Here is a 72,089-nt window from a genome sequence, read left to right on the forward strand (position 1 = left end):
TAAATCACCTCTCTCTCTAGGCCTCTGTTTCTCCATCCATCACATGGAATTAATCCTCTTTTATCCCTACTTGACCAGGACGATGCAAAGATGAAGTAAATGAATATATATCTACTTAAAATGAGCTATTGAACATGAAAGTGTGTGGGAATACATACACAGGCAGAAAAGAAACCAAGATTGAATAAGCCATAGACCATAAGCAGACTTTGTGTTTTATTTACTGTGTTATCCTCAGTACCTACAACTGTGCCTGGCATATAATAAGTACTCAGTACCCATTTGTAAAATGATGAGTAAACACATAAACATCTATTCCATCCTACACACATGCTAAGTACTTCATAGGCATTATTGCGCTTAGCCTTCACAAACAGCTCTTTACTAGAGGGGTATGAAATACTCCCATTTTGCAGATATGAAAGCTGAGGCTCAGACTGGTTAAGTAAATACAGCTGGTACTTGACAGGATTTAAATTTAAATGTAAGTTTTTCTAATGCCATTCCCCCAGCTCTTTCCACCTCTGTTACGTCTCCGGAGAAAAGCTGGTGTGACGCACGTTCATGTTACTGTCCATTAAATGGGATAGTCCTTGTTGGAAGTCACAGCACCCGTATGCAGTCAGTGCTGTACGAATCTATTATTATAATGCTGTATTTATTAATTTCTATTTTTCATAACTGCATTGTAAACACCTCAAAGGCAGGGGCCATTCTCCTCCACAAGCAGGACAGAGTAGTTGCCTAACATACAGATTAACCAAATAGCATTATTTTTGAGTATAACATGAAGCAGAATGGCCTCCTTTAAGTCAGGGCTTTGTGCTCTGTGGCAGAGTCAGTCTGACTGTGACTTTAACGAAAAGCCAGGGAAGGCCCATGACTGTCCCGTGGCTTGGAAGCCTGGTGGTCAGCAAGGAAATGGGTAGACTCGGACACCAACGAAAAGAACAGTAACCAACAAGTGTAGAACTCTTTAGGCCTGGCTCTGACCTTCCACTGACACCAGGTGACATTCTGACAACCTCTGGCTCCGCCTCCAGGGCCTGCAAATCTGGTTCATCGAGGCCTGCGATAGGCTCGGCCTAGCAGAGGTGGGTGGGGCCTTGGAGAGAATCTGAACCAATCATCTAGCTCCACACTTGCTGCCTAGGACTCGGAGGCGCCTGGAGGCAACTTGACTCAGGAAGAGAAGTCAGGGTTCTTGGAATACTTTCCTTCTCTGCCCCACCCAGAGACAATACAGGAAAAGGGACTTAGTCTTTGGCATGGTACGTTACTAGCAGTGAGCCTCAGGGCCTTCATCCCTGAAATGGAATAATAGTTCCATTTCCATAGGGTTGTAGCAATTAAATAAAATATGACATGTTAAATAACACAGATACCTAATTCATTTCAAGTGCTCGAAAAAATCAGTTGCCTCTGAATATGCAATGTGTCTGAAGGCAGGAACTGTATCTGAACCACAGCTTGCCTGGGTGCCCTAGTGCTTGTTAATTGTTCATACAATGTTGAATGAATGCCTAAATGGCTGGAATTCTCCATTCATATCTCATCCCTTCCTGTTAGCTTTGCCTGTTTATGGTCTCCCGAAAAAATCTCTAGAAGGTTTAACACCCTAATCTTTCCCCCCCCCATTTCCAGGAGGGCTTGGGGACAATATGAAGGCCTGGGTACCTGGGGAGGAAAGGGGGCACTTTCATAACAAAGACAACTTTGTAGTGTGACCAACCTCTGCTGGGCGGCTTGCACTGTCATTTTGGAACTTCTTGCTTCAGAATGCTAGGGCAGCAGCTTTGGCCCACTGTGGGTTATATGAAGGACATTAAAGATAGCATCCGGCTGCCAGTGAGTGAGGATCTGAGAGGGGCTGAGTTGCCCTTCGGGGGTGGAGTGATGTGTTCCAGTTAGAATTAGGGAATGAACAATTTAGATGAGTGGTTAGAATTTGGGCACTAAGATTAGAGTTTGGAAGTCAGCTAGAGTTAGGATTTGGTAGTTACTGTTGAATTTCTGAATAAGAAATGGAAAGTTGCTAGAAGCCAGATATGGTGGGGGCCATCTCTTTGATCTAAAATTTAAAATATTCTATTCCAAAGTCTTGCCTCCTTCATTATGGGGAGACAGAAATCTCTTTCCTCTGGCTCCTCAACAGGCCTGGGTGTACCTGCAGACCGAGAAGGTTAAGCATCTACTACATTTCAGGTGTTAACATCTAGCATATATTGTTTCAAAGGTATCTGGACACAGTCCCCTGCAATGAAGCTGAGATCAGGATATTAATGATCTGGTCTAGACCCACCCTTGGCATAGCCCAGTGACTTTGGAGGAAACTTAAATCTTCCAGCCTCAGTTTTTCCATCTGGCAAATGGACATAACCTCAGAAGGGTGTTTGGAAAACCTCAAGTGATCATGGAGGAAAAACTTCAAAGTAAACATACTTTCTGGTGGAGTAAGCTGTTCCAAAGTGAACTATAGGGCAAAGTCAGGGCACCTTACCCTTGGGAAAGGCTGAAGCTCCTCCCTCCTTTCATGAAATCCCAGGTTTTTCAGCTCTTGCCACATTCACCTAGTCTTTCCCAAACCATTTCTGGCAGGACTTATGCCTCTGAACAGGAACTGACAAAGAAGCAACTCACACTAAAAACTTTCCAAGCTCCTAGTCCTCTGCAACACACACACACACACACACACACACACACACACACACACACACACACATACACACCATCTAGCTCTGGGGCTGCAGCACGAGACACCTGGATAAAGTAAGTACTCAACAAATATTTATCAAATGAATTAATGAATGAGGGAGTGAGTGAGTGGCTGTATGAATGAGCAGACACGCCCTTAGAGAACGAGATGGTTTCGTAATCCAGGATGCTGAGTCCTCCCAAAGAAAGTCATTTGGGACTTTCCTAGTGAGTGGTCCATGACAGAGCCACACCCTATCCTTTTCCTCAAGCCCCATATATGTTTTTTTTTTTTTTAAGCCCCATATATCTTCTTTGCCCCCCAACTTCACCATGGCGGACTGTGTCCTAGACCTCTCTGGGACCATACATGCTACACCCTGAATACTTCTCAATACTTGATATGTAGTACATGCCCAATAAATGTGTGGTGAACTGAAGTGGGAGATAGATAAACAAGACTTGGATCCTGTCTTCCAAAAGTTTACAGTTCAGTGGGAGAGAAAATATAGATATGTAAGTACTATATGACAAAACACCATAGGTAACTGGTACCAAAAAAAGGCTAAGGAATGTATGCTATAGAAGGTCAGAGGTGAGAAAATTTACTGTGAGCTGAAAAAGTGAGGGAATGCTTCACGGAGGAAGTGAATGAGGTTTAAGGGTAGACTCTGAAGGAAGAGAAAAGTTTGGAGGCAAGGGAGAAAGGTGTTGCTGATAGAGGCCAAGGGCTGCCCCCAGCAGGAAGGCCAGTTCAAGTTATGTTCTGAAAACCTGAGTTGATTTAGTACAGCTAGACAGCAGATGCAAGCAGAAGAGTATGGCTTGTACCATAAGTAGGTTGTGGAGACACTGTAGGAGCTTTGAATTTGAGGAGAAGAGATTTGGATCAAGAGGCTGTGTGTGTGCTGAGCTGCTTCGGTCGTGTCCAACTCTTTGCAACCCTATGGACCGTAGCCCACCGGGCTTCTCTGTTCATGGGATTCTCCAGGCAAGAATACTGTAGTGGGTTGCCATGCCCTCCTCCAGGGGATCTTCCCGACCCAGGAATCGAACCCACATCTCCTGTGTCTCCTGCATTGGCAGGAGGATTCTTTACCACTAGAGTCACCTGGGAAGCCCAACACTTTTTTAACCTGGTGGACTGTAGCTAGTGCAAGCTTTTGAGCAGCGGAAGGAAGTGCAAGGAATGCTGTGGGGTGTGGAAAGATGATTTTCAGGAGGCTGCAGGCAAGGAGCAGAAAGTGAGTAATGGCCATCACAGGGTAGGCCAGAGCCAAGTCCTGGGCAGAGAAGCCACTTTCATTTCTTTCTTTCTGTTTCTTTCGTTCAGTCAAATAGTGATTGCCCCCTCCCAGGCCCAGCACAGGTAAATAGAGCAGATACCAGCCCTCCTTTCCTGGGCCTGGGGCTCTACTCCTGGCCCCCACCTATGTGTCCAGCCCCAAGGCTTGGGACCACACGGGCCAACGGCAAGGGCTGGGTGAGGGGTGAAATTGGCTCTGATCTTTCACCTGCAGCTCTTTCTACAAAACCTCTAGTCCTCACGGTCCGGGGTCTCGGGCCCTCTTTCTCCCGATCATGCCCCACCCTGACCACCACCGGCCACACCTGGAAGGGAAGGAATTGCGGGAACAAGGGGTAGCGTTTGCAGGAGGTGGCGCAACCGGAAAATGGGCTGAGGCCGCGGCCGGGAAAGGGGGCTGAGGGACGATGGCCTAGGAAGGCGCTTCCCGAGGACGGCCACACCCGTCCGGAGGCTGGACGAGCGTTTGGGCGGTGCGGCCACCGGGCGGTGGGACGCGGAGCCTCCCGGCAGGGAGCAAAAGCGAGGAGCGGGGCTCCGGACGCGCCCAGCGGGTCCTCTGCGCCCCCTGCCGAGCGCCGGCCTCCACTGCACGCGCCGCCGCCGCCCCTGCACACCAGGTTCCGACCCGGCGGCGGGCACGCCCCGGGAACCCGCCGTCCCTCCCTACCCGGCCGCGGGAGGAGGGAGGTGGGAATTGGAACCTTTTTTGTAATACAAATAGAGGCGCTCCCGTGGTGGCCTAAAGCTGGTTAGGGGCCGGCCTTACCAGGTTTTTGAAATTCCACCGTTAGAGGTTCCATTCTTTGGAGGGGTGGAGTGGTGACGTCTTCAACTTTTATTGGATATTTTAAGAGTGAGGACTTACCAGATACGTCTGGAAAGGGCCTTGGAAGGACTAGGTAGGCAAAGTCGTTCAATCCTTCTCCCAGCCAAGCCTTTTTCTTTTTTCTCTTTTAAGAGCTCACTTGCTAGAGCCATCCCAAAGGTGACTCAGAGCCAGCAGCCATTCTGCGGCAGTGTAGTTGTGAAAGGCTAGTTTCTCCCGCCATGCTTTGAATTTTGTGAATCACTGGGTAATTGACCACCCCACCTCCTCCAGGAAGTCTGCCTTGACTTTTTGGGGTGTATGGTTACAGGCAAAGTCAGAACTGTCAGTTTGGCAGGCCAGGTTCCTTGTTTATTTACCATGAATTCTGTTTGGTCTCTCCAGGCTCATTGAGTGACCAAGGGCAGAAAACCTTCATCGGCTGGGGCACTTCTCTAAAGGAGAAGAAGCAGACTATAAAAGGAGCAAATGCTCCCATTTCCTGTCCAATCAAGGATAAACCCATGCTGTCCTCAAGGGCTGTTTGCATCTGGTCACACATTACCTGATCCCCTGGAGGAGGGCCTGGCAACCCACTCCAGTATTCTTACCTGGAAAATCCCATAGACAGAGGGAGGAGCCTGGTGGGCTACAGTCCGTGGGATCGCAAAGAGTAGGACAACTGAAGCGACTTAACATGTACGCACGCCACATCTATGATCTTTGTGAGCACCCACCACAGACAGTTCTCCAAAGACAGCCAGGAGGTCACATAAGATCTGAATGTTCATAAACTTAATTTAGATTGTCTCTCTTCTCCTCAAATCCCTGCAATGGCTCCCCATCTCACTTGCAGTAAAAACAGAAGCTTCTGCCTAGGCCTGAAGGTTCCAAGCGCTCTGGCCCCTGCTTCTTAATAGTTCTTTGGAGCCCCTGTCTACCACTCCCCTGTCATTCACTCCCATGGCCATATCCGCCCCCTGTCTGCAGTCCCACGAACTCAGCAGACATGCTCCCATCTCAGACTCCGGCTCTTGCTATTCCCTCTGCCTGGAATGCTGTTTCCCTAGTTGTCCACGTGACCCACCTCCTCACCTCCTTCTGGTCCTTATTTAAACGCCATCTTAGGGAGAGAGGCTTTTCCTGACTGTCCTGTCTAAAATAACACCCTCCCTCATCCTCTGTGCCATTGACCCATTGGCCCCCTCGGTTGTTCTATCATTTATCACAACCTGACATATTACTTATTTCTGTTTATTTGCATGTTGTCTGCCTTCCCAACAAGAATGTAAGCTCCATAAGGACAGAGAACTGTTTTATTTCTCATCCGTTTATTTCTGTATCCTTTTTATTTCTCATCCAGCATCTAGTAAACAGCCAGGCTCATAGTCAGTGCTCAGTACATTTGTGAAATGACTGAATGAATGTGCCAGGCACTAAGCCAAGTACCAGGACAGACCATGAAAAAGCCTGGGCTCTTGCCCTTGAAGAACAGACTGGCAGACAGGCAAATAATTACAAACTAGAGTGATGAGTGTTCTGCCCAAGTACAGATGCATGTAAAGTACACTTGAGGGCTCAAGGAAGGAAATAATTCACTCTGCCTGGAAATCAGTGGAAAGCATGATGATGACGCCATTGGGCAAAGAAGAAAGGGAAAAGGCATTCCAAACCAAGATAGGAGTGAAGAGCGGGCGCAAAGGCAGAGGTATGAAAACATTAATTTGTTCAGGGGACTAGCAGGTAGGCTGGCCTGGCTGGAATGCAGGATGCAAGACAGGTGTGGCAGGAGACAAGCTTGGAAAGATTGATTGAGGACAGATTATTAAGGGCTTGTTAGAATGATGACTGACTCTCTAGATGTCAGATCCGTGCCAGGCCTGTGGGGACATTTCAGGGCAAAGAGCTTATTTCTAATCTCCAGACAGGGCACCACAGGAGCGGCCATGTCCTGCCGCTGGGGAAGGCCTGGGAACACTGTGACAGTCTCCCCTAGGAGCCCAGGCTAGAGTCAGCACCCGTGGAAGCAGCCGGGTAGCACTGCTTGCCTTCCTGTTACTGATCTAAACAAGACCCTCAAGAAGGACCCTGCCCAGCTCCACAGAGCCCAGGAGTCCTGGGCCACAGTTCTTCAACTTCATCAGCGAAAGTCCAAGTTTCAAAATGTCCTTATTTTGCAATCTGACTCAAAAGGGTGGGGAATGGAAAAATTGTAGACAGCAGCCACCAAGGGACTGTGGCTTAATATAACTGGTGACCTGGGAAACAAGAGAGGCAGAAAATAAGTTCCCTCTTGGACTGAGGAATGGAGAGGGCCTCTCATAGCTGACTCAAAATCAAGACTTTTCCTTCAAGCAGAGGAAGAGCATTCATGTGCTTGCAGGACAAGAGGATTCTTTTCTTCGACTTCTTCCTGGGTTATGTTGATCCTCTCCCACCCCCTTCTCTGCCCTCAATCCTTTCCTCCTGACTTCCTTTCTTTTCTTTTTCTCTTCTCCTGTGTCTTTCTACCCTGCCCACTTCCCTGCTCTCCTCTCCTCCCCTCCTTCTCTATTCCTTTAGCTTAAGCACGAGACAGATATTGATTTTTTAAATATATTTATTATTTATTTATTTGGCTGCACTGGGTCTTCATTGTGGCATCTAAACTCTTAGCTGCAGCCTGTGGGATCTAGTTCCCTGAACAGGGATTGAACCCGGACCCCCTGCATTCAGAGTGAGGAGTCTTAGCCGCTGGGCCACCAGGGAAGTCTGAGACAGATGTTTAAAACTGTTAAAGGATAATCATTTAAAGTGGAAAATCATGCATGCATGCATGCTAAGTTACTTTAGTCGTGTCCAACTGTGCAACCCCATGGACTGTAGTCCACCAGGCTCCTCTGTCCATGGGATTCTCCAGGCAAGAATACTAGAGTGGACGGCCATTCACTCCTCCAGGGCATCTTCCTGACCCAGAGATCGAACCTGCGTCTCCTTGCACTCCTGCATTGCAGGCAGATTCTTTACCACTGAGCCATCAGGAGAGCCCTGGAAAATTATAACTCATGCAAATATAAAATTTGCACGTGACTTGGACTTCATTTAACTCATTAATTAATGAGGGAACCAGTAAGATGTTACAGTCACAGAACATAGATCCATATATATAACCAATCAAGGGTGGGGGGAGGAATTTGTTAATTGATGCAGAACTAGCATCTTCGTTTGCATTTCTGTGAATGGGAATCTTGTGCAGCAGCCCTCCAGAAGTTAATGTCTGTTTCTATAGAGATGCAGCATCATTAATGATAATAAAAGGCACAGATCTCAGTAGAATCAGACAACTCAAGAAGGGTCCTCTAGTCTAGACAATAGTCTAGACAACACCTGACATTCCACTGAAAGGATGCCCAAGGATCTTTGGCCACTTCAAAGTCTTTCACAACTTTTTTTGACAAGACCTTAGAAAAGTACAGGAAAGAGGTGGGAGCCAATTAATTTTCACAAGACTCCAGACTGGTCTTTCTGTAAAAGTGGGCATTGATTTTGGCCCTGAGGCTCAGTCCTAGGCCAGCAGGGGATAAGAAGAATGCTTGTTCAGCCCTGGCGAAAGGTATGGGTGGTGGGGCAAGTGTTTCTTGGCTAGCACTCTATAAACCCTCCTTCTCCTCCTGCAATCAACCTTAAGCCTTGGAGACATAGAGAAGGTCAGGGCAAGGTTGGGGGAAATCCACCCCACGTGGGGCCAGAACAGTGGAAGTCTTACTGGGCACGAAGGTGGCAGTGGACCTCCTCAGAGTCAGTCCCACTAATGTCCATGGTGTTTGACTCTTTCTCTAGGAGACAGCTTTCAGGACCACCTGAAGGTACCTGATGGGATTCCAGCCCATCTTCTGGGGTCTTTGGAGTTGCTGCATCGCTCAGACCCTGCACTGATCCTGATGCCTACTCCCAGGGCTCACCCAAGTTCTCCCCAACTATCTCTCCCCAGATGTGGCCTTCCTGGACCTCTCTGGCATTATCCAGAGAATAACCAGGGGCTTTTCCAAGGTGTACCTTCAAACAAGATATGTGAGCTTGGGAACAGGAAGCAAAATCCTCTGGAGGCTCCTGGGTGAGATGCTGGGAGGGTTGGGAAGTGGGTGACAGAAACTGGCATTTGCAAAGATGTGATCCTTGCTCTCAGAGAATTTCTAGCCTAGCTTGGGAGGCCAAGTACCCTAGAGTCCCGAGCAGCTGGTAGGCCGGAGCTGTGCGTGAGGAGAGAGGGGTGTTGGAAGTGGGGAAGCTCTGACCACAGAACCCACCCTGGAGCAGGACAAGGAGACAATCCATCACCAGCAAAGTTCTCACAGAATTCCTCATCCCCGTGAAAGAAAGGGCCGCTGCCTTCCTTACCTATACTCAGAGCAGGTGTCTTCACTGTCCTATATATAGGGCCACACCCCCATCCACCACCCCATTTCTTCTTTCCCACCTTTGCAGAAGAGAGAACTGTTCCGACTCAAGGTAGAGACACCAAGTGGGTAATCAAATGTTTAAAAGTGCTTCTAAGATTCAGAGATAGGATAGGTGATGAAACCTCTTCCACAAAACATAGGGCCTTGAGGCAGGCCTTCAGACCAAATGGGGGATACCTTGATTTAGTCCTTCTGGCTACTCAGGTAACTGTGATTCAGAGCAAATACTTTCTTGGCTCATCTGTTTCTAAGGGGGTTGGACCCCCTAAGTAATTGACTGATAATTAAATTTTTTATTGTGGCATAATATATGTAATATAAAATTTTCCACTTTAACTATTTTTCAGTGTACAGTTCTGGAGGTGGGCATGGCAACCCATTCCAGTATTCTTGCCTGGAGAATCCCATGGACAGGGAAGCCTGGTAGGCTGCAGTCTGTGGGATCACAAAGAATCAGACACGGCTGAAGTGACTTAGCATGCACGCAAGTATACAGTTCAGTGGCATTAAGTACTTCCACATTTTTATGCAACCACATGCTCCATCCATCTCCAGAATTTTTTCATGGTCCCAAACTCAAATTCCATAATCATTTGAATAGTTACTGTCTTTTTTACTCACTTCACCCAAAACCCTGGTAACCACCACTCTGTTCTGTCTCTATAAGTTTGACTACTCTGGATACCTCATATAAGTGAATCACCAGTATTTGGCCTTTTGTGTCTGGCTTCTTCCTTTTAGCATAATGTCTTCAAGGTTCATCCATGTTGTGGCATGTGTCAGAATGTCCTTTGTTTTTAAGGCTGAATAATATTCCATTGTGTACCATATTTTGTTTATCCATTCATCCACTGATGGATACTTGGGTTGCTTCCACTTTTTGGCTATTGTGACTAATGCTGCTATGATCATGGGTGTACAAATCTGTCTTCCAGTTCCTGCTTTCAGTTTTTTTTAATATATAATCACCCAAAAGGGAAACTGCTGGTTGATAATTCTATGTTTGATTTTTTGGGGGGACCCACCATAGTGCTTTCCATAGTGGCTGCTCCATTTACATTTCCAAAGGTCCCAGTTTTTTCACATCTGCACCAAAACTTGTTTTCTGCTCTTTCTGATAACAATCATCCTACAGGATGTGAAGTATTAACAGTATCTTATTGTAGTTTTAATTTGCAAAGGAAATGGCAACCCACTCCAGTATTCTTGCCTGGAGAATCCCATGGACAGAGGAGCCTGGTAGGCTACAGTCCACGGGGTCACAAAGAGTTGGACACGACTGAGTGACTTCACTTTCACTTTCTAATGATTAGTGATGTTAAACATCTTTTCATGTTTAACATATCTTCTTTGGAGAAATGTCTGTTCTGGTCCTTTGCCCATTTTTGAACTGAGTTGTTCTGGTTTTGGTTATTATGTTTTAGGAACTCTTTCTATATTCTGGATATTAATGCCTTATCAAATATATGATGTGCAAATATTGTCTCCCATCCTGTGGGTTGTTCTCTAGTATTCTGTTGTTGGTTTCCTTTGATCTACAAAAGATTTTAATTTTGATGAAGTCCAAATTGTCTATTTTTTCTTTTGTTGCCTGTGCCTTTGCTGTCCTGTTCAAGAAATCATTGTCAAATCCACTGTCTTAAAGCTTTTCTCCTATGTTTTCTTCTAAGAGTTTTTTTTTTTTTACTATGTTTAAAGCTACCTTATTATATTTTTTATTTTTATTTATTTATTTATTTATTTTGGCTGCGCTGGGTCTTCATTGCTGCATGCGGGCTTTCTCTAGTTGCAGCAATTGGGGGCTACTCTTCGTTGCAATGCTCAGACTTCTCATTGCGGTGGTTTCTCTTGTTGCAGAGCACGGGCCCTGGAGTGCACAGGCTTCAGTAATTGTGGCTTGCAGGCTCTACAGTACTTATGGCACATGGGCTTATTTGCCCTGCTACATGTGGAATCTTCCCAAACCAGGAATTGAACCCTTCTCCCCTGCATTGGCAGGTGGATTTTTAATCACTGGGTCCCTAGAGAAGTCCCCCCTTCTAAGAGTTTTATAGTTTTAGCTCTTATGTCTACACTTGATCTGTCTTGAGTTAATTTTGTTTATGGTCTTAGATAAGACCCAACTGCATTCTTTTGCATGTGTAATCCAATTTTCCCAACACATTTTGCTCAATCTTGGTGTCTAAGATCCTGTATCAGTTAGGAATTTTGTTCAGCTTTAAGAAATAGAAACTTCAGTTGCTTAAAAACATACGTTTTTATTATTTCACATAGAAGTCCACGGGTAGACTGGTGCTCAGCTACTAAGAAGGTTCCATGGGGGTCTAGGCTTCTTCAATCTTTCTATTCCACCATGCATGACTTCCATCCTAGGTCCACTATGACTGCTAGAATTTCAGCCAATATCTGTGAATTCTCAGAAGCAGCAAGGAAGAAAGGGGAAGGATAAAAGAGTCGCACTTCCTTTATGGAGCCTAAGTCCTGAACATTTCCTTGAAATCTCACTGGCCAGATCTTAATCACATAGCTGCAAAGGAGTCTGAGAAACATAGACTTTTCTCTGAGTATATTACCATCTCAAATAAAATCAGGATCCTCAAATAAAATGAGAAAGAAGAGAGAAGGAATGCTGGCTTAAATATTTAGAAGCCTCTCCTTTGGGCATCTAATCCATCTGCAATTCTGCAGCAATTTGTCTCTTGGAGAAGAAAATGAGAAAATGGTTGCAAAGTGCTTAACAAAATACCTTGCTCGGGCTATGTACTCGAAAATGCTAGCTATTATTTTTCTTTGATTATTCTCCGATCTCAGATAGACTTTTCCTACATCTGTGCAGAACAGACGGTTCTCTGCTTCAGAGGTGAAAACTGCCCCCAAGATATCTTTCACACTGATGCTTCAACTATACCATTAGCTCTGAGTATCTCTTTCTCTATTTAGGCCTTATTTTCATTTGAGAGGGAGTAAAGTAGGAGGGCCACAGGTAGCCTAAGGAACGACACATTCAGCCAACCCTCAACCTCAATCTGTCTGATGCTCTCTTGCCAGGCTGCTGGTTGGGATCTGGGCTCCAGGGAAATAGGGGTCAGGAGGGAAGGGTCAGACACAGCCCTGAGGATACCAGCTAAATATGACACCGTGGTAAGGATAGAAAGTATAGGAAAGCGGCTGGTTGGCTGCCTTTGTGAATGTGCAGGGCTAGGGGCATGTGAAGGTGATGGAGGGTGAGCTTTGCCCCTCGGGGCTCCCCCGGGCCTATGTGGACACTGTCAGGCATAGCCCAGTTAATCCTAGTGAAACAGGACAGGAGAGGAAAGCCAGGATTCTGACCCAGAACCACGTATCAGGTGTGTGGAGGTGCTGCAGAATCCAGAGGAAGTGACAGAAGATGTAGCCAAGCCCAGACAGGGGTCTGCAGTCTGGTTACAGAGACCTGAGGCCAAACAGGCTCAATGGCAGCAGATTCTTGATGGGTGACAGGGTGACAGTCAGGAATAACTTCAGGAAGACTTAGATTCAAGGGGACATGGGGGAAAGAGACTCTCCATGGGACCCAGGGGCTCCAGTTTCCTCTCTAAGCTCTGCCGTTCACAGGCTGTGTGACCTCAGGTGAGTCACTCCCCATCTCTGGGCCACATTTCCTCTGCCTGCAAAATGAGGGCTTTGGCTTTGACCTCTCAAGGATCCTAGGGGGAGGCATCATGATCAGAGGAAGAACTGACCCTGAGTGAATTGAGGAGCAGCCAAGGGCTGCTCAAAGTATCTCACAGTGGGATTTAGCTTCAATATCTGGGAAGACTCCTGAAATTCCTAACCTAGAAAATGCAGTGGGGGAAGTGTTATTCAAACCTTGGTCTACTTCCAGTGATGCTCAGATCTCAGACACACATCAAGTCCAGAAGCTAGAAGCAAAATTATCTTGAAATTAAAGAAGCTTCAGCCTCCCCTACTTGCATGGGCCCCTTTCAAGATCTTGGAGAGGCTCAGGTTATATGTTCACAACTTTTTCCTCATGGAAATTATCCCCAAATTGTGTAAGCTTTGAGCCCCACAAAGCCTGCCCTAGCCCTGTCAGTTGTCCTGGTTTTGGGAACAATTATTATGGCAGGTAGTATAGACTGACAAGCTCCTGTCCTAATCAGATGGGCAAGGCTCAGCAGCAGACAATCTGACATGACTTATTCACCTGTGTCTGACCAAAAAAATACCATACACACTTATACCTCTTTCACCTTCATTATCCTAGTGGATTGTCCACACAAGCCTTTGTGATGGGCTGTACCAGTCCTATCACCTCTGATTTAAATGACAAAACTGAGGCTCAGAGAGTTGGCTGGAGACAGAAGCAGGATGCAAACCCAGGACATTGTTAGGATCAGCCCTAGGCTCTTCGTTTCCTGACTCAGGACCAGGTACAGTCATCCTAAAGCATAGTGTAAAGACACTCATCCCAAATCTGCCTGTAGATTGCCTGTAGATTGTGGCTGCCAGTGCCACAAACACCTCCATCTTGGTTCTGGGGACAAAGGAGACACGTGCAGGCATAAAGCACAAAACATAACTTGGAATCATAGGGCCAGAACAGTCCAAGAACTTTGGGAAGAAGAGGGTTTTTCCATTTTCCCCTAGTTTTCTTCCTGAACCTTGCATTCCTACTCAGAACACAAATCATTTGGATCTGCTATATTTATACAAAATATAAACACAAATGCTCAACCATGGTATAGTTTTGTTGGTAGTAATTTCTCTACAATATCCCAGCCTGCAGGCAACAACTAGAGCTTTAGGAGCCCAATACACACACACAAGTACATACATACATACACACATGCCACCCTGTGACAACTCCAGTCTCTCAAAGCCACACACCACATCAACAAAAGAAAAGACAAAAACCACAGGATCCTCGCAAGTGATGCAGAAAAAGCATTTGATAAAATTCAACATCCATTCATAATAAAAGCCCTTACAAAAGTGGATATAGAGAGAATATATCTGAACATAATAAAAGCTATTTATGACAAACTCATGGCCAATATAATACTCAATGGTAAAAAGCTGAAATTCTTCCTGCTAAAATCTAGAACAAGAAAAGGATGCCCCTTCTCACCACTTCTTTTCAACAGTGTTGGAAGTCCTAACCACCTCAATCAGACAATAAAAAGAAATAAAATGTATTCAAATTGGTATGGAAGAGGTAAAATTGTCATCATATGCAAATGACATGATACTATATGTAGAAAATCCTGAAGACGCCATACCAAAACTACTAGAACTGATATATGAATTCAGTAAAGTAGCAAGATAAAAGATTAATATACAGAACTCAGTTGCATTTCTTTACACTAACAATGGAATATCAGAAAGGGAATGTAAACAAACAATCCCTTTTAAAATAGCATTTAAAAAAAAGAAAATACTTATGAATAAACCTAACAAAGGAGGTGAAAGACTTATGCTGAGAACAATGAAACGTTGATAAAGGAAATCAAAGATGACTCAAAGAAATGGAAAGCTATCCCATGCTCAAACCACAACTATGTGGAAGAAGGAGGTCTAGCCCTTACCCCGCATGCGAGCCAGACTTTGTTTGGTCTAGTATGACAACCCCACCCAGGAAACCTCAACACCAAAGCTACCAAATAAAACAATTGACAAGGAAAACAGTTGCAGAGTGAGATGCCCAGATCCTTTCAGTTGCTTTCTTCTAACAAGGCCTCCTGGGATCCTGGCATAAATAGGACCTGGTCTCAGGGACACAGGAAACTGGGCACATGGCACCCCACGGACAGTGTTTGGAATCTAGGCAGCGTGCTGAGGAGCAGTATGGAGGAACCATGGTGATGCTTTTGACCTCATCTCAGGCAGTGTTGTCTGCATTCTCAACCCTGAGGACCCCAACACAGTAGGGTTCATTGGAGGGAAGCTTTGAATGTTCCTACAACTCTCTGGTTTTAAAAAGGGAGCCTTACTGTATTCCCGTGTATTTTGGCAAAATGGGCTCTCTTCCAGCTGTTTTGTAGACTCCATTCAAGTTGTTGTCTTTTTTTCTGATGGGTGAGTCTAAATCCTTCCTACACTATCCTCAGTGGATTTTCCTGCCTCGATGGATTTCCTCTGGATCTTCTGCCAACGGTGCAGTATGCTCTTTTGAAGTTTCACAACCAGTATTTCAGGTTTGTATTAAGGGACACAGACGGGAAACTTAGAGTTAACTCCATTAAAATGACCCTTTCTCTTATGGCTTGTGTAGTGGTCAGCCATGGTTCAGCTCCTGATATTCACAACCTTCTATAGATCCTTCACACCATGGGCTGACCTGTGTGATCAGTAGGCTATTGTGGACGTGGTGGAATGTAACTTCAGAGACTCGGTCATAAAAGACACTGCAGCCTCCACCTAGAATAATTACTAGAATAATGTAGCACATTTCCAAACACTTATCTGGCCTCTGGGATCACATACTCTGGCAGAAGCCCGTTGCCATGTGGTGAGGACACTCGAGCTGCCCTCTGGAGCAGCCCGTATGGTGATGAATTGATGCTTTCTGCTAACAGCCAGCATGAACTTGCCATTCATGTGACAGAACCAAGTTAGAAGTGGATCCTCCAGCCCCCAACATGCCTTCAGATGACGATAGCCCCAACTGACGTCTTATGAGAGATCCAGAGCCAGAACCACTCAGCTACACTATTCCCGAATTCCTGGCCAACAGATCATATAAGATAAGTGTTTACTGTTTTAAATTAGTAACTTTGGGGGTAATTTGCTATGCAACATTAGATGACTAATACAGTTAATAATAATACTATACATCAAAGCAAACGGGGACGGGGACAGTGAACTGTTTGGAACTCTGCCAAATTATGCTTGTCCTGGTGACATGCCCAGGCTTCTGCAGTCCCAGTGATGGGCATGGGACCCCTGCTTGGCACATCTACTCTGCATCTCCTTGGCTCCCTTCTAACTGAAGCTTCTGGAAGTCTGAGTTGAATTTCTTCTTTCTCTTGCAAAGGCAAGTCCTGAGATAAGAGGATCTCACACAGGCAAAAGCAGCAAAAAGTAGAAACATGAGGAAAAAGTTAAAGTGCTCTGTATGTCAGCTCAGTCAAAGAATATCCAAGCCAAAGGTCCCTAGTAACTGGAATGTGCATTTCCTTAACTATTTTTTATATGAATTTCTATGCCCTGTTTTTTTGAAGGGAGAGGGTGATAGTATTTGGTCCTGCTGTTTAATTAAATGGATCAAACTCTATTGGGTTTTATGGAGCTGCATTTTTTTTCTCTTCAGTTCCGTTCAGTCACTCAGTCGTGTCTGACTCTTTGTGAACCCATGAATCGCAGCACACCAGGCCTCCCTGTCCATCACCAACTCCCAGAGTTTACTCAAACACATGTCCATCGAGTCGGTGATGGCATCCAGCCATCTCATCCTCTGTCGTCCCCTTCTCCTTCTGCCCCCAATCCCTCCCAGCATCAGGGTCTTTTCCAATGAGTCAACTCTTCCCATGAGGTGCCCAAAGTATTAGAGTTTCAGCTTCAGCATCAGTCCTTCCAGTGAACACCCAGGACTGATCTCCTTTAGGATGGACTGGTTGGATCTCCTTGCAGTCCAAGGGACTCTCAAGAGTCTTCTCCAACACCACAGCCCAAAAGCATCAATTCTTCGGCACTCAGCTTTCTTCACAGTCCAACTCTCACATCCATACATGACCACTGGAAAAACCATAGCCTTGACTAGACGGACTTTTGTTGGCAAAGTAATGTCTCTGCTTTTTAATATGCTGTCTAGGTTGGTCATAACTTTCCTTCCAAGGAGTAAGCGTCTTTTAATTTCATGGCTGCAATCACCATCTACAGTGATTTTGGACCCCAAAAAAGTAAAGTCTGACACTGTTTCCACTGTTTCTCCATCTATTTGCCATGAAGTGATGGGACCAGATGCCATGATCTTAGTTTTCTGAATGTTGAGCTTTAAGCCAATTTTTTCGCTCTCCTCTTTCACTTTCATCAAAAGGTTTTTTAGTTCCTCTTCACTCTCTGCCATATTAAGGAAAAAAGAAAGACATTTATCTTCATGTTATGCATAAGGAACATAGAGATGGAGAAAACATGGTTCTTCTCTTTCAATAACTTACATCTAAAGAGATAATCACCTCTACTGGGAAGAAATGCTATAACTGCTCAGACACAATACACCTACTGTCACAGCTTCTCAAGTTATCTGGCCACACCTTCCAATCTGAGTCTGAAATAAACTCTGGCTTCAAACTTCTATGGGAGGAACCTTATAAAACCCACATTTGCCACCAACTTCTTAACTCGGTTGCCATTGCCATGTTATTGAATTAAAACCATGGTAGCATTTGGTTATCTAAAAACCTACAGAAAATTCATGGTGCTAATGAACGGTTTTTGATTTTTTTTTACAGTATTATTTTTTTTTTCATTTTAGAAACAATTGAGATATAATTTGTATCTCAATTGAATAGTATAAAATTCATCATTTAATGTGTAATATTCAGTGGTTTTTCCTCTATTTCTTTGCATTGATCACTGAGGACTATGCCAAAGCCTTTGACTGTGTGGATCACTGCAAACTGTGGATAATTCTGAAAGAGATGGGAATACCAGACCACCTGACCTGCCTCCTGAGAAACCTGTATGCAGGTCAGGAAACAACAGTTAAAACTGGACATGGAACAACAGACTGGTTCCAAATCAGGAAAGGAGTACGTCAAGGCTGTTTATTGTCACCCTGCTTATTTAACTTATATGCAGAGTACATCATGAGAAATGCTGGGCTGGATGAAGCACAAGCTGGAATCAAGATTGCCAGGAGAAATATCAATAACCTCAGATATGCAGATGATGCCACCCTTATGGCAGAAAGTGAAGAACTAAAGAGCCTCTTGATGAAAGTGAAAGAGGAGAGTGAAAAAGTTGGCTTAAAACTCAACATCCAGCAAACTAAGATCATGGCATCTGGTCCCATCCCTTCATGGCAAATAGATGTGGAAACAATGGTGACAGACTTTACTTTGGCGGGCTTCAGAATCACTGCAGATGGTGACTGCAGCCATGGAATTAAAAGATGCTTGCTCCTTGGAAGAAAAGTTATAACCAACCCTAGACAGCATGTTAAAAAGCAGAGACATTCCTTTGCCAACAAAGGTCCGTCTACTCAAAGCTGTGGTTTTTCCAGTCTTCATGTATGGATGTGAGAGTTGGACTATAAAGAAAGCTGAGTGCCAAAGAATTGATGCTTTTGAGCTGTGGTGTTGGAGAAGACTCTTGAGAGTCCCTTGGACTGCAAGGAGATCCAACCAGTCCATCCTAAAGGAAATAAGTCCTGAATATATTCATTGGAAGGACTGATGCTGAAGTTGACATTCTAATCCTTTGGCCACACTGATGCAAAGAACTGACTCATTAGAAAAGACCCTGATGCTGGGGAAGATTGAAGGTGGGAGGAGAAGGGGATGACAGAGGATGACATCGCTGATTCAATGAACATGAGTTCTGAACTGAACTGAACTGATTCAGTGGATTTAGTACAAGGTTGTGCAACCATCACCATTGTCTAATTCCAGAACATTGTCATCATCTCCCCCGCAAACCCTGTACCTCAAACTGTTAGGTATAAAATAAACTACAGATATATATTGTACAACACAAGAAATATAGCCAATATTTGCTAATACCTATAAATGAAGTATAACCTTTAAAAATTGTATATCATTATATTATATGCCTATAACATATAATATTATAGTCAACTATATTTCAATTAAAAAAGAAGACAAATATCATTCAGTTCAGTTCAGCTGCTTAGTCATGTCCGACTCTGTGACCCCATGGACTGCAGCATGCCAGGCTTCCCTGTCCATCACAAACTCCTGGAGTTTACTCAGACTCATGTCCATGGAGTCAGTAATGCCATCCAACTATCTCCTCTGTTGTCCCCTTCTCCTTCTGCCCCCAATCCCTCCCAGCATGAGGGTCTTTTCTAATGAGTCAACTCTTCACATGAGGTGCCCAAAGTATTGGAGTTTCAGCTTCAGCATCAGTCCTTCCAGTGAACACCCAGGACTGATCTCCTTTAGGATGGACTGGTTGGATCTCCTTGCAGTCCAAGGGACTCTCAAGAGTCTTCCCCAACACCACAGCTCAAAAGCTCAAAAGCATCAATTCTTTGGCACTCAGCTTTCTTTATAGTCCAACTCTCACATCCATACATGACTACTAGAAAAACCATAGCTTTGAGTAGATGGACCTTTGTTGGCAAAGCAATGTCTCTGCCTTTTAACATGCTGTCTAGGTTGGTTATAACTTTTCTTCCAAGGAGCAAGCATCTTTTAATTCCATGGCTGCAGTCACCATCTGCAGTGATTCTGAAGCCCGCCAAAGTAAAGTCTGTCACCATTGTTTCCACATCTATTTGCCATGAAGGGATGGGACCAGATGCCATGATCTTAGTTTGCTGGATGTTGAGTTTTAAGCCAACTTTTTCACTCTCCTCTTTCACTTTCATCAAGAGGCTCTTTAGTTCTTCACTTTCTGCCATAAGGGTGGCATCATCTGCATATCTGAGGTTATTGATATTTCTCCTGGCAATCTTGATTCCAGCTTGTGCTTCATCCAGCCCAGCATTTCTCATGATGTACTCTGCATATAAGTTAAATAAGCAGGGTGACAATAAACAGCCTTGACGTACTCCTTTCCTGATTTGGAACCAGTCTGTTGTTCCATGTCCAGTTTTAACTGTTGTTTCCTGACCTGCATACAGGTTTCTCAGGAGGCAGGTCAGGTGGTCTGGTATTCTCATCTCTTTCAGAATTATCCACAGTTTGCAGTGATCCACACAGTCAAAGGCTTTGGTGTAGTCAATGAAGCAGAAGTAGGTATTTTTCTGGAACTCTTGCTTTTTTGATGATCCAACAGATGTTGGCAATTTGATCTCTGGTTCCTCTGCCATTTTAAAATCCAGCTTGAACATCTGTAATTTCATGGTTCATTATAGTTATCTTGCCTTTAATATCCTATTTGTCCTAAATACCAAATTAAACCCAAAGAAGAGGTAAAAAACATTAAATGGTGTTACTAATACAACATTCAACTGTTGGAAGAGCACATTCACAATTATGTTGTGTTTACATGCTTTTTGGACATGAATTAATTTATACCAGTGTATGTAAAGGCTAGCCGGTCACCATGAGTTATCTGTTGTTTAGTACAAAATTATTGTTGCTCAGTTGCTAAGTCATGTTTGATTCTTTGTGACCCCATGGACTGTTACCTTCAGTTAAATATGCACAGTGTCACTGAAAGGTGTATTAGCACCATGAAAACAAGAATGTTATTTCATAGCCTACTTCCAGTGAATTTCATTTCCAGCTTCATGCATCTGATCTCTTCTTAGGCACTACATTTTCTGGGATTTTTGAGCTGTCACATATATTTCAGTGATGGCATGATTGCAAATGTGAAAATACATTTCAACAATGTTTTAAATGTGGGGTTCCTGGGCTAAAAGTGAAATCCATTCTTGATTTTATTTGAAACCATTGGACATTCATTGTAGTGATATATTTTTATGTTTCAGCCAGTTCCCCTGTGTTCAGGATTGATTATATTGTTGGTGGTTCATCCAGACTCCTCAGTTCTTTTTACTGCTGTCTACTTCAGACCACATTGCTAACAATAAACTGCTGTGAACACATCTGTCAGAGACTGTGCAGGCCAAGGAACTAAAGGGGAAATAAATCAGTCCCGTTTACAATTAATCAGCAGCTCTGATAGGAGAAGGTATTAAAAATACTATTATAGCTAAAGATATATATTTTAAGTTTGTCACTATATAAATTATTCTGACCTTCTATTATCCTGTTAATTGTGAAATGGCATCATTCTCACATACTTTCCTGACTGCAATGATGACAATAAAAAATTCATTTATATATATATATATATATATATATATAAAAAATCTGTACCTGCTAGCAGTCACTTTCATCCCTCCCTCTCTTCAGCCCCTGGCAACTGCTAATCTACCTTCTATCTCTACAGCTTTGTCTGTTGTGGATATTTCATATAAATGGAATCATACAATATGTGGTTTTCTGATTGGCTCCTTTCCCATAATATGTTTTCAAGGCCCATCCATGTTGTAGCAGGGATTAATACTTCAATTCTTTTTGTTGCTGAACAAGATTTCTATTATGTGGATATACACCATTGTGTTTATATGACGTGTTTATCCATTCATCAGCTAAAGGACATTTGAGCTGTTTCCAGTAAGCAGTGTTTAAGGAAGCCTAATTTACACTGAGTTCAAAATTATAAGTGCTGTTTCCTGTCACCTCTCTCCTTGTCATGTAACTTCCCCAGGAAGTGGTGTACTTGCTTGCTGCAGTACAGGAAAGTAGTATATATTGTGTCCTGTAAGCATGAAATCAGCCGCATAGCTCTTCATTGATCATAGTAAGTCCACCTCATGAAATTTCTCTCTCTCCCAGGCATTTTTTTCTTGGTGTTCAGGCTGTGTAGCTATCTGTTATTGCAAGCCTACCCCAGTGAGCTTGTGAGAATTCCTTCTCAGCCCTGAGTGCTGCAGAGAAAGACCTTGAAACCTCCTGTTTCCAAGCTTATTGATAGCAGATATTTTTAACCCAGTCACTTAAAGCAAATTATTGCCCTGCCCCAGCCTAGAGATGAAGTAGATGACCATTCTTGACTGGCTGCATGTGGAGAGGAGGCAGAGTTGTGCCTGAGAAGGAGAGCAATGATGACCAAGAAGAAGTTCTTTTAAGAAGCCACATCATTCATTCAGTGTATAAGCATTCAGTTCTTCTTAACCTGGTGGTCCTGACCCTGCACAACACTTCCTTTTAAAGATCTTATGCCCTGGATAGGAAGGCTATGAAATATCACAGTAAAAGATGACCAAAAACCCAGCTTCTATAATATACACAGGAAACTGTTTTGCACACAGAAAAGCAGCAGATATTATGCCAGAAAACCAAATGTCTGAACTCTTGAAAGGGAAGATGACTGCTAATAAGAGAAGTGTAAAGAAATTACACCTCTGGTTCATTTACTAGGACATTAATGAGAAACTAGGAAAAGCCAGGAATATCAGTTATTAAGCTATTACCTCTCAGCTCCCAACCCAGCCTTTATTCTTCACTTGTGATGCTGGCTGGGCTCTACACAAGCATTTTTCTTCTTTGCCAGCTGCTCCTGATCGTCTCTGCTAATGGTGGGTAATTGCAGGAAACTTCGGGGCTGCAGCAGGGACATGGGATTTGCTCCTTCCTGTTTGTTACCTGTTCCTGATGGAGTCACCCCAGCAATGTGTTGCCAGCTGGCAGTGACAGTTCCTTCCAGGGAGCAGCAGAATCACCTTCACTGCACTTCCCTCAGAGACACTGGCTGGATTCAGAGAGCAAGCCACGCTCAGCTCTCTGTTCGCCTTGTCAGTTACCATTTTATGACTAAGCAACGATGATTTATTCTGAACTCTGTTATAATAAAATGGGATAGTTTCCATCTCCCGATGGCCTCTGAACCCTGACTGCCAGAGTGGAACCAGACGAGCTGAGTTGGATGCTGCTGACCAGGGGTGATAATTGTCTAACCAATACTGCTACTGCTAAGTCATTTCAGTCGTGTCCGACTCTGTGCGACCCCATCCCTGGGATTCTCCAGGCAAGAACACTGGAGTGGGTTGCCATTTCCTTCACCAATGCATAAAAGTGAAAAGTGAAAGTGAAGTCGCTCAGTCACGTCCAACTCTTCGCGATCCCATGGACTACAGCCTACCAGGCTCCTCCATCCATGGGATTTTCCAGGCAAGAGTACTGGAGTGGGGTGCCATTGCCTTCTCCGCTAACCAATACTAGCCAGTATCAAAAACTTAGGAAGTCCAAATTCATTAGGCTTTCCAAAGAAAACAAAACCAAACAACCCCCACCAAATCTTCCCTAAACTGAGGTGTACATTTATGTCACACTCCACATTGTGATAAAATTAGGATGAAGTACACAACTGTTTTTAAATCAAAATGATCAAATCAGTCTTGTCTGTTCAAGGATTCACCTCTATTAAAAGTATTAGTGAATGTGGCTCCAGATATAATTCTGCATTCATTTATCAAATATTTAAAATAAGTCATGGAAGTTTTCCTTAGTACTTTTTAAATGACTGTATATTGACTCTATTTTCTAATTTTCTATATTCATGTTCAAAATGATATAGCATTTGAGGCCTTGATCTTGGACAGACTGCCCCTCCCAGGACTAATTCCTAGAAAGCAAACAGCCCCCATCCCGGCATTCACACCTTTGATATAGACATCAACCATCCTAGAGCCCACATCCCCAACTATTTCTTTGATCAAACTGTCACACACCAAGTCAATATTCCCCTGGCACTAACTCACCTTAGGGCTAGACATCAGACAACTAGGGACCACCTCTACAGCCCAGAGCCCACCAAAATTGTTCACTCTAATACTAAGCTTACTCAACATACCCACCCTGTCTTGCCCATTCCGTCCCATGAAAATCCCAGTGAAGACCCTGGGTCATATTTCCTCCCTTTCATCTCCTGCTCAACCCTGGGGCTTCCCCATGTGAGGCTGCATGTCATGCCTTGCCTCCAGTTTCTAGGATTCTGTGAGTACGAACTTCTACCCATGATTATCATTTCCATGTCTGCTTGTCTTACCATACTTGATTGAAACAAATACTCAGTGCATTTTCAGAACAGACTGCTAATTGGTAGCTTGATACCTATTTGCATTTCTTTTCCTTCTCTTAAGGCCCCTATAATGAGTACAAGTGAGAGAGTTCTATCATCTGTTATCCCAGCTTCTCCTAATGAAGTCAACCACAGATACGCAGGGCTATAGTTACAAACAGAAGTCATAAGTGGTTGATTTCTTTTCCTCTGTGGGGAAAGGCAAAGGTTTTTTCATCTACAGGTGCACAAACAAGAGCCACCAGTGTCTGTGCTGCAGCTTTAGTCAAGAGTCAAACACAAATACTGACGCTAACACATGTGCCTTTAAGAAAAAAACAAACAAAAATAAGCTTCTGCAGGTAACCAACTCTGAAAGTACAGAGCTGGGAAAACTAAAAACTGTAGGCTGTTATCTTCTCCCCATCCACTCTGGGGATCTCTCATGCTTCCATCCCAACAGAATCCCTTAAACAAAGAAATGTTGACAGAAGCCTGCAAGTCCAGGTCTCTACTTAACCTTTGGAAGCTTTCACAGACTTTCCAGCACCAGCTAGAGTACCACAAACCCTCACTCAGGCTTCTGTCAGGGAACTGTTGACCAAAATTGCCTGCCTTGGCCAGGCACGATGATGACTGCTTGCCTAAGTTGTCTTGCAATCAGAGGTCCTGATAAAGAACATGGTGCTGGTACCGAAAACTACCCAGGAGAATCGGGAGGGGCAGAAAGGAGGGAGGACACATCAGTCTGCAGTAAGCCTTGCAAAACTAACCTGGAAGAATTCCGAAGAGACCTAAAGGAGGAGGAAGGAGATGATATGTCCTGCCAACCTCCCAGAAACCCTCACGCTGGAATCCATCTTGGCTAAGAGATGCACGCGCCACCGGGAAGGACTCAATCAGAAGGATTGGCCAGAGACAACCCGGAAACTAACCTCATTACCATAAAATCTGAGTCTGCGATCCAGTGGCAGAGCAGTTCTCCTGGGTTCCCTTACTCTGCTGCTCTCTGCTCAGATGCCCCTTCCTAATAAAGTCTTTTGCTTTGTCAGCACGTGTGTCTGCTGGGACAATTCATTTCCAAGTGTTAGACAAGAGCCCACTCTCGGGCCCTGGAAGGAGTCCCCTTTCCTGCAATACTTCCAGCTTCTAAGCTGGAAGATAGGCATTCAACCTCCAACCTTGTCTACCCGGCCTTTTCTCCGGTCCCACTTCTGGGGCCCAGACCAGGCCTTTCAAATTTTCCTCTAAAAACCAATAGCTAAGTCTTAACCAGTTTCTAACAAGGAAAAAAACATGACTTTGAGAACCACATTTTCTGTTCCTAAATTTTAGAAGACAAAGACATCTTAACCATAACAGAGAGCTAAATGTGATCATCAGACTTGATGCATAAGACCCATGAAAATGAGCCAAATTTGCCATATTCTGGCAAAAGTACACTGGTTGGCTGAAGCAACCTTGAAACAAAAGGCTGGGGATGAACAAAGGATCTCAAAATTATATTTTCCATGGGTTTTTGATCTAGGGGCTGCTCTCTAATTTAGGGAGTCCTTGGGAGGCAATAGGACCTCCCCAAACTGTGAAATTGTTAAAATAACAATATCAATCAACTGTTTATCCAATAAAGTTAGGTTTCTTCAAAGAATCAGCTGACCCTCAGCTGGGCCTATTAGGGCATGATCTCATGGATATTAAAGGTCACACAAACATCTCTCTGCTTTATTTCTAAGTTGTATATTATTTTCCCTGAACAAAACTTTTTCTCTGAAGTAGAAGCAGTAACCACAAGGAAAATCAAGTTCAAATGCTGGATTTTCTGGTTCCTAAGAAATGAGAAAATGTTAGCAGATAATTTAATAACATATACTAAAAGAGTTCATAGGCTTTGAGTTCAAAATCCACCTCTGAGGACTTCTTCTGTGGAAATATTCAGAGCTACACGTGCCTGAAGCTTCCTGCCCAAAGATGTTTATCTCAGTGCCTTCAATCACAATGAAAAACTGGGAACAGCCTCAGGGTTCACTGATGATGTTGTAGGTAGGAGGCTTCAGCTCCTTCTACAGGTTCAACTTTATCCTGACTCCACTCCTTACCAACTGACTGTGTGTGTTAGTCGCTCAGTCATGTCCGACTCTTTGTGACTCCATAGACAGAGGAGCCTGGTGGGCTATAGTCCATGGGATTCTCCAGGCAAGAATACTGGAGTGGGTTGCCGTGCCCTTGTCCTTCCTGACCCAGGGATCGAACCCAGTCTCTGGCATTGCAGGCAGATTCTTTATCATTTGAGCTACTTTTAAAGCCCCCACCAACTGACTACATAGCCCCTCAACTCCTAGCCTTTACTTCCTGGTCTGTAAAATCATTACTAACAATGCTCAGACTTGGATTACCCAATATACAGATATATTTAGGCATTGGTAAAGCAGCCATGACCAAGTGGGCTTTATCCCAGGAATGCAAGGATTCTTTAATATCCACAAATCAATCAATGTAATACACCACATTAACAAATTGAAAGATAAAAACCATATGATTATCTCAATAGATGCAGGGAAAGCCTTTGACAAAATTCAACACTCATTTATGATTAAAACTCTCCAGAAAGCAGGAATAGAAGGAACATACCTCAACATAATAAAAGCTATATATGACAAACCCACATCAAGCATCACCCTCAATGGTGAAAAATTGAAAGCATTTCCCCTGAAATCAGGAACAAGACAAGGGTGCCCGCTCTCACCACTACTATTCAACATAGTGTTGGAAGTTTTGGCCACAGCAATCAGAGCAGAAAAAGAAGTAAAAGGAATCCAGATAGTAAAAGAAGAAGTGAAACTCTCGCTGTTTGCAGATGACATGATCCTCTACATAGAAAACCCTAAAGACTCTACCAGAAAATTACTAGACCTAATCAATGAATATAGTAAAGTTGCAGGATATAAAATTAACACAGAGAAATCCCTTGCATTCCTATACACTAACAATGAGAAAACAGAAAGAGAAATTAAGGAAACAATACCATTCACCATTGCAACAAAAAGAATAAAATACTTAGGAGTATATCTACCTAAAGGAACAAAAGACCTATACATAGAAAACTATAAAACACTGATGAAAGAAATCAAAGAGGACACAAACAGATGGAGAAACATACCGTGTTCATGGATTGGAAGAATCAATATTGTCAAAATGGCTATTCTACCCAAAGCAATCTATAGATTCAATGCAATCCCTATCAAGCTACCAACGGTATTTTTCACAGAACTAGACCAAAGAATTTCACAATTTGTATGGAAATACAAAAAACCTCGAATAGCCAAAGTAATCTTGAGAAAGAAGAATGGAACTGGAGGAATCAACGTGCCTGACTTCAGACTCTACTACAAAGCCACAGTCATCAAGACAGTATGGTACTGGCACAAAGACAGAAATATAGATCAATGGAACAGAATAGAAAGCCCAGAGATAAATCCACGGACCTATGGACACCTTATCTTTGACAACGGAGGCAAGGATATGCAATGGAAAAAAGACAACCTCTTTAACAAGTGGTGCTGGGAAAACTGGTCAACCACTTGTAAAAGAATGAAACTAGAACACTTTCTAACACCATACACAAAAATAAACTCGAAATGGACTAAAGATCTAAATGTAAGACCAGAAACTATAAAACTCCTAGAGGAGAACATAGGCAAAACATTCTCCGACATAAATCACAGCAAGATCCTCTATGACCCACCTCCCAGAATATTGGAAATAAAAGCAAAAATAAACAAATGGGACCTAATGAAACTTAAAAGCTTTTGCACAACAAAGGAAACTATAAGCAAGGTGAAAAGACAGCCCTCAGATTGGGAGAAAATAATAGCAAATGAAGCAACAGACAAAGGACTAATCTCAAAAATATACAAGCAACTCCTGAAGCTCAATTCCAGAAAAATAAACGACCCAATCAAAAAATGGGCCAAAGAACTAAACAGACTTTTCTCCAAAGAAGACATACAGAAGGCTAACAAACACATGAAAAGATGCTCAACATCACTCATTATCAGAGAAATGCAAATCAAAACCTCAATGAGGTACCATTACACGCCAGTCAGGATGGCTGCTATCCAAAAGTCTACAAGAAATAAATGCTGGAGAGGGTGTGGAGAAAAGGGAACCCTCTTACACTGTTGGTGGAAATGCAAACTAGTACAGCCGCTATGGAAAACAGTGTGGAGATTTCTTAAAAAACTGGAAATAGAACTGCCATATGACCCAGCAATCCCACTTCTGGGCATACACACTGAGGAAACCAGATCTGAAAGAGACACGTGCACCCCAATGTTCATCGCAGCACTGTTTATAATAGCCAGGACATGGAAGCAACCTAGATGCCCATCAGCAGATGAATGGATAAGGAAGCTGTGGGACATATACACCATGGAATATTACTCAGCCATTAAAAAGAATTCATTTGAATCAGTTCTAATGAGATGGATGAAACTGGAGCCCATTATACAGAGTGAAGTAAGCCAGAAAGACAAAGACCAATACAGTATACTAACACATATATGTGGAATTTAGAAAGATGGTAATGATAGCCCTATATGCAGAACAGAAAGAGAGACACGGAGGTACAGAACAGACTTTTGGACTCTGTGGGAGAAGTTGAGGGTGGGATGTTTCAAAGGAACAGCATGTATATTATCTATAGTGAAGCAGATCTCCAGCCCATGTGGGATTCATGGGACAGGTGCTCGGGCCTGGTGCAATGGGAGGACCCGGAGGGATCGGGTGGAGAGGGAGGTGGGAGGGGGGATCGGGATGGGGAACACATGTAACTCCATGGCTGATTCGTGTCAATGTATGACAAAACCCACTGAAATGTTGTGAAGTAATTAGCCTCCAACTAATAAAAAAATAATAATAATAATAAAAAAAAGAAAAACCAGAAAAAATAGTAGATAAAATAATTTTAAAAAAGATATAGACTAATACCATCTTCTAGAGACTACCTCCTGCTACATAGTGTTCTAGAAAACACTCAAACTGACTCACAAAAATATGTACACCTCTTCTCAATTCTGTATTTGGCAACATTAAATTTGTAGTTGAAATAGGCCATCATGGTAGTATTTAAACTATGGAAATAGACAAATGCTTCAAAGTAAACCAGGGCCCTCTTCCCTTCTCCCCTGAAAAGCTGAAGATAATCAGATTTTCCCCCACCAAAAACTAGCATTTCCTTTTGTGTGTGTGAAAGTCACTCAATCATGCCTGACTCTTTGCGACCCTATGGACCGTAGCCCACCAGGCTCCTCCATCCGTGGGATTTTCCAGGTAAGAGTACTGGAGAGGGTTGTCATTTCCTTCTCCAAGGGCTCTTCCCGACCCAGGGATCGAACCCGGATCTCCCACATTGAAGGTAGTCTCTTTAATGTCTGAGCCACCAGGGAAGCTTTTTCCTTTAGTAAAATTTCATAAAAATGGAATAGTAGAGTGTGTATACTTTGGATAAGGTAGCTTAAAAACAGCTAAATAATTAAGATTTATCTGTATTGCTGCATATATCAGTAGCATTCTTTTTTTATGGCTGATTAGATTTCCAGTAGATGAACACACTATAGTTTAAGTCATTTTCCTATAAATAGATACTCAGGCTGGTCCTAGTTTCAGGCTTCTCCGAATAAAGCTTTTGTGAAAATTCTTGTACAAAAAAAAAACAAAAACAGAAATAATTCTTTTGAAAGAATTTCATGTTTGATAGAAAAAAAAAAGCACTCCAATAGAACAGGAAACATATCATTTCTTACACTGTGTGTGTGTGTGTGTGTGTGTGTGTGTGTGTTTTCTTTATGCATACACATCTTGTCTGTCAGGGAGAAAAAACTTCCCCCTACACTTTTAGGTTCAAGTTTGGGAGATCTGGAAATTAAACTGACAAAAGACAGAGTAGCAAGAGAAAAGAAGGATTTCAATCATGTTCGCATGGAGTTCCCAAAGAAGTGTGATTCAAAGAAGCAGTTAGAATCTGGGGCTTATATACCATCTGTTAATGATGAGACGTTTTATAATTGATCAAAGAGGGCTTGATCAGCCTATGGACATTCTTCTGATGGGTTGGTGGTGAGGTGAGTAGGAGTCAGCATCATCAGCTTTCCCGTTCAGCTAGTCTGGGGTCTACATGCTTGCAGGCAGTATATCATCATTAATGTTAACTTCTCCCACCTGGAGGGGGTTTTCGTGTTTGCAAAATAGCTAAAAAATATTATATGTATCCACTGCTGGGGAAACAGGTCCTTGCCCCAAGGCTGCTCTTGATTGATTGTTCCTCCCTGGTCTCACTATTGCTGTTGTTCAGTCATTAAGTCATGTCCCAGTGACCCTTGGGTCTCACAGCTCCTCCTTTCCCTGATTAACAACTGCTTGAATCTGCTTGTTGTAACTCAGGTAAAGTCATGGAGGCTAAATGAAGGTTGTTTCCTATAATCAAAGAAATGGGGGACACAGAAAGCATTTGTGCCCAGGAGCTCTATAGGGCCCACTCTGTATCAGGACTCTGTCCCTGATTAAGTGTTACAGAGAAAACTACTTCAGAATTTGGGAATGAGGAAACAAAAATGGCTCCAGATGTCGAACTGTGACTCATGGATCAGAGAGGAGATATGCAAAGTCCCTGAAAGAGGCTCAACTGGCCGGCAGGATTTGACTGTAACCTGATTAAGTATATTAACAAATGGAAAGAAAGAGGGCTGAGTTTTTCCCTCCCAAGTAATTACCTGCTCCCTGACTGCTTGCCTTTAAAGCAGACTGGCCACAAACATTTATGAACTTAAACTGGAAAAGAAATGAACAATTTACCTCCATGTATTGGCCACTAGATGCTAGACATCGTGCTAAAAGCCTTTAGTACGTTATCTTATTTGAGTCTCACAATTGCTGAAGCCAGGATTATTAACCCATTCAACAAATGTTCAGAGAGATGGGTGTATGGCCCAAGTGATATCCCAAGCTGTCAGCTGGTAGAGCTAAGACCAGACCCCAGAACCCAAGCTCCTGTCTGCCACACTGCCCTAGTTCAGTCTCCAGCCTAGGTATTTTCCTCTGGAACCTTGAGCGCTTTGCTCAGATCCCCCCTACCCAAACTTCTGCTCATTTTGACAGTGAACCAAAGAAGTGGGAATTAAACTCAGTTCTCCTGCCTCCCATCTGGGTGACCTACAAGGACATAGACCTTGCAGGGTCTTTAGCATCCCAGCTGCTGTCAACTATAAATTGGCGCTTGCCAAGGGCATTTGCCATCTGCCTCTGTGGGGACTGATCCTGTACTGCTGCAGCTGTTGGCCCGCCCTGAAGGGAGTTCAGGGTGGAGAATGGGGCACTTTGTGCTCCAGGGAAACTCGTGGAACAGGTCTTTAGATAATTAGATATTTGCAGGAACTGATTTAATGATCCCAATCTTTGCATCTCCTCACATCTAGAAAGAGGCTTCCCTGGTGGCTCAGCTGGTAAAGAATCCGCCTGCCAATGCGGGAGACCTGGGTTCGATCCCTAGGTTGGGAAGTCCCCCGAAGAAGGGAATAGCAACCCGCTCTAGTATTCTGGCCTGGTGAATTCCATGGACTGTATAGTCCATGGGGTCACAAAGAGTCGGACACAAATGAGTGACTTTCACTTTCATATCTAGATAAGCACTAAATCCCTTCATGGTGACATCAGCTCCTCCTGACTAGCTGAAAATCTTTTGTAAGATAAGTGCTCGATTGTGTGAGCTCCACCTTCACCAAAATCACATATATTGACCTTCCCCCACTACCTCTTTGGAGAAGTTTCTCAGAGCTATCTGAAGTGCTATCTCCCAGGCTGCAGTCCTCATTTTGCCCCCCAAAAAATTAACTTGCCATGCTCACATTGTGCATCTTTTATAAGTCAACACTGCCTCAAATCTCGGATGTGTCAAACCCAAGCATACTGTGCAGGAGAAACAGAAAGTCCCAGTCTGATCCCTGATTCTACAAGCTACTCACTGGGTTACATGAGACAAGTCGCTAAACCCCTCTGGTCCTAATTTTCTCTTTTTAAAATGAGAACAGTAGATGAGCTCATGTCTGACCAGGTCAGGATTCTCATCCTGGGGTTCTGTCAAAGGTAAAAGTCTCCTCAGAGGTAGAAGTTGCAAAGAGAGAGGCAGAATCCTCACTGTTTCCAATTCCAGTGATGGAACTATTTTTAGATTCGGATCTGGTTCTCTCATGCATGTTGCATGCTGTAGGATGGTTTTCTGGGTCAACCTTTCTCAAATAAACTGTCACGTAATCCATGACCAGGATCATTGCCACTTTACAGTACCAACGTCCCCACACATTAGCAGTGGCTGTTTGAAAACTGCTTTGCCCCAGTTACAAGATCAGACCTCAAGAACTGGGATGTAGGAGATCCATGTGTCTTCAGTTTGAAAGGGGTATCTTGGAGGTAGTGGTTGTAGCCTGTCATGTGTAGAGTTTTCCTCAGTCATTAATTCATGAAAGTGAAAGTTGCTCAGTCGTGTCTGACTCTTTGTGACCCCATGGACTATATGGTCCATGGAATTCTCCAGGCTAGAATCCTGGAGTGTGTAGCTTTTCCCTTCTCCAGGGGATCTTCCCAACCCAGGGACTGAACAGGTCTCCCGCATTGCAGGCTGATTCTTTACCAACTGAGACACAAGGGAAGCCCCTTACTTATTCATGCATTCCTTCAATAGTTTGTTTTTCCTGTGTGCCTACTTTGTGCTAGGAACTTAGAATACAAAAATGAGCAAAAATAGAACCTTTATCACCAAGAAGCTGACAGTGGAGGAAAAGACATTAATCAGATAATCATACAAATTTTAATTGTGGCTATAACAGGTGCTAAAAGGAAAAGCAGCTTTTCCTTTGAGGGCCTGAAACTGGCGGTCAGAGAAGCCTTCCCTTGGGAGGTGCTGTTTGAACTGAGCTCTGAGGATGTGTGCGTGCACGCTCAGTCACTCAGGCACACTGGACTCTGTGATCCTATGGACTGTAGCCCACAGTGTCCATGGGGCACTCCAGGCAAGAATACTGGAGTGGGTGGCCATTTTCTTCTCCAGGGGATCGTTCCAACCCAAGGGTGGAATCCGAGTCTCCTGCACTGACAGGCATTGAAGGTGAAAGTGAAACTGTTTACCTCAGATGGGGACTTGAACTCATGTGGCTGGTACTCAAACCCAGCCAAAACCACAGTACCTGGTTTCAGGACTTAATGAAGCTCAGGTTCTTGATGTCTCATGGCAGAAAGAATTCAGTGAGAGACAAAGTGATAGGTAAGAAATGGATTTATTTAGAGAGAAACACACTCCACAGACAGTGTGGACCATCGCAGAGGGTGAGTCTAGCGGTCCCGAAATTTGGTGTAGTTAGCTATTATGGGCTGGGTAATTTTATAGGCTAATAAGTGGGAGGATTATTCCAACAATTTTGGGGAATGGGTGGAGATTTCCAGGAGTTGAGCCACCACACACTTTTTGGTCTTTTAATGGTGACTTGAAACTGTCATGGCACCTCTGGGTGTGTCATTTAGCTTGCTTATTGAGGATCAGGTCTCGTCAAAGTTGACTTGTCTGCCACCTTGGACCCATATGATCTAGCTGGTTTATGTTGTATCCTTGAGTTATGTTATTCTTTCAGAAGTTGTGCCCTGCCCCTCCCCTCCTGTTTCAAAAGTGCTAGTTGCTCAGTCGTGTCTGACTTTTTGCAAGCCTATGGACTGTAGTCCACCAGGCTCCTCTGTCCATGGGCATGAGCATTGGCCAGAGCATATTTTTACCACTGAACCACCTGAACCATCTGAACCATCCTGCTATAAGGATGAATAGAGGTTAATAGATGCCCTGGTGGTTCAGGCAGTAAGGAATCTGCCTGCAATGCAGGAAGACCCCTGGAGAAGGGAATTGCAACCCATTCCAGTATTCTTGCCTGGAGAATCCCATGGACAGAGGAGCCTGGCGGGCTACAGTCCATGGGGTTGCAAAGCGTCAGACATGACTGAACGACTAACACACAGAGAAGGGAAAAGCATTCCTGGAAAAGAAAGGATATGGGCAGAGGTCTTTAGAAGGAGGAATTAAAAGGGACTAAAAGGGACTAAAGGTCCTAAAAAGCAGCCTGTGTTATGGAGCACAGAAAGCAAGAGGATGTCTGGGAGGAAAGACCTTTTCTCTCCTTTTCTCTAACTTCTTATGTTCAGCATGGGGGGCTTGTGAATTAAATTAACAAATGACAGATTAGCAGGAGAAAAGAAAGCACTCACACGCATAATGGAGACTACTGAACTAATAGCTCAATAAGTGTTTAAAGTTAGAAGCTTATATTCCTAACTTAGTAAGGAAAAGGGAAGGGGAGAAAAGGCCTATATGAGGAGAATGAATGAATTTCTTTAGGAAAGAAAAATGGGTTTCCAGAAGAATGAATGGAAAATAAGAAAGTTTGTGGGATTTCCCTGATAGTCCAGTGGCTAAGACTCCGTGCTCCCAAAGCAGGGGGCCTGGGTTCCATCCCTGTTCAGGGAACTACATCCCATGTGCCGCAACTAAAAATTCTGCATGCTACAGCTAAGACTCAGCACAGTCAAATAAATAAATAAGTATATCTATATATAAAAAGAAAGTTTGTGATAGTGGCTGTTCATGCAGGCACAAGCAGTCTCACTGACTTCATCGTGGTCATAAAACTCCTCCAGAGAGGGGATTACAGTAAGTTTACTCTTGGTATCCTTCTTAGGGAGCAAAAGCAGCCCTGAAGATGGAATATGTGGCAGCCTTACTTTCCAGAAGTTTCTGCTTTTAGTCAGATAAGGGAAGCTCCAAGAAGGCTTCTTTCTGCATCTGTTGATTCCACTATGTCTTCACCTTAAAAAATTTTCATACCAACTCTGGATTCTAGGTGGGTCCCCACCAGAGACTGATACAAGGTGATGCCTTTTCCTTACTGCAGTGAGAAAAATTGAAGGGTTATGAACAGAGAGAACTACAGGATCAGATTTGCATTTGTTCAACTGGGGGTACATGTAAGAACTCCAAGACTTGATGATGAATAGGCAGCAAGAATGTATGTACTAGTTTAGAACTCAGAGGGGAGTTCTAAAGACCTTTGTAGAGTCATGTATGTATAGATGGTAATTATAAACCAGGGTATGGAAAAGAACACCTAAGGAGAGAATGTATACGAATATAATGTTCCTTCCCATACACCTATGAATAAAAGAAAGAAGGGGGGTAGGGAGAGAGGGAGGAAGGAAAGAGGAAAGAAAAAAAAGATAAAGGAAAAGTTGTAGAGAAAAAAGACTCGGGTGCAGGAAAGCAACCCATTTCTAGGTTTATAGGTAAGACCTCTATGAAATTGTAACTAAATTATTTCTATGATTTCATTACAACTTGAACCTTGGAGTTGTCTCCTTATCTGATAAATGGAATTTAAAATATCTACTTCAGCTATTTTAAAGGGACTGTTGGAACTCAGATGAAAATTTGAGTATGAAAATTCTTCAAAAATACAAAGTATTACAATATGTCATTTTTGCTATTTTTACTAATATTAATGTTATCATGTCATTGTTGGCTGAGAAGAGAAAGTGAAGCAGAGGGAAAAAATTATTGTAAGCTTACTAATATGCCACACTATGCCAACTTATTTGCATGATTAACCCTCACTGCAGCCACAACAAGGTAGACCCAATATCCCCATTTTACAGATGAGAAGCTAAACCGAGGCTCAGCAAGGTAAAGAGACTGCCTAAAGTTTCAGAGCTGGGACATAATAGAACTAAAATTCACACTCACGTATGACACCATGACCCATACTTTTCCTTTAAAAGAATTTTTTCTCCCCTTCTTTACAAACCACCCCTGACTCCCCACCTGCCACATACAGATATTTCAGCTCAGTGTAACACAATTAAAGTGAGTATCTAATATCGAATGTCATAGAGAGGTCTGGCCTCGGCCACTCCTCCAGCCTCCTCCATACAGGTAAAACTGTTCTTCTGACACTGGGGAAAATGAAGAGCAAGGTCAGCTTGGGTCCCTGCTGCCTGGCATACAGTTGGACAAACAGTGTTGCATTGTTTCCCAATTCCTGTATGTTCACTGACTCACCACAGACCTTCCACATGAAGGACTGGCAGTTGTTAGTCTAACTATTTGTTTATTTATGGCTGCACTTGGGGTCTTTGTTGCTTTGTACTGGCTTTCTCTGGTTTCTGAGAGAGGGCGCTGCTCTTTGTTGCGGTGTGTGGGCTTCTCATCGCAGTGGTTTCTCTTGTGGAGCATGGGCTCTAGGATGTGCAGGCTTCAGTAATTGCAGCCTTCGCTAGAGCACAAGCTCAGTAGTTGCAGCACACGGGCTCAGCTACTCCGTGGCATGGGGGATCTTCCCAGACGAGGGATCGAACCTGTGTCCCTGCACTGGCAGCCGATTTTTAACCATTGGGCCACTAGGGAAGTCCATATCTAATCTAAAAGAGTTAGAAATTTATAAAATTCCTATCTCTAGATCATGTAAATCAAATCCTATTACATCAAAGGTATGCCCAGGCCTCAGCCAACCATTTTTCTTACAGTGTAAGAACCACTCTCAATGGAACAGCAAGGAAAAGCTTTGGACAGTGTAGTGGACAGTTCTTCAACTATGTACTGAAAACCTTCAACATACAGAGGGTATTATAATATATAAAGCTTGCACGCTATATATATCATATAGCAGCCATCCTACCAGTCATTGCAGGTGAGAAATAGCTGCTGTCACTTTAGTGAAGAGTCAGAGAGGTTACGTGACTAGGGAGGCTGAGGACAAATTCACAGGAGCGGAGCTTTGTGAGTTTTGAAGAAAAGACAGGGTTCAGAAGGGTGCATAAGAGAGCATTCCCGGCCGGGGGAACTACACCAAGGCACAAGGTTGGAAAAAAGAAAGGCAAGTGTAGGAATGCAGACAGAACCCCCCTGAGGGGAGCAGGAGTGTGTGGTGGGAGCCACGGCTACACATTGGGGTGAGGAGCATGTCACAGACACTCTGACTGCTGAGTCACTGTAGCCTTGGCACTGTTGATATTTTGGACTAGATTTTTCTTTCTGTAGAGGAGGTGAAGGTAGGGAGGACAGAAGCCTCCTCTGCATTGTAGGACGGACAGAGCACCCCTGGTTTCTGCCCACTAGATGCCAGTACTACCTTCACCCCCAGTTATCCCCCCTCCCCCCACTCACTTGTGATACAAAAAAATGTCTTCAGACATTGCCATAGTCCCCTGGGGAACAAATCATTCACTAGGTTGAGAACTGCTGGGTTAAGGCATTGTGACGGTGTGCGTGAGCTATGTGTGATTTTTCTCAGGGTCAACACATTCTTACATTCACCACGAGGACTCCCATCCTCAAGGCCCTGTGACAGCGACCTGCAGACCATCCTCCCGTAGGACCCTAAGATCCAGTTGTGGGAGGTATCCTTATTCACCAGTCCCTACTTCAGCATGCCTGCAGAATGCCTCTGGTGGAGAAAGGACAGGTTAAATGCAGAAAGTTAAGGTTAACAAAAGTGGTCTGGTATCCGACTCTTTGTAACCACATGGACAAGAGCCTGCCAGGCTCCTCTGTCCTTGGAATTCTCCAGGCAAGAATACTGGAGTGTGTTGCCATGCCCTTCTCTAGGGGATCTTTCTGACCCAGGTATCAAACCTAGATCTCCCGCACTGCAGGCAGATTCTTTACTGTTTGAGCTACCAGGGAACAGTTTCTTTCACTTTTAAGGTTAACAAGAGTGGCCTGGTATCCCAGTAGAAATAAAATACCTAAAACAAGGATATTAGACAAAAGCATATGGAAAACTCTGAAGCAACTTAGTATTAATGTAAAACATCACACCCATTAGGGGGTGATTAGTATTAAAAAAAGGGAAAAATGAAAACAACAAGGATGGCTATGAAGGATTGGCAAAGATATGAAGAAATTGAAACCCTTGTGCACTCTTGGTGGGAATGTAAAATGGTACGACCACTGTGAAAAACAATAAGGAGGCTCCTCAGAAAATTTAAACTAGAGCTACCATGTAAGCCAGCAATTCCACTAATGGGTATACACCCAAAAGAATTGAAAGCAAGGTCCTAAAGTGGTATTTGTACATGCGTGTTCATAACAGCATTATTCACAATAGCTAAAACACGGAAAAGACCTTAATGGTCATTGGAAAAGACCCTAATGCTGGGAAAGATTGAAGGTAGGAGGAGAAGGGGACGATAGAGGACGAGATGGTTGGATGGCATCACTGACTCAATGGACATGAGTTTGAGCAAGCTCCGGGAAATGGTGAAGGACAGGGAGGCTTGGTGTGCTGCAGTCCATAGGGTCGCAAAGAGTCAGACATGACTGAGAGACTAAACAACAATGAAACATGGAAACAACCCAAGTATTGATCAAGCAATGAATGGACAGGCAAAATATGGCACATACCTACAATGAAATATTATTCAGCCTTAAAAAGGAAGAAAATTCTGCATTATGCGATAACCTGGATGAACCTTGAGGACATTATGCTAAGGGAAATAAGCCAGTCACAAAAAGACAAATACTGAATGATTCCACTTACATGAGGTACTTAGTCTAGTCAAAGTCATAGAGAAAGAAAGTAGAATGATGGTTGCCAGCCTCTGGGCAGAGTGGGGAGTGGAGAGTTATTTTTTAATGAGTATAGAGTTTTGGTTCTGTAAAATGAAAGAGTTATGGTGATGGATGGCGGTGATGGTTGCAAAACCACATGAATAAATTTAATACCACTTAACTGTATGCCTAGAAATGGTGAAGATGGTGCACTACAAGGATTTAATGTATAGCACAGGGAACTCTATTCATTTTTAAAAATCTTTACCCACCCCCCCATCCTCTCCCTCCTCCTCCCCTCTCCTTTCCTACCAGGCTGGAGGGAACTATATTCAATATTAAGTTCCTATAATGGAAAATAATCCAAAATACATATATATAACTGAATCACTTAACTATATAACTGAAACAAACAAAATATTGTAAATCAATGATACTTCAATTTTAAAAACATAGTGAAGATGGTCAGTTTTATACTATGTGTATTTTACCACAATAAAAAATGGAAAAAACTAACATGAAGAACAATGGGAAAGTGTTCAATTTCCTTCTGAATACTGAGCCCTTTAGCAATAAAACCACACATTGCGATTGTCCCAGAGTCGGACAGTGAAAAGCCGTTCACAGGGAAATGCCATCCAATTAGATCTGGCATCAAGCCAACTAGAGCCCCTGATTAACGCCAGCTGGGGTGCTTAGAGGTGGGTGTATTGTTTTCTTGCCCTCTGTGACAAGCAGGCTGTTGATAGGAGAATGCTGTGAAAATGCTTATCATTATTCTGGCTCTTCCAAACTAGAGTTTCTGGAGCACAAACTTTCTTCGGGGACTGTGACATGGGAATGGAATGTCAAGGGCAGTACAGGAAGACAGCTCGAGCGCAGCTGAGTGACCTCAGGGAGCTGAGTGCTCTGTCTCCCCACAGCCTTTCTGCTGTTTTGTCTGGAACCTCTTCCCTCCTGGTTTTGTCTGGAAAGACAAGCTTGTAAAACACCCGTGGTGGAGGCCAGGAAAAAATTTTAAATTTCATTCTAGTACTGTTAGAATGAATATTTCAGAAACAAAATCTCCATTATAATGATAGCTAGTATTTATTGAGTATAGGCACATCTCACTTTATGGAGCTTCACAGATAATGCCTTTTTTTTTTACACATTAAAGGTTTGTGGCAACCCTGAGTTGAGCAAGTCAATCAGTGCCATTTTTCCAGCAGCATTTGCTCACTTCATGTCTTTGTATCACATTTTGGTAGTTCTCGAAGTCTTTCCAACTTTTTCATTATAATTATATTTGTTACGGTGGTCTGTGATCAGTGATTTTTAATGTTACTAGCACAAAAAGATTATGACTCACTGAAGGCTCAAATGATGCTTAGCATTTTTCCCACCTTGGGCATGAAATGTTATTCTTTTTTAAAATTTATTTTATTGAAGTATAGTTGATTTACAATATTCTGTTACCTTCTGGTGTCCTGCAAAGTAATTCAGTTACATATATATGTCTTTTTCATATTCTTTTCTGTTATGGTTTATCACAGGATATTGAATATAGCTTCCAATGCTATACAGTAAGACCTTGTTGTTTATCCATTCTGTATACAATAGTTCATATCTGCTAATCCCAAACTCCAATTCCTTACCTCTCCCACACCACCCCACTGGCAAGGTGGTCAGCATTTTTTTACCAATTAGGTATATTTTTTTAATTCACATCCAGTTGATTTACAATATTATATAGTTTCAGGTGATTTACAATATTATATTAGTTTCAGGTGTACCGCATAGGGATTCAATATTTTTATCGATTATACTCCATTTAAAGCTATAAAATAATGGTTATATTTCCCTGTGCTGTAGTATATATCCTTGTTGTTTATTTTATATATAGCAGTTTGTACCTCTTAATCCCACACCCCTAAGTACTTTTAAATTAAGATATGTATGTTGCTTTTCTAGACATAGTGCTATTGCACATTTAATATATAATACCGTAGTAGAATGTACATATAACTCTTACATACACTGGGAAACCAAAAAAAATTTCAGGTGACTCACTTTATCAAGATATTCAGTTTATTGTGGTGACCTGGAACCAAACTTGTAGTATCTCCAAGGTTTGCATGTATTTACTGTCTGGAGAAGGAAATGGCAACCCACTCCAGTATTCTTGCCTGAAGAATCCTATGGACAGAAGAACCTGGCAGGCTTCAGTCCATGGGGTTGCAAGAGTCGGACACGACTTAGTGACTAAACCACCACCACCACTGTAAAGGTGTTAGCAGCCCAGTGTGAGGAAGTTGAAGCTTGGAGATGATAAATGACCAACAAGGACACCAGATGGCAACCCATACAGTGAGAATTTGAACCCAGTTCAAATTCTGTGTCTCCTGAACCCCTGAACTCTCATATGACATTGATATTCAACACCAGGCCTGTCCACATAGGAGGATGGTGTGCCTCTCTGTCACAAAAAACCTGTCTCCATTGATATTTGCTCTATGTTAAGGCTGGGAACTTGCAGCATCTTGTCCCACTTCCCTACCTAGTAGTGGTTGAGAACCCACCACTGCTCCCTTCCTGCTCTTGAAAAAAAAAAAAGTTACTTTTAGTTGTTTATTGACTGTAGAAAATCCTGAAAATCATAAGAGGCAATTTAAAAAAAATTATCCATTATGACAAAACCTTAAGATAATCCTTTTAAATAACTTGACGCATTTTCTACATACAATGCATCTTTCAGAGCCCCCTTGATGCAGCCTCTCCGTGGGCTCCTGAATCCTGATCAGTAGAAGCATTCACAGGCAGGCCCACCCAAGGAACTACAGACAGAAAGTCCAAGAAACAATAACCCAAGGACTTCCCTGGTGGGGTAGTGGCTGAGACTGAAAACTCCCAATGCAGGGGCCCCAGGTTCAATCCCTGGCCAGGGAACTAGATACCACATGCTGCAACTAAGTTTTCATGCCACAAATAAAGATCCCACATGGGGCAACTAAGACCCAGCACAGCCAAATAAATAAAATAGAAATGAATACCATAGAGGTTTCTTCCTTTATTCTCATAGGTGAACTCTTTCCCAAAGTAGCCCTCACAACACTGAGTCCTGCCAGCCTCAACAGAAAAACAGAATTTTGGAGCCAACTTTTGGAGAAACTTGGAGAACTGATACACAAAAATGAATATACCTTTTCCTCCTTTAACTTCTTATTCTGAGCATAATGCTGATTTTGTTCAAATCTGAGCCTAGCACCTTTAGAAGCCAGGCACCCCACCCCAGCTAATATGAGGTGTATAGTCACAGCCCAAGTCATTATCCAGGTCATAGATCACCTGGTCCTTATCCCTCTAAACTGACCAAAATAAATATAGTGCAAGCTGCATGCACGATTTAAACTTTTACAGAGGTCACATAAAAAAGTAAAAGGGAACAAATGAAATGAACTTGAATAACATTTTACTTAACCCAATATATCCAAAATATTATTGCATCAGCATGGAACAATACTAAAAATATTATAATGAGCTATTTTATATTCTTTTCCTGTGTTAAGTCTTTGACATTTGGGGTATATTTTACCCTGAAAGCACCTCTCAGTTTGTAGCAGTCACATTTCAAATGCTCAGGAGCTGCAAGTGGCCAGTGGCTGCCATATAGGATAGCATAGTTCCAGATCAACTTTAGCTCCAATTGGTGACCTTCACTGATCTCCCTGACTATATGCCCATTCTCAGGTCATTTCCCAACTGGTCCTGAATGCTCCAAGGGTGGGAGAAATGAAGAAAGATCTTTTCTGCACCCTAGAGAGGCCCTGCCCTCCACAGTGGTGGGCAAGAAACAGAAGCTGACGAGAATCTCTGCTGATCTGGTGATGGTGGATTCAGCATCATCTCAAGATGTGAGCCCATATCACCTTCAGGGAAAACAGGAAAAGAACCCACTTGCTTCTCAGAGTCCTCCACAAGGCTTCTTACTGCAAGCACAATAAAGTCTAAACTCTGTAGACTGCCACCTGGCACTGATTTACCTACTCTCCAGCTTTATTTCTCACAACTTCCCTATGGGACCTTAGCTGAAGCTAGGTCAAAGTAACTTGGCACCCCACAAACATGCCAGGCATCTTCCTGCCTCCACAACCTGATGTATGCCATATTTTCCTAGCTAGAATGTTCTCAACTGCTCAATTCCCACCCAGTTCTGAAGGCCTGTTCTTCATTTCTTCCCTGAAGCTTTCTTTAATGATTCCTGATTGGAAGGTCTTTGTCCTCAGATATCTACAGCACACTTATCAGCAATAACCAGGTCAATGGTTCTATTTTAGGACATGCCTTATTACTTTTCATTTAAGACTGTAAATACCTGAAGAGTTAGGGTCAGAGTCTTGGGTAATAATAATAATAATAAATAGTGTTTAAAGTCTATTGAGCATTAGTCTGTTTCAGGCACTGTGCTAAGAATTTCATGTTGAATCCTCACAACAATCCTGGGAAATTATTGCAATTTTATAGCTGAGAAAACAGAGGCAAAGAGAGACCTTACCCAGTCACACAGCCAAGTGTGGCTTCAAAGCCAGGCAGTCTGAACGCAGAGCCTAACCACTTCCCAACCAACCCCCGGGTTCGTCCACCTCTCCAGCTGTGGTTGTTCCTTCCCTAACATGATACTGTGAACTTGATAGACATTGAACATGCATTTAATTATACATCAACTACTTGGGGTTTTTCCAGAGCATCTAACAAAGTATTAGACACAGAATAGCAATTTAATAGAGATTTAAAAATTAATGCCTTGCACATGCTAGGCTGGCCACCAAAGGACTGGAAGTTCCATGCACAGCCTGGAAGTCCATTCCTCCATCTCCCATCCCCTCCTCTGCCCCTACAGCCCTGGACTGCGCCTGCAAAGGCCGCTCCATGACATCAGCTTTCTTCTCAGTCTGGGTAGCATTGTGCAGAAGATACTGGATGATGGGGAGCAAAGATCATCTCCATGGGACACAAGGGAATTCCCCCCATTTTTATCATCCTTATCTGCTTATTTGGGGCTGTGATCTCTGAGAGGCAATTTAATGCTCCTTCTTGAAACCCCAAAGTCACATACCCGGTCCCTGGGAAGCTGAGATAGTAAGAAAGCCCAACGTTTAGGATTACTCTTTGATAAGAGTCTTGTTTAAACGGATCGTGTTGAAAAGCTGAGCTCATCCCCATGCCTCTCTCCTTTCTTCTTCTCTTGCTTGGAAGATTGCAAGATTGTGCAGTCCCCCCGAGACCCAGGCAAAGACAGATCAACTGCACAGTGCTTTGAAACACGCGCCAAAGCAGTTGGCCGCCCTGGGTGTCCTCCTCCCGGTCCCACCCCCCTCCACCCCCGGCCCCCTCGCTCCCCACTGCCCGCTCCCACGGCGGTGGGGGGCGGGGAGAGCACGCGGATTGCTTAGCCCTGTTTCTGGGCACTTCCTGCTGGCACTTACTCATTTACATTTTGAAACTAGAGCAAAGTTCATGGGTGTTTGGCTTCTGCACCCTAGGCGTTGCCCCGATCCCGGTTAGAAAAATACAGATAATAGCAACCTTGGGGAACTGCCCTCCGAAAATAGCACGGCCCCGCAGTATTTTGGACGGTCGCTTCTTTGTGGCGAGTCTCTCGCTTTGCGACAGTTGTTTCACCCAGAGATGTAAATAGCAATGAGAAAAGGCCACTATTAGGTTTTGTGGTGGCAGGTTCTTCTTTTTCCTCCACCGAAGGGTCGCTTGTATTTTTACTTAACTGGAGATCAAAGTGTCCACAAGCGCGGAGGCCCTGTGGCCCTGCCCTTGAACTCTGAGCTTTCCTTGCTTACCCCCTACCTTTCAGCGACCTAGCTGCTCTGTCTCAGCACTGTCCGCCTGGGTCCCCTTCTGAAGACCGGTCACCCCAGCTGCAAAATGGGGGTAACACAGCGCAGTCTCACTGGTGTTGGGAGGGTTGAGAGAGGAAGCAAAGCTCCAGGCCTGGCACCAAGACCTGGACAGCCCCCAGCATCTAGGCCATGCTTTGGATGGGTTGTTCCCGAGGTGATGCAGGAGCAGGAGTGAGGGACCGTCCTTTCCCTCCCCTCCATGCAGATACACTTAGCAGGCAGCCCCAGGGACTGGGCAGGGCCCTGGGGGCTTCAGGTGGAAGCAGCCTGCTCTGAGCCCCGTTTGTAGGTTTCCAGGCCCAGCCCTTCAGCGCAGAACTTTTTGTACATTCCACAGCCACTGAAAGGGCTTTTGTCCCCACAGGGGACGAAAAAACAACAAAAGCAGTTGAGTGTCTCCTCACAGGCCCGCACAGCTTGGAAATAGAAACTTCTTTCTCCTAGAGACCGTTCTGCCTGAGTGGCGGTAGCCTCACAACTGGGGCGCGGGGTCTGAGTTCCCTCGTGTGTGGTAGGGTGTGCATCACACACACAATACACTCACACACACAAACCCAGAAACTGCTTCTGGTCAGACAGGGCTGGAAGTCAGAGGTGCCACAGCTCCAAGGGGCCTCGGGGAAGACATGCAGCAAGACCCCTCTCCCCCGACAGGAGACCAGGGAGTCCTAGGACTTCGTCACAGGTCACACCGTTCTTCTCAGGCCTCTCAGCCCAGACTCATGAAGACCATCAGGCAGCATCAGAGAAAGAGCTATGGCTGTCTATCCACACGGACAGATGGGGGTCCCTTCAAACACATGGCTTCCCTGGTGGCTGAGCTGCTAAAGAATCTGCCTGCAATGCGGGAGACCTGGGTTCGATCCTTGGGTTGGGAAGATCCCCTGGAGAAGGAAACAGCTACCCACTCCAGTATTCTTGCCTGGAGAACCCCCATGGACAGTCCAGGTGAAGGAGGAAACACAACAGGCTCTATCTTGAAAGCAGGACTCCATCTTGGGCCGGACTGTGGACTTTGAGCTACATGCCCAGTATCTATGGAAACGACATACCAACTGGAAAACCCCATACCAAATGGAAGAGCCCCAGGGCTCTCCATCGCCTAAAAGAATACCCTAATTATCTGTGTAACCTAATAGAATCATACATTCTACTATTCTTATTGGGGTATGACCACAGGCCTATTGATAATTGTCCACTGTTAACTACCTAGGCTTAAGGCATATGAATCACAGGTTAACTTTGATTGTATCTTTCTTTTTCCTTTGCTCAGACTAGTTTCAGGGAAACTTATACACTTAGGGTATATAAGGTTTTCACAAAAACTAATAGGGGTTCTTGGCTAAGAGGAGACTCTGCCTTCTTCCATGGAAAAAAGAATTCTGACTGAGAGCAGGTAGATCTCTCATTTTGCCGTGTTCTTTTTTTATTTCCCCCTTTTTACGATAACAGCCGTAAAAGAAGAGCAAAGGTTTGAGGGGTTTTCCATTCTGTTCCTTAAAGGAAAAAGCTTTTCTTATCAAATGAAATTATTACACATCATTTTATTGCCCCCTTAAATAGAGTCACCTGACCTGTTTTCCCTGCAGACGTGGCTGCCAGAATGTTCAGTGCTGAGTCTGGGGATCAGTTATAATAACTAATTCCACCCAGGTGCATCTGGCACTCCTAACAGGTGTGTGCCCTGGGGTTTGCTTTTCTCTTCTGTGTCTTGTGCATGCTCAGTTGCTCGATCGTGTCCGACTCTTTGCAACCCTGTGGGCTGCAGCTCACCAGGCTCCTCTGTCCATGGAATTTTCCAGGCAAGAATACTGGAGTGGGTAGCCATTTCTTACTGCAGGGGATCTTCCTGACTCAGGAGGCGAACCCAAATCTCATTCTAAACCCGAACCTGAAAGTGACAGGCGGATTCTTTACAACTCTACCACCTGGGGAGCTGTGTCTTGTACCCTGAATTTAAATATTGTGAGCAATCTTTGTGCTGTGAAAAAGTGTTCTTCAGCCTGGAGGGGTTGGAAAATGTCAGTGTTGTTTCCAGCTCCACCTGACTGACCAGTTCTACATCAAGCAGGACGTCCGTCCCCTCTCTCTAGGCCTCGATTTCCTCATTTGTGAAATATGGATTGACCTGCCGGTACCTGTCAAGTTTGCCTGTTACAGAATCACCTGGGACTCATGCAGTTTCCCAGGCCCCTTCCCTGGACTAGAGGTGGGAGGAAGCTGGAATCTGTATCTTTAAACCAAGTTTCCCGGTAGATTTTGACCTAGTGGCTAGTTTGGAAAACACTAAAACACGATGATTGCTAAGGTTTGGCTCTACATTATGAGCTATAAATTTAGATACACAATTCTTCAGAAAGGTGAAGTCTGATGGTGATTTTGAAATGATATGCCTTGTATTTACTGAATATCATTTATTATGATCCTCAGTTTCCATGTTTAAACACACAAAGGGCACACCTTGTATTTCCCTTTGCAAATAAAAACCCCACCCAGGGGCTGTTCCTTGTGCAGCCTTAATCCTGCATTCAGACCTCCCCATTCTTGCCCAGACCTCCCCAGTCTTGCCTAGACCTCCCCAGTCTTGCCCGCAGAGGCCCCACTTCTCTAGGAGACACATTTCCCCTGACACATGACTCGCTCCCCCCTCCTAGTTCCCCCCTCCCCGCCCCACTGTGGGTGCTTACTCAAATGTCACTCATCAGCGAGGCCTTCCGTGGGGGCTAACTCGGCTGCCCCCCTCCATTTCCTGCCCTCCTTCCCTGCGTTGTTTTTCTACTCATCACTAACCTACCGACCGAAGAGCACACCTGTTTATTTGACTTGTCATCTGTCTCCCTCAACTAGAACACAAGCTCCTTAAGGGCAGAGATTTCCATCTGACTGATCTGTTCCCCGCTATAGCCTCAGTGCCTGGGCTGGGACGTAGTAGATGCTCAATTAATATTTTTGGAATCAATGAATGATTAATGAAGGATGGATGAAGGAATGAATAAATGAACTTCCAGGAAAGGCCCGGATATTTGACCTCCAGCCCCATGCCAGATTCCAGACATCCTGCAACCAAGTCCCTAGCCTCTTGGCTTTTGCATGCACTGATCACATCAGAATCCCATGACTGAGCTGCCTCTTGGGTGGACATTACTGCTTTTTAGTCCCTGGACAGGAGGCTCCAGTTACCACCCCCAGTCCACTCCTGCTCACAGCTCCCTCCCTGATGCCTGACCTGTGTCCTTTGACACAGCTGCTCCTCCTCTGGTTCTTTCTTGCCCTTTCCCCTTAGGACCCAATGAGACCTTGGTCATCTTTGCTGCAGTCTGGGGTTATCTAACTCCCAGCCATAATCATGAACATTCTCTAAAACTTTCTCATTAAAAAGAGAGGAAATAACAGATGCTGGGATCCAGTTCTCAGCTAGAAGGATGAAACAAGAGTTGCAGGGTCAGGAAGGAGGTGAGATTAAGCTTCGGCCTTTAATCTGGAGCCCAGAGAAACCTTGGGGCCTGGGTTCAGGCTCTTGTGGCTCTTCTATTTTAACTGACCTCTGTGATGTTTAATGTAAGTGAACATTTGAATTAGGGGGAAATGGTTATGCTTGCTCACTGCAGAAAGTTTAGAATAAACACATAAAAAGAAAGACACTATAGCTAACACATAGAAAATGTAATAGTTCCAGGCATTGTTATAAGTGCCTTTACATGTATCAACTTACTGAAGCCCACAACAAGATGTAAAAACAAAAAAAATCACTGTGCTTCCAAAGTCAGGAAATATGGCCTACACCACAGTCAGGCCAAGCAAAACAAAACAAAACACAAAACATTTTGCACCCTGAAATAAACCAAAATAACAACAGATTCACTCCTGACTGGTTAAGACTTCCCTGGTGGTCCAGTGCTTACGAACCCGCCTTGCAATGCAGGGGACGTGAGTTCAATCCCTGGCCAGGGAACTAACATCCCACATGCCTCGGAGCAACTAAGACCACAGGCCACAACGAAAGATCCCACAATGCAGAGCTCGTGCTGCAGCTAAAACCTAACTGCTGCTGCCGCGTCGCCTCAGTCGTGTCCGACCCTGTGCGACCCCACAGACGGCAGACCACCAGGCTCCGCCATCCCTGGGATTCTCCTACAGCTAACCCTAATACAACCAAATGAATAAATAAAGAACTTTAAAACAAAACAAAAAAACCTGACTGGTTGTGATACCCAAAGAGTAAAATCTTGATTATTTCTTGTGAACCTGGACTCCTTAACAAAAGCAATTATTTAATGTCTGAAGACACCATGACCTTTGTGAATATGATCATTGCATGAGAAGGTTTTTTTTAAAAACAATGAGCAGACTAACGTAAATGTGGTAGCTATACTGTTTTCCTAGTTGCTGTAGCAAATTACATAGCAAAGACTCTTGCAGTCTTTACAAGTAAATTTTTCCTTTCCTTTTTTAAAGCTTGTGTCTCAGTTTTTCTTTGATAAACTATGATGTAGTTTTGCCCGATTGTTGTCCATTTTAGAGATGAGAAGCCTGAGGCACAGTGACGCAGAGAGACTGAATGACATGTGACTGACATGAATTCACACAGGCATTCTGCTCCAAACACACCCTCCCCCATAACCTTAGCCACTCAACATAACCAATATTAACCCTTTAATGCTTAAACATCCAGTCCTTTTCACTTGTATATATCTTTATTTTATTTTTCAGGAGAAGAATCAACCTGCCTCCATTTTCACTACATCTTCTTCAGCCCAATTTTTTACAATCATCTGTCACCTCGCTGTCCATCATCCAGTATTACCAGTCTTAGATCTTTCCAATTCTGTACACTTGTGTGCAGCCTTTCTATACCAAGTGCTGCAGTGTGAGGGATGAGAGGTGAAAAGGCCAGGGTATCTCTCTTCCAGGAGCTCACTGGCTAGTGTGTGATTCTCAGCCCTGGCTGCATACTAGGATCATCTGAAGAACTCTTAAAATATATCCAACCACCCCAACTAAGACCACTCCCTGCAACAGGGGCCTGGGCATCGGCATTTTTAAAGCTTCCAGGTGATTTCAGTGTCCAGTCAGGGTTGAGATCTCAGGGTCAGGAGATATATGCTGCCACCAGATGTGCTAACACCTGCCCTCTCTAAAGCCCCCTTCCTGCTTCTTGGGCCTAGACTCCGGCAGCTTCCCTGGGTTTGCAAAATTAACCCTTTAGTTTCTGCCCTTAGGCCTGACAGACTTCAGCATCAACAGGCATAGGTTTGGGAGCCTCCTACCCACAGGGATCACCCTGTTCTTCCAACTTTTCTGTGTCGTTAGGTAGAGAAAAGTGACAAGATATTAAGAAGTGGCTCAGGAGAGACATTATAGGTTTGGGAATCAGAAGGTCAGGGCATTAGTCCTCTCTTGGAGCACATATGACCCTGGCCCAGTCACTTGACCTCTCTAGAGGATGGTAGAAACATGAACAACTTAGCTTGTTCCATTTAATACCTGTAACCGATGGGTCAGTTCTGAGTTTCAAGGAAACCCATAAACTTGTGAAGTGACCACAGATGCTGCTGGTCCGTGCCATGCCTTTGTACAAATCCAGATAAATTCTGGATGTTAGTAGCCCTTCAGCTGCACATTCTTAAGCAAAGAACAACTTCAACAATTAAACCTAACCTGGAAAGAACTTTTTTTTTAAGGCCTTAATTTTTGCTTTCTTTTTTTTTTTAGAAATCACTATTTTATTTACTTATTTATGGCTGCAATGGGTCTTCGTTGCAGAGTGAAGGCTTTCTCTAGTTGCAACGAGCTGGGGCTACCCTCTATTGTGGTGTGCAGGCTTCTCATTGCTGTAGTTTTTCCTGCTGCAAGCGTGGGCTCCAAAGCGCTGGCTCACTAGTGTGGTGCATGGGCTTAGTTGTCCCGCGGGATGTGGGATCTTCCTGGACCAGGGATCTTGGAACCCGGTCCCCTGCACTGGCAGGCAGAGAGCCTGCCAGTTACCACAGAGCCACCGGAAACCTAAAGGAACTTACTTTAAATGAAATTGAACTATCAAGAAAACACTGAGTGTGGGCCTTCACTTGAGCTGAAATGAAGGGATTGCCGATGGGAAAGCGTGGAGGAGAGGGGGGAGGCTGCTGCAGACACTCACGCAGCTTTCAATAACTGAGTGGACTTCTCTGGTGATCCAAAACTCCGTGCTTCCACAGCATGAGGTGCAGGATTAATCTCTGGTCGGAGAATTAAGATCCTGCATAAATAAGTAAAAATGACCTGTGAGCAAGGCCGGGCCGATCATGCAGCACACCGCCAGCCTGCCCACTCCCAGTGACCCACTGCCACTGAGAACTAGTTTGTAAAGCTAGCCACACAGGCATTTTTGCCTGCATTCACAGCTTTGCAAAGAGAGGTTGTTAAATAAAAAATAAAAATTAAACAGGATCATCACAGCTGCAGACATTCACCTTCCTGAAATGGGACGGAGCATTTATGAACATTTGTGAAACTGGGCAGCTTGGCTCTGAGATATTCCATCCCCGCTCTGCGTTTTCCTCCCATCCTTTGTGTCTACTGAGCTTTCGTCCATGTCCAGTGCCCCAGCTCCCTGCTTGCCGTGTTCCTTCCCTCAGTCACCCCACCCTCCTTTCATTCCCAGTCTACCTTTTCAGTTAACTTAAGAAGTTGTTGGGAAGACTATAGACTTTGCAATCAGAGAGATCTGGATTAGATTCTCAATGAATTGTGTGCACTTGCATGCGTGCATGCTCAATCGCTTCAGTCACATCCAACTCTTTGCAACCCTGTAGACTATAGCCTGCCAGCCTCCTCTGTCCATGGGATTCTCCAGAAAAGAATACTGGAGTGGGTAGCCATTCCCTTCTCCAGGGGATCTTCCTAACCCTGGAATCGAACCTGCATCTCTTATATCTCCTGCATTGGCAGGCAGGTTCTTTACTTAGGGCAATCACAAACTCATGTAAGCCTCAGCTTCCTACTCTATAAGATGGGGATTATGACACTTAGCTGATACAGTGACACTTGGCTGATAGGGTTGCCGTGATCATGATTTAAACTAACAAAAATACATCCACAGTGTCAGGCATATGCTGTACCGTGCTAAGTTGCTTTAGTCGTGTCTGATTCTTTGCGACCCTGTGGACCGTGGCCTACCAGGCCCCTCTATCCATGGGATTATCCAGGCAAGAATACTGGAGTGGATAGCCATGCCCTCCTCCAGGGGATCTTCCTAACTCAGGGGTGACTCCTGCATTAGCAGGCGGGTTCTTTACCACTAGCGCCACCTGGGAAGCCCATCGGGCACTGAGTAGGTGTTCAATAAATGCAGATTCTACCAACTTCTCTCTGGAAATGTTTTGCCCTCATTTACTTAAGTTCTTGGAGAAGGACATTGCAACCCACTCAAGTATTTTTGCTGGAGAATCCCATGGACAGAGGAACCCGGTAAGGCTACATTCCAGTATAAATTTGGTTTTGGGGTTTTTTTGCTATGCCACACAGCGGTTGGGGTCCTAGTTCCCTGATCAAGAATGGAACCCATACCCACTACAATGGAAGCACAGAGTCTTAACCACCGAACTACCAGGAAAGTCCCTGGATATTTATACTTTTTATCATTAAAAAGCATCTTTTTTTTTTTTTTTACTATAACAGCAGAGTGTGTTAATTTGCTAAAGACCCAGAGAAGCAAAAGGAAAACCAAAAACCCCCACAACTTCCCCCCAATCTGTACATGTACAGTAGCAGCCACTTGCTGAGTGATATGAGTGAGGCAGCTGCTAAGCCCATTTGAACATTTAATCCTTATGACTCTATAAAATTGGTGCTATTTAAATCTCCATTTAGCAAATGATTAAACAGTCTCAGAAAGACCAGGTGTGCTGCCCAAGTTCACACAGCCAATAAGGAGCAGAGCTGGGATTTGCAAGGCTTTATTTCTTGATAAGAAACTTTCAGGTGGTGGAGAAGATATTAATATTTGGGAGCTGGGGAGCTTTTCAGGGGCTCAGAAATCTCAGTCCTTCAGCAACCTCCCTCTCCAGAGATCCCTGCCTGCTCTGCTGTCCCTGGCCTCACCCACCTGCCCACATGTGCCAGTTCCGCAATTGCCTCATCTTTGCCAGCTGCAGCAGCCATATATTAATATGTGCTGTAGATTATTAATATATAATTAATATAACCCTGTGGGGGCTACTTCAAAACATGGACAGAACTCTCCCTGGGAGGGCTGCTGACACAGAGCCAGAGGTCCTGCCCGTCACTACCTTGCAGGATGACCTTGGATGGATCCCTTGAGAGTCCCCATCTCTCAGGGGAATAATAGCAATCAGTTTTCCCTGTGGTTCTAAAGAAGGAAAAGTATGTAAGACCACCCAGATAGTTTACTTTTTTTTAACTTTTTGTTTCGTGTTGGGGTACAGCCAATTAACAACGTTGTGATAGTTTCCGGGGAACAATGAAGGGATTCAGCCATGCATATCCATGTATCCATTCCCCCCCAAACTCCCCACCCATCCAGCCTGCCACATAACATTGAGCAGTTTCATGTGCTATAGAGTAGGTCCCTGTTGGTTATCCATTTAAATATAGCAGTGTGTACAGGTCTAGCCCTAACTCCCTAACTATCCCTACCCCCAGCCCTCCCCTCAGCAACCATAAGTTCGTTTTCTAAGTCTGTGAGTCTCTGTTCTGTAAGTTCATTTGTAGCATTTATTTTTAGATTCTACATACGAGGGATGTCATATGATATTTCTTCTTCTCTGTCTGACTTGCTTCACTCAGTATGACAGTCTCTAGGTCTATCCAAGTTGAAGACCGTCCAGATAGTTTAAATGCCATATAACAGTTACTGAAATAACTAAAGGCAAGAGTAATCTACATATAGCATGTTTACAACGTTCAAAGGGCATTTGATGAATTGAGATTAGGAGCAATAGACCAACCAATACCAAAGTCGCCTTAAGTCATGGTACAGGAGTAGGCAAATGCTTACTGATCAGAAAATTTACCTGACATGCAAACACAGGACAGGTAGGTTCAGTGTGGCAGGGATGGGGGGAAGCCGAGGGTGAAACCGAGATTGGCTGTAGTCAGGTGAATCTGGGCTGGTGAATTCCCACTTTTGTCCGATCCTGTAGGACCCTTCCCGGAAGAGGCTGAGTTGCCTGATCTTAGTCTACCTTGTTTAGAGTTTCGGGAAACTGGGCTTTGTCTGAAGGTCAATTACATCTCTTTGAATCTCAGAATAAGAAGGTTAAGCTGAGAAATAGGAGGGGAGGGTGGGCTGAGGCTACCTGCAAATGGTCAAAACCCCAGGAGAGGGTCCTGCTGATGTCCTCATCTGAGCGTGGGCACCCCAACAAGCCAGGTGTGCTCCAATCAAGCCCCCCATTGTTCAGACTCATGGCTTTCTTTGTCTAAAGCCCTAAGAAAAAGTGGTTTTGGGTGGCCAAAAAGCACATGAAAAGATGCTCAACATCACTAATTATTAGAGAAATGCAAATCGAAACTACAAGGAAGTATTTCCTCACACCAGTCGGAATAGCCATCATCAAAAAATCTACAAACTAAATGCTGGAGAGGGCGTGGGGAAAAGCAAGCCCTCCCACACCGTTGGTGGGAATGTAAATTGGTACAAGCACTATGGAAAGCAATACGGAGGGTCCTTAAAAAACTAAAAATAGAGCTACCATTGCTGTTGTTGTTCGGTCTCTCAGTCATGTCCGACTCTTTGCAACCCCATGGACTGCAGCACTCCAGACTTCCCTGTCCTTCACCATCTCCCGGAGCTGGCTCAGACTCATGTTCATTGAGTCGGTGATGCCACTATCATCTACCATATGATCCCACAATCCCATTCCTGGACATATATCCAGAGAAAGCCATAATTGAAAAAGACACATGCACCCCAATGTTTATTGCAGCACTGTTTACAATAGCCAAGACATGGAAGCAATCTAAATTTCCATCAATGGATAAATGGATAAAGAAGATTGGTGCATATATACAATGGAATATGAGTCATAAAAAAGAACTAAATAATGCCATTTGCAGCAACATGGATGAACCTAGAGATTGTCCTGTGTGTATAGTGGGTTTTTTTGGGCCATGTGGCATGTGGAATCTTAGTTCCCCAACCAGGGATCAAATCCATGCCATGGAAGCATTGAGTCTTGACCACTGGGCCACTGGGGAAGTCCGTGCAATATCATCATACTGAATGAAGTAAGTCATTTAGAGAAAGACAAATATCATGTGATATTGCTTATATGTGGAATCATTTTTAAAAAATGGTACAAGTGAACTTTTTTACAGAACAGAAATAGAGTTACAGATGTAGAAAATAAACTTAAGGTTACCAAGTGGGGAAGGGGCCTGGGACAAATTGGTAGATTGGGATTGACATACACACCACTATATACAAAATAGATAACTAATAAGGACCTACTGTATACCACAGGGAACTCTACTCAATGCTCTGTGATGGCCTATATGGAAAAGTAACCTAAAAAAGGATGGATATATGTATGTATATAACTGATTCATTTTGCTGTAGCAGAAACTAACACAACATTATAAATTAACCATACTCCAATAAAAATTAATTAAAAAAAAAATAGAAGCCCTGTGGTTTTCAACCACCAGCTTCTGCAACAGGAAGAAGAAAGTACTACATTTCTTCCGGGCTTCAACAGCCTCTGAAAACAATGCCGTTTCTGTTTCAGACAATGATGCCCTGAAATAACCTGCCCATCCTTCCAGTTTTGCTCACACCTAGTCAATAATTAATCGGCCAACTGGCATTCTTGGAGACACCAGTGAAGACCTGGTGTTATTTAGGCCTAAAAAGATACTCTGAGGTTCACAGCCCTACTCCTGCCCTCAAGGAGTTTAGCATCCAGAGGGTGTTTGAATCCCCTAGGAGCTGGGCACCATGGGCGCAGGAGAAAAAACAGTGCAGGAAATGCCTTCCCTGGCATCGGGTTGAGCAAAATCCCACCCTGATGACATTTGCCTGTGTCTGCAAATGTTTACCCAGGGATGGCACCACGTGGAGCGTTCATTATACACCTGAATTTGCCTTTGCAGGCTGCATTGTGCTTACACGTTTCCCAGGACTGAGAAAGGGAAGGCAAGGAATATCAAGCAGTTGCTAACCAGTCAGCCCTGTGCTGGCAGCTTCACAGGTGTCATTTCAACTCCCCAGCCACCTGGTGGGAAAGCTCATCCGTCCTGCTTACCTCAGAGAGTTGGCACCCCTGAGGGGCTCAGAGGCTAAGGGCACATGCTTGTGAGTGAGTGGGGGTGGGGGGCTTAAGGAAAGTTCCAGCTCATGAATAAAGGACCTTGGGTGTTGGCTAAGGAATGGGACTTCTTCCTGGAAGCTACAGGGGCCACAGAAGGATGGTAGTGAGAAGAGGCATCTGATCAAATCTGCAGGAAAGCTTTCTGACAGCCATGTGAGGGCTGGTGGGGATGGAGGAGGAGGGATTGTAGAATGAGAACAGGAGAAGGGCTCTGGGCGAGCAAATCCGTTGTCCGCACCCCCTCGCTACCCTCAGCCCCAAAACTCACACACAGAGTAATAGTCTCTGGATTCAAATAAAGCATTTCAATAACCCAAATTAAAATTTTACACCCCAGTCAGTGGCCCCGTATTAATCTGGATCATCAGAATTGGCTAAACTGAGTCAACTGAAAGAATGAAGCTTGTGCTGTGGGCAGCAGCCCTGGTAGGCGGCTGCTATGTGGACAGGCTTGATGAGATTTGGCATTACGGCTGAGGGAGTGGGGGGCAGGGGAGCGGCAGGAAGGCCCTGGGTTTTGGATTTAGTCAGGCTTTGAATTCTGACTTGTCCATTGAGAAAGTCATTTAATCTCTCTGATCCTGTTTATGCCTCAACTCGTCTGTAAGATAGATTTCATCATCCCGGTTTCATGGCTATGGAGTTAGAGCATTCTCAGTGCCTACCGCCTCAGTGGTGCCCAGGAAATACCCGCTGATGTCATCTCTTGAACCTGGTTGCTCTACAGGGCCAGCGCAGGCCAGCTTGGCTCTTCCCCATGGAGCAACAGTGCCTCTTGGTGGCTAAATGAGGAATGACAGGTCCTCCAGGTGCCAGGGCCCTGCTCCTACCCACCCCACACCCCACAGGTTAGACGTCTCCTTAGTTCTACCCAGTCAGAGCTGACAACTCAGGCCCATCCAGCACACACCTCTCACAAGAGCCCACTCTTCATGCTCACCAGCAAGTGACAGGCTCCCCAGGACGGGAGGACCTCAAACCCAGTGGGAACCACGAACGAGGAAGAAAACCCAACCTTCAGTAGCCTGATAACAGTTTTCTAGACATGACCATGACCTCCAAGCCCTCCCACCTGACCCCCCGAGAATTATGAGTTGAAAGCAAAATGCCAGTTGCACAGACAGGCAGCCCTCAAAGAAAACAAGGCAAGAAGGATTCCATTCAACAAACACATTGAAGGCTCCATCCAAGCCCCTGGCTCCAGGGCTAAGCCATAGCTACAAAGGTCAGCACAAAGAAAAAGAAAAAAAGCCCTGACCTCAAGGGCTGACTATTAAGTGGAGAAATGACATCATCGGATACATAAGTACAGACTGTAACAAAGACACGAAGGAAAGGTTGAAGGTGCTGACCCCACCCAAGACAAGATGAAGTGTGTTCCTTGCTGCTCCCATGGGCCTCACAAGCACCCTGCTGGTTGATGTGTTACCCCTAGGTTCTGTGTATATAGCATGGATTTAAATGTTCACTGCTGGAATTGCCTGGTGGTCCAGTGGTTAAGAATCTGCCTGCCAATGCAGGGGATGTAGGTTTGATACCTGGTCCGGGAAGATTCCATATGCTGAGGGAGAACTAAGATCATGTGCCGCAAATACTGAAGCCCGTGCACCCCAGAGCCTGTGCTCCACAACAAGAGAAGCCACCACAGTGAGAAACCTGAGCACAACTAGGGAGTAGCCCCTGCTCGCTGCAACTAGAGAAAGCCTGCACACAGCAACAAAGACCCAGTGCAGCCAAAAATAAAAAATAAATAGATGTTCACTGCTTTTGAAGGTGGGCCAGTGTGGCTCTGGGCTGTCTACCCCTCCACATGGTAGACAGGAGTCAGGGAAGTCATCAATGAATGAATAGGCTTTAATAAGTGTTAGTTTTATAAAAAGAGCATTCCCAGAAGCAGGAACAGCATGTTCAAAGGTTCTGAGGTGGGAGCTCATAGAGAACTTTGGTGCCCAGACATCGAGAGTGGGGGTGGTAACACTAAAGCAGTAGGCAGGGGTCAGGCTACTAGGCACTGGAGCCATAATCAGTAGTGTGACCTTGATCAGGACAGTGGGAAACCACATTCATTGCTCCTGCTTCTGCCATCCACCCACACACCCCTCCTACCCCTGAGACTAGCGGAGCCAAGGCCTGTCTTGCCTCCCTCTGCCCATCACTGCCCAGGGGACCTTCATCAGGTCTTTTCCAGAGCCCATCCCTTTGCTTCTCCTCCCAACAGCATCCTATCAAACTGTGTCTGAGATGTTTTTTCCCTTTCCTTTCTTCCTCTCTACTTTGCATAGTAAAATCCTGCTAAATTCAAAGCCATACTCTTGCCTTTAAGCTGCAAGGATTTCCTGCCAGCCCTGTGTGCCCAGCCCTGTGGTAAGGTGAGCCTGGGAATAGAAAACAAAATACACTCCTTCCTTACCCTGAAAGGGCTTCTCATGTTGTACTGAGGCCAGAGACTGCCTCTCAGCTAGAGACACTCACATCTGAGCCCTATCCATGGAAACTACACTTATCAATGCCCTTCTTTTTCTCCTTCTGAACGTTCAGGTCCTCACACAGGAGTCAGTCTGCTGGGCAGTGAGTTCATCTGGTTAATGACTTGAGATATGCTAGCAAGGACCCCTGGACCTGGAGTCTAAAAACCTGGGTTTGCAGCCTGGACCTGCCATATTTTACCTGTATATCCTAAAACAAACTTCTTAACTTCTCTGGACTATGGTTTCTTCATTAATAAACTGAAGGTTAGCAAGACTTTCTCTGCCTTCTTTGCCTACTTTATGAGGATCAAACAAGGGCTTGTAGTAGTCCCAGATGAGGATCCTGAGACAAGTAGCATCCATGAGAACCTTTTCACCAGCCCACAGCGGGTTTCCCAGTTGGCGCTGGTGGTGAAGAATCCACCTGCCAATGCAGGGGACATGAGAGACGTGGGTTCAATCCCTGGGTTGGAAGATCCTCTAGAGAGAGGGCATGGAAACCCACTCCAGTATTCTTGCCTGGAAAATCCCATAAACAGAGGAGACTGGTGGGCTACAGTCCATGGGGTCACAAAGAGTTGGACACGACTGAAGCGACTTAGCACACACACATAGTGAAATGAGAAAAATGAGGACAATGGAGGGAGGCTTTTACAAACAGAGATTTATTCAACTTAAAGTGTGGCCTTTATTCTGCAACTGTTTCCTTCTTTGCATTGAAATTACATTTACTTTACTATTTTATGAAATGATGTTGACAGGTTTTTTTAAATGTTTTTACTTGCCAAAAGGTAACTACTCAATGTGCAGGGGAATTTACTAGTCTATGAAAGCCCCAATTCTCCTGAGTAAAGGAACCAGAAAGCTTCTGCAGCCTCACAGTCTTCCTGTCTTCCTTCACCAGCCTCGCTGCCTGAACTGCTGGTCACAGCCTGGATTCTTGGCTTCTCACCTTGGCATCTTGGAATCAGACTTTAGGTCTGACCACTAGCTATGCCACTACCTAGCTGTGTGTGTCTTGAACACATTGCACATGGTCTCTATACTATAACGTGTGTAGCAACAGCAAAGATTAAACATGAATCACAGTGCCAGCCATGATTATCATACTATGTTTCTCCCAGCCCAGCTCACCAGCTCCCAGCTGCCTGTGACAAGTCTTAAGCCATTATGCCCTCTGCTTTTCTTTCTCCATCAAGACCTTCCCAGGCCTGCCCTTCGGAGCTAAGAAGCCATTAACTTCTCCTGCAAAGTTCTTAGAAAAACATACGGAACTGGCCCTTACAAACAGAAAGAAGAGGGACTTTAACTGTAATTTTATTTTTTCATTAAAAAAAAAAAATCTACCTGTTGACTCTTAAATGAGGAATTGCTTTTAGGTTCTCAGTGATTATTGGCCACAGCTAAGCCAGGAAGCCAACTTCAGAAGCTGAGAATCTGAGAGAAGCACTGTTTGGTGGGAGCCAAGGGTTGTCTCTTTAAGGGAAACTTTTCCTACTTTAGTATTCCTTCCTTGGGACCAGATTCCTAATCCCTTCCACTCCCGTCAAATCTGTGTGCTCTCAGCTGTTTGCTGAGAAGACAGTACTGCTCTGGTCTTGCTCTGGTTACAGAGCGCGGGGAGCTGGACCGCGCACGCGTCCTGAAGGCTCTCCTTCCAATACGAGAGGACGCCCACTCACCCCTGGATTAGCACTGGAAGGCAAGACGCTCAGCCCTGGGCTTCTGGAACAAGCTGATAATGCCAGCTAGTTTCCACCTCCACTCTCCTGGGAGTCAGCTGCTGACACAATCGCTAGAGACAGGCAGAGGTAACATGCTTTTGCTGTTTTTTTTTCTTTTCAATTTTTAAAAATTGAAGTAGAGTTGATTTAGGGCTTCCCTAGTGGCTAAGTGGTAAAGAATCCCCCTGCCAATGTAGGATTTATGAGTTTGATCCCTGGGTTGGGAAGATCCCCTGGAGTAGGAATTGACAAGCCACCCCAGTATTCTTGCCTGGAAAATTCCACAGACAGAGGAGCCTGGCAGGTCCATGGAGTCACGAAAGAGTTGGACACAACTTGGTGACTGAACATCAACAACAAATAGATAATTTACAATATTGTGCTTGTTTCAGATGTACAGCAGAGGGATTTGGCATTTTTACAGATAATATTCCATTATAGGCTATTACAGGATAATGGGTATACTTCCCTGTGCTACACAGTAAAATCCTTATTGCTTATCTATCTGGTGTATAGTAGTTTGTGTCTGTTAACAGCATGCCTCTACTTTGTCTCTCCCCCGCCTCCCTCTTCCCTTTGCTAACCACGAGTTTGTTCTCTGTGTCAGTCTAGCTCCCTTCATCTTCAGTTCCCCAGGCTCTGCTCTCCTCTCTGTGCAGCCTGAACCCCAAGCCTGGTGGCCAGATGCCTCAGCCAGGTTGTCAGGGTGCCCAGGAAAAAGAGGAATCGGGTCTCACCCAGCGTTATAAGTAAGAGTCCTGAGAGTCACCCCAACTGGCCAGCTCTTCCCACCTGGAATGTTCTTCCTGCCCACACCACCCTTGAAGCCGAGTCCGCCTGGAGGCCCCACCTCCTCTGCAGCACACACTCCTGCCCTCGGGGCTCCCGCAGGACACTGTGCCCTGGTGTGGAGGGAACCGGTGAGCAAACATCCGCATCTGCACAAATCCATCCTCTCTCGGTGCGTCCACATTTTCTCAGTCTGTATCTACCCTTGTGCTCCAGCTGGACTGTGAAACGGGCCAAGTGTCACGACCCACAACGGGAGGGGACATGTGACTCTGGTCTCCCCAGAACAGGCCCTAAATAACTCAGCCAACAAAGCCTGGAGCATGAAGGTACACAGGTTATACTGACTGCAAGTCTGTATTACTCTCCAGAAATTCAGATGAGTAAGTAGCAAAGTGCATTAATTATTAGATAGAAATGAGTTACTCCCTTATTCTCTCAGACCCTGACAGAGAAAGCAGCCTTCAAGAGCCACACACTGTGCAATGAGACCTCAACTGAAATAAATAAAAATCTGTTGAACATGTTCTTTAATTCATCACATATTGTTTGAGTATCAACTATGCACCAGAAAATCTAGATCGTCAAGATTCTGTTGAACGTGTTCTTTAATTCATCACATATTGTTTGAGCATCTACTATGCACCAGGAAATGTTCTAGATAGTCAAGATATTTCAGTGAATTCCATAGTCTCTCTCTCTCTCTCTCGCCTTCTCATGGTGGTAGTGGTTTACTTGCTAAGTCGTGTCCAACTCTCTGTGACCCCACAGACTATAACCCGCCAGGCTTCTCTGTCCATGGAATTCTCCAGGAAAGAATACTGGAGTGGGTTACCATTTCCTTCCCCAGGGGATCTTCCTGACCCAGGGATCAAACCTGGGTCTCCTGCACTGCAGGCAGATTCCTTACCAACTGAGCCACTCTTACTTTCTGTACAATGTTCTGCTTCTTCCTCAGACACAGGGTTATTTGTAGGATGAGTACAGACCCTCACAGGCACTTGGATGGGGTGGGGTGGGCTGCCCCCTGATAGCTCCAGTTCTGGGATTCTGCCTCCAGCCACCGGACATGCCATGCTGCAGGCAGAATCCAGGGTGAATGGGAGAGCCCCAGAGGATTGACTCTCTGTGCCAGGACATGCTCGGTACCTGGATTGGGGGTGAGTGAGAGGCTTACCTCTGCTGCTACCCGTCAAATGTACCGTGACACCACCAGCCCAGGGCAGGGACAGCTGTAGGACACATGCTCAACCACAATTCTCCCTGGGCCTATACCCAGGTGGGCAGCAGTGTGGGCAGAGAGGGGGAAGACATGCAGGGCCCAGGGAGCCAGAGGGTAGGGAACAGACAGCCAAGGACCTATCATGGGGAGGCAGGGAGGCATTGAGAAGCAGACTGCATAGGTGAGGCTCCGAGCCCGAGTACATGCTTCACTATCCCTTCAGACTTCATCTATAAGACATAAATTCAAAGATAACATCATTAAGAATGGTGAGAGAAAAAAAAAAAGAATAGTGAAAGTATTCCTAAAATTATCTTGAATAATTCTTAAAGTGACTAAAGGTAAAGCTGTCAAGATAGTGGCCACAGAGCATTAACCCTAAGTGTGGGATCCTTTAGAGCCTGGAGCCCTTCTGAGTATGTGTGACCATAACCATAGTTGGTTATCCACCCAAGGCTACACTTCTCAACACACACATCTTTTGACTGGGGTCCTGAGCAAAGTCTCCTGCCCCACTTGATCCTATCAGAGCTGAGATGGGTCCTGAGACTAGCATTCAGAGAGGCGCAAAGCTCCCCATGGTAATATTAAAGCGTTGGCAAAGGTGATGAGTGTGGTTGAACATCTTCAGATTCCGATGACTGCCACTTCATCATCTTTCTCCAGATGCTAAAGGCACCTCAGGGTCTTAGGAGTCTCATTGTTTGTGTCAGAAATAATAACTTGCATTTTATTTGTTTTTAAAAATTGGATATGCTTCCATTTGCCAGCCTCTGAAATCAGACCCGTGTTTCATGATTCCCAATGTGCTTTGAGAAAGGTCTATAAACTGTAAACACTTTCCTTCTTCCCGCCCCCCCTCCACCTGAGGTGAAGTTTAACACTAGGACTTCATACCGCTGATTAATGGAGAGCCATACTGGGAACATCTTTTCTGTTAGGCTCCATTTCTCAGCCTAAGGGATTTGATGAATATGCACCCACTCTTCATTATACAAAGTCCTGAAGGCCTCTGAAGAAAACGAAAGCAGGTTCCGAGTTAAACGTTAACAAAGTAATAGAGGGAAAATACTAGGAAAGTTTTCTCTCTGATTTCAGAATTGATTTGTGGGAAATTCCTCCTAAGAATGAAAAAAAGTCCCTAAGCAAGGCACCTTAATACCCAAACATAACACCAGGCAACTGAGAGCATTTAAATTGAGTTGTGTGGTCATACAAGCATAGCTGAATAAATCCCAAATCTTTGCTGGGCCCCTGCTTCCTAGGTCTGTGCCGAAACTGGCACCAGCAGGACTGGCAGGCACAGCAGAGGGCTGCCGGGGCCAGTCAGCAGTGCAGCAGGAACGTCCCTTCAAAGGGCCTCCTCGGCCAAGAGCCTTGGCAGGCCCAGGGGCCAGCGAGAAGGGCACAATGGACCCTTGCTGGTGCCCGCCGCCCCAGACCGTGTGCCTCCACTGCCTGAGACCACTGCCCAGGCTCTGAGGGAGGCCCTGGGAGGTGGCCAACGCCCTGCCATCAGGTCGGTGGAGTTTGGAACCTCTGTTCTTTGAACATTTATGCCAATGTGAACTAACTGACTGAGCATTAGGCTGGAGAAGCTAGATATTCCTGTTTAAATTCAAACCCAAAAGACACTCTAAGGGGTGATTTCTGAGGGGCAGTGGTGGTGGGAAATCCAGCCCACATTTGCTTTGTCTCTCATCTCTTGTGGAGAGTAAATGCTTCAGTCTTTCCTAGGTTGTGGGGAAAAGATTTGGGAATCATCTTTGGTTTTCTGGCAGGTTGTTTTTTTCTTTTTTGGCCACCCAGGCAACATGTGGAACTTCCCCCAACCAAGGATGGCAACCCCCACAGAGTCTTAACCACTGGACCACCACGGAAGTCCGTCCTTTGATTTTGATGAGCTATACCCACTGCAGCCAGCAGAGGGGAGTACTGCATTTCAAAGGGGGCAGTCTGAGACCTATTAAAAGAATTTGAGCCCCCTCCTCACTCCCCACGCACCTCATATTCTTAGTTACCTGTCTAAAAGAAAGGTCTTGTTTTCTTCTGTTTTCTAGTTCTCAGAAACCTTAAATTCTGAAATGATTCTGTGGCTGTTGTGAGGGAAAAAAGATTTTCTTCATGGGGTTGGCCTTGAGTAGAATTATACCATCCTAGACACCACCATCACGAACCCCCTGCTCCCAGGCCAAGTCCACCGGGACTTTCTCTGTCTCCTTCAATGTCATGCACACCATCTCTTCTCTCTTTTCCCTCTCATGGTCATTTGAAGCTTGCTCTTTAGTTCTATAATGCCAGGCTTTATGTTGTTTAGTGGCTAAGTCGTGTCCAACACTTTGTGCTCCCATGGACTGTAGCTCTCCAGTCTCCTCCGTCCATGGCATTTCCCAGGCAAGAATACTGGAGTGGGTTGCCATTTCCTTCTCCACGGGATCTTCCCGACCCAGAGATAGAACCTGAGTCTCCTGCCCTTGCCAGGTGGATTCTTTACTGCTGAGTTACCAGGACAGCCCAATGTGAGGCTTAGCTCCCTATTGAAAGGAATGTCAGGCATCAGTAAGCAGTGGGGAAAACATTCCAGGAGGGTAGCGAGCCTTCCCAACACACCTGACATCAATCATACCTTGAAGGCAGGTCAAGCCAAGTAGAATCCAAATCTGAATCTCTGGTCCCTGAAGCACCTGGATCCAGTTTTCCATGGTGGTGACAGCCATAGCTTCCAAACTCATTCCTAATCATGCCTGTAACTAAACATACTGTAAATTTGCCTCATGAGTACTAGAGAATTTCCTTCACTGGACATATTTTCCTTCACCCCATCCCCATCCACAATTAGCCACATCTTGCTCCAAGCTATAGGCTAGTGTTTGGCTGTGAGACCTCCTCCTTGCCTTTTCCTCTGCCTTCTGGGCTCCTTCTGGGCACTGATGCCCTTTCACAGGCTCAGAAAAGATCGGAAATTGTTCTCTCTTCATCTGCCTTCCTCAGATTTTCCTTCTGCAGCTCTTACCTGGTAGGGTGTGCTTCTCCACTGGAAGCTCTATTGGGAGAAAAAAACCTCTCAGTTCACCATTGATGACAAGGTGTTTACATTTGAACAGGGGAAAATATACAAAGGAATTGAAGTCTAAAAGTGGGACTGGACTCCTAAAAAAAATAAATAAATAAAAATGGGACTCCTAGCTTTGGGTGGAGACATATTTAAGTGGAGGAGTCCAGACCACCACACAGGGAACTGCCTCTTAACCCCTCACTGAAGCCAGCCTTGCATCTAATCAGATAATACAGGGCCAAACACACCCAGTCAGGTTTGGGAAGTAACTGCCTCTGCCAAGTATTGTCTCTTTCACAGTACCCCAGTGATCTCATCACGGAGGCTAAATTCTCTGTTGTCTGTTCTGAGCACACAATCACCTCTGATAACCTTGGCAGGTGATCCTGAGCTTATTCTATTCTGAGCAGCTCCTATATATTCCACATTGGGCTAAACTCTGGAGAGGGTACAGGTAAAGAACCCATGATCCCTTGTGGAGCTTTCCACTCCCCTCCTCCCAGGAGCTATCTTCCCTCCCCTTGTTTTTCTCATGTGTTTTTAATGGGTCACTTCAACAATGCCACTCCATTGAGCAACACTGCATACTTGAAAGGGTGATGCCAGACTTTCAGACTTTATGACACACTCCCATTCAAACTTCGGCATGATATAATTTATGTACACACCAAGGAACTCAACCTCACCAAGGAACCCAACCATTTATGTAGCCTGTCTCATTCGCCCCCACAGGAGCCCTTAAGGTAGAAGAGAAGATTCATTCTATCTGGGAACAGACTGGAAGAAACTTCTGGGCCTTCTCTGATACAAGAAAAGAGTTAGTCATGGCCATGAATCTGTGCTTCATAGACAATATTTTGAGTTAATAATTCTTGGGCCATTTTGTTTAATTTGCATATGCAGGATGATAATCCTCACTCAGCAGACAGGGTTTTCTTACTGAGTTAAGGAGGCAAATTAGAACGGTGAATTCTGTGTCTAGGATCAGCCTGAAGACCAAGGCTTCATAGCTTGCCTGGATAGCCATCCAAACGTAAACCTTGCAAACTGTAGGGGATTGTCAGAGAGTCTCGGATAAAAAACAGAAATTAGAACAACCTTAGCAGCAGTAGCAGCAGCAGGCATTTTTATTGAAATGGCAACTCGGGGACTTCTCTGGTGGTCCAGTGGTGAAGACTCTGCGTTTCCACCACAGGGGTCGTGGGTTCCATCCCTCATCAGGTAACTAAGAGCAGCGGGAATGGGGGGGGGGGTGCGGGAGCGGGGGAGACAATTTGTTACCATACAGACACATGACGGAAGAAAGGTAAGAACTCAGATGTGTGATGGCATATTTAGGGAAATAAGACAATGAGTGTCCAGGAGACCGAGGGCAAGTTCAGTGTGAGAAGTGGCTGAAGAACCAGGTGGAGGCCAAACCGCGCACATTCTGTGGGTTTCAGACTTTGATTTATCTAATGGTTCTCTAAAGAGTTTGAACGGGAAAGAGACCTGATTTGGTTTGTGTTTTGAAAGTCACTCGCTACGAGTTAGAAAGGCTAGAGTAGGTGCAGGGAATCCAGGCAAGGGACAGTGCCCTGGACTTGAAGGGTAGAGGTAGAGCAAAGAAAGCTGATGGATTTGAGATCCATTTAAGAGAGAATATCCCAAGGGAGATGTGGAGAGAAAGAATTTGAGACTAGAAATTGAATTTCCCAATATAAACTTTGGCATCTATTATAGTTCTGTATCTTTTGAGCTGCTGGGTATCAGGAAGGATAATAAAGGGGGAATCTAACATTTGAATTCTCAGATTCCTACCATGAGCCCCAGGCACTGCCCCAAGCTCTTATAACCCACAATTTTATATGACTTTGAAATAAGAAAGGTTCCAGCTCTGCCTTTATCACTTATTTGACCAGGGACAATCTACTTAAACACTCTCATCTGCATAATGGGATTAATAATGTCTTCCATTCAGAGGTGTTGTGAAGTTCAAATATATGTGAGATATTTAACATAAAGGACTTAGGATGAGGCCTGGTACATCTAAACACTTAGTGTGCTCTTGTGTGTGCTCTGCACTTCAGTCGTGTCTGACTCCTTGCTACCCTATTGGACTGTGGTCCGCCAGTCTCCTCTGTCCATGGGATTCTCCAGGCAAGAATACTGGAGCAGGTTGCCATGTCTTCCTCCAGAGGATCTTCTCGACCCAGTGGTCTAACCCAGGTCTCCTGCATTGGCAGGTGGATTCTTTACCACTGAGCCACTGTGGAAGCCCCCAAACACCCTGCAAAAGGCGGCTAAAACTATAAGCATGTATTATCTCATTTAATCCTCACATTATCTCTGAGATATACAAAGTATTGGTTCTGTCTTATGAAAGAAGAAATTGAGGTTCAGAGAGAAACTGAAGTGACACAACCAAAGCAAGTTGGCACACACACACACACACACAGGATATACATGAATAGAATGAAACTCCATAAAAACATGAACACACAGGAGAGAAATGGAAGGTATTTTTTATAAACCCAAATGGAATTAGAGATGAAGCTAACTGCAGACTAGATGCCAAAAAAGAAAAAAAGATTACTGAACTTGAGATGCAGCCAGAGAAACCAGCCAAAGTGGGGCAGAGGGGGGAAAAAAGACTTTAAAAACTGAACAAACCTTCAGTGATCTGTGGGACAATATCAAGTGATCGAACATAATGGAAGCCACTCCAAAATAAGGGAAGGCAGAAAATATTAAAGGAAGAATCACCGCTGTAAATCAACTATACTCTAATACAAAATAAAGTGTAAAAATAACAAACTATGATATATAAAACAAATAATCAACAAAGACCTACTGTATAGCATGCGGAACTCCACTCAATAGTCTATGATACCTATTTGGGAAAAGAACCTGAAGAAGAATGGAAATATGTGTAACTGAACTACTTTGTTGTACACCTGAAGCTAACACAACATTGTAAGTCAACTATATTCCAGTATAAAACAAAATTTAAAATAAAGATTTACCAAAATTTTCCCAAGTTTTATATTATTTGAAGTAAAAAATAATAACGATGTCTTATGAAGTTTATAACATATATCATCAAAGTACAATAAAATGTGTGATTGCAATATCTTAAAGGCTTCCCAGTACTGTTCTCAGACAGTAAAGAATCCACCTGCAATGTGGAAGAATTGGGTTCTATCGCTGGATTAGGAAGATCCCCTGGAGAAGGGAAAGTATTCCAGTATTCTGGCCTGGAGAATTCCATGGACTGTATAGTCCATGGGATCTCAGAGTCAGACAGGACTGAGCAACTTTCACTTTCACTTTTCCTATTCCCCTAATTAGGGTTTGGGTTCAAGTCCTAATCCTCTGTACCTGTTAATGTGACCTTACTTGAAAGTTAAAACGAGGTCAGACTGGATTAGGTGGGCCATAAATCCAATGACTAGTGTCCTTATAAAAAGAGGGAAATTTGAATACATATAAAGAAGACACACTGGGAAAACACCATGTGATAATGGAGGCAGAGAATGGAGAAATCACATCTGTAAGCCAAGGAACAGTAAGGTTTGCCATAACAACCAGAAGCTGGAAGACGGAAGGAAGGACCATCCACTGTAATCCTCACAGGGAGCGTGGCCCTGCCCACACCTTGATTTTGGACTTCTAACCTCCAGAACCATGAGAGAATACATTTCTATTTTTTTTCTTTTTTTTAATTGATGTACAGCTGATTTGTAATGTTTCAGTTGTAGAACAAAGTGATTCAGTTATAATACTGTATATGTATTATTTTTCAGATTCTTTTTCATTACAGGTTATTATAAGATATGGAATATAGTTCCCTCTGCTGTACAGAAGGTTCTTGTTGATTATTTTATATATAGTAGTATGTATCTGCTAATCCCAAATTCCCAATTTTCCCTCCCCCCTGTTTTTCCTTGGGAACCATGAGTTTCTATGTCTGAGTTTTCTATGAGACGAGTTTTCTATGCCTGAGTCTACTTCTGTTTTGTAAATAAGTTCATTTGTATCATTTTTTTTAGATTCCACCTATCAGTGATATGATATATTTGTCTTTCTCTGCATTTCTATTATTTTAAGCCTCCAAGTTTGTGGTACTTTGTATAGCAGTCCTAGGAAACTAATATAACCCCTAAAACTTTCTTTTCCCTGATATCTCCAGTCTTTACAAGGTTAAAAAGCTCTGGGGGCCCAGTTGTGAAGTGAATGTTGAAAGAAGGGATCTAAGTTGGCAAAATAAACCAGGCTCAGGATCTAAGAGCCATGAAGGAGGAAACTGGTTGGACTGGTTTTCTCATAAAACTCAGTGACTTTAAAAAAAAAACAAAAAAAACTCAGTAACTTTAATCCCAACCAGGTCGACTTTTAAAGTTAATTGATTCAGTGAGTGGGCCTGAGCAGCTGAGAGGTGCATGTGAGGCCCTGCTCCAGGCCCACTGGGGAAAAGCTGGAGGAGTCCGCTGTCCTCTGTCTTTGAGGAGTGCTTTCTACTAGGACTCACCTGAGTGCAAGGTGTAATGGAATACATGAGTGCTTAGTCAGGGTGTGACTAACAGGCCGTAGGGACTCAAAATCAAGAGAGTGATTCATTCCACCTGGAGGAGGATCAGCCAGACTGCTTCTCAGAGGAAGGGGCAGGGGGTGGAGGAGAGACTGGCAAGCAAATAATGCCTGACTGTGGAGTCCACAGCCCAGAGGAGAAACCCGTTTTATGAGTTGATGAGAGACAAACAGAGGAAAGCAACTCTGCCAAGAATGCTGGTGTTTTTCTGGGGAGTGTGTCACCAACAATTCGGTAGTGCTCTCCGCCCAGGGGAGAGTATAAAGCTTGAGCAGGCGGGCCGTTCTCTGGGCTCTTGGAATCTCCTCTTCTTTTTCCTCTTGATTTTCCACTTAAAGCCAGTGTTCCTCACCACTTTGCGCAGACAGTGTGGAGAAAGTGCGGGGTGGGGTGGCAGGATGTGGAACTGCTCATGATTCTCGATCAACTACAATCTGTTTCTGGGCTGGTGGTGTAAGGAGGGGGCAGGCCCTCATCTGACATTTGAAGTTTCCAGGTGAAGAATACAGCCTGCTTGTCCAAGTTCCATCCACACAGTCAATAAGTGGTGACATTCTTGGCCCCACTTGGGCCTCTTCAGTGGCATGGCGCACAGGTCTGGAGAAGGGACCCAGAGAAGTGACTACGTCAGCTTTGAAAGCAGACGTGACCCTTTAGAGAAAGGAATTTTGATGTGATATAGTGTGGTCCAGAAGGGAAGCAATGGGTCCAGTGGGCACCTTCTCTTGGCCCTTTTGATCCCTGCCACCATGGGAAGGGACATGACTAGAGTAGAACCCTCTAAAGCCTGGGACCCCCAAGCTGACTGACCCTTAGATTTATTCAAGTCTAAGGCAGAAGTGGCAGTGAGTAAACTCCACATGAACTGACATTAAGTTTCTCAGTTTTGTTCTGGCAACTGAATGAATTAATACGAGTCATCACAATAGCCTATATGAAGAATTTCACTGAAGGTAACTTGTCTGAGGCAGTGGCTCTCAGCTGGGGACGATTTCGCCATTGAGGGACATTTGGTGATGTCTGGAGACATTTGGATTGTCACAGTTGGACAAGGCCAGGATGCTGCAAAGTATCCTAGTACCCTACAATCCTGGGCTTCCTGGTGGCTCAGGCCGTAAAGAATCTGCCTACAACATGGGAGACCAGGATTCCATCTCTGGGTTGGGAAGATCCTCTGGAGAAGGTAATGGCAACCTACTCCAGTATTCTTGCAAGGAGAATTACATGGACAGGGGAGCCTGGTGCGTTGCAGTCCATGGGGTGGCAAAGAGTTGGACATGACTAACCAACTAGTGACTGACTGATGAACTCAAAGAACAGCCTTCCCAGAACAATGATCCAGCCCCAAATATCAGTACTGCTGAGTATTTGATACGTGAATTTTAACATCTTGAACATGTGCCCTTAGACCTGCCTGATGCAGGATGCTGAACCAGGAAAGTATAAAGTCCCAGGCAGTCAGGGCTTCTAAACAAGGACCCAGAGTGACTGCTTCCAGAAAAACATGCATCAGTACCAGCAGAAAAACAAATTGATGGCGAACTTGGGACTGTAGTATCAGCCTCAACAAGTGGACTTGAGGCCCAGCCATTAGCCATGCCAAGCTCCCCTAAGACCAACCAGTTCTGAACCACAGGTCCCACTTTCTTGTGCAATTTTGCCACCACCCCCACACTCTCCCTGTCTTTCATCTTCACAGGAGCAGCTATCATTCAACTGCATCTCCAAGACTGAAACTAACTGCCCGAGTTTTCTTTAGAGCTCAACGCCATGCCTCACAGTATCTACATTTCTTTTATCAGACTACGTACCTCAGGACACAGACAGAATTTGAACTTAGGTCTGTGAGATCAACAGAGCAACAGTACTATTTCCCCAGAGCAGCCAGGAGTCTAGGAGAGATGCTTTGGGCAACATTTTACCAAATGTTTCTGTCTTCCCTCTTGCTCAGAGCAGAAACTTGCAGTCAGGACTGATTGGATTCTAAACACTCCTCTACCCCTTTCCCAGGTTGATGACAACATTTTAAACTGAGAATACTGCAGCCACTTAATTAATTCTTCTGGACATAAAATAGTCACCGTGTCCATTCTGAGCCTGTGAGATGGATGGACCAAGTTCAACATCACATCCTTGTCTGCACTGTCTGCATTGTAAGGCCTGGGATCCCAGAAGTTCTGGAGTCTAAAGGTTTTTCAGGTTCCTAAAACTTCCTCTACTTCCAGTAACAATTTTCTCTGAAAACTCCCCCAGTAATTAATTAAGCAAAAAGGAAAGGTGTACCTTTTCTTTGACACAGTTAATTCTTGATTATTCTAGGAGGAATCCTCCCATTTTAGGTATCACCAGCTTCCTCTTTTGTCCCACTGTTCTTTATTCATTCATAAATATTTATCTGACATCTACCAGGCCGCTTAGCACAGGAAAGTACAGTGGTAAA

This window comes from Cervus canadensis, chromosome 5 (genome assembly GCF_019320065.1).
Source record: "Cervus canadensis isolate Bull #8, Minnesota chromosome 5, ASM1932006v1, whole genome shotgun sequence".
Lineage (NCBI taxonomy): Eukaryota > Metazoa > Chordata > Mammalia > Artiodactyla > Cervidae > Cervus > Cervus canadensis.